Here is a 71,430-nt window from a genome sequence, read left to right on the forward strand (position 1 = left end):
TCCTTCACAGACTCAGGGGTGGACACTTGCTGCCTGATTAATTTGAGTGGGTAATACAAACTGCCACAAACTGTAGAGTAGAATACTACAAATATATCCAAAACCCTAAACCGCTCCTTGTTTTTTTCTTTATCAGAAAGGTCACACTGAACCTCATCTAAAAGCAAAAGTGAAGCGTCACACTTGGCTGGCTGTCTTAGCACTCGGGGACGGCCGGGCCACACCCCAAACAACAATCACACTGACGTGCATGGGAGAATCGCAATTTCATACTCCTCGCCTCCTTCTCAAAACCCATTGGAGGAGATCGTCAGAGGGGGGACCTCTGGCTTTCTCGTCCAATGGGTTTTAAGATGGAGACGAGGAGAGCCGACAGGAGGAATATGCAATTGAGATCTTCCCTCTGTCTTCTTCTAGCATTTTCTGATTTCAGTCGCTGATGTCACACCAATAATTCACCCTGCCTCTCCATCTGTCAGAAGATTAACTTGCCCATAGACACTGATCTAAGATCAGTTTTGCAGTCCCCCACTCTAATGGTTAAGGAGCAGTAAACTCAAATCAAATCAAACTTTATTTGCCACATGAGCCGAATACAACAAGTGTAGACTTCACCGTGAAATGCTTACTTACAAGCCCTTAATGAACTGTGCAGTTCAAAAAGAAAATATTTACCAAGTAGGCTAAAATAAAAAGTAATAATAAAAAGTAACACAATAAGAATAACAATAACTGATACTAGATCAGGGCGAGTTGCCAGCCAGGCTGGTTGGGGCCTTTTGTGCGGCTGACACCCTATTCCCTATACAGGTCACACAAGCATGAAGGATGACATCACCCTCCAGCCCAGTCGCCAAGCAAGTTCTCATTGGTGTGAACTGAAATGCATTACAGTACACTTGCCAACAGATTTGCCAATACAGTAACTTACTTTGAGCAACTATGAGAATGATCAAATGTGACTGACTTTTTCCCCCCTTGCCTTATGTATTATTTAAATCTGTGGATCCATATAGTTATACAGGTCAACATACATACTCAAACACACTGAGTTGTTTGTTTTTGAGGACAAAGCTTTGTTTGATTGACCCACATCAATCAGATTATCTATTCGCTATGTACACAAGTGTCAGTGAGTTTCATAGTCGATGTCTCTCAACTGTGGCCATTTGAGGGTAATCCCCTAAGTGGTGGGGTTCAATATATCAATCTGCCAGCAGTCTCCTATGTTCTCAAACCAACACCAACTTTAGGACTCACTTTGCTTAAAACTTCAAGTTTGACAAAGGATGAAGAAACAGAGTTCCAAAACAGAACCCCTTACAAATTCACAAAAGAACAACGGCTTGGACATGATTTGCTTACACGTCCCTAAATGTCAAAAAAAGCACTTTGGGTTGAATACACGAGACTCCTACTACAGTATTCTAATGATGGACTAAGAAATACATAGAGGTCTTGAGGTAGGCCTGGAAAGTTTGACCTAAGCTACCTGCCAATCACTACCCTGAAACCAGAGATCTTACCATCACTTATTCACAGCCGGTGACTCACGAGCACAACGGAAACACACCAAACTGACTTCACAGTTCACACATCAACTTTTTTCCCCCCTTCTAACTCTTATAAACGCCCAATTTCATTTCCTCTTTCGTGACATTTCAAATCCTTTAGGCAAGTACATGCTCATTGATAATGTGAAATGTTGCAGGGTTCATATTGAAAAATCTCCACTTCCATGTTGATCTGGATACATATTTTTATTATTTCATCAGCATAGCAAATGGAACAAAAATAATAAAACAAAGCATTTTCATATCTATAACTTATGAACAGAACATGTAGTCTTGTCTGACTGCATGAAGAGCTGTACAACTGATGTGAATGGATTAAACGAACTGAGCAGGAGGCCCCATTTACCGGAGAGCAGAGCACCATGAAAGTGGTGTTGGGTTGAAAAGTAAACACTTGCTTACTTGGGCCCAAGAGTCAGTCAGAGAGTCAAGTGCGCACTTTTAGTCAAGGGGCCCTATAGTATTGTGTTTCCCCCACCCCCTTGTGGATAGGGTAGTCATTCCTTACACCCTTGTGGATAGGGTAGTCCCCCCACCCCCTTGTGGATAGGGTAGTCATTCCCACCCCTAGTGAAGACTTAGCTATGAGGGTGCTTTCCACCACGCCATCGGTCTTTCTGTTGGTGCACCTGTAACTCAGGGCTTCCCAAAAGGCAGCCGGAACTACAAATACTCAACTGGAAATGGAAGCGCTTGGAAGATTAGAGGCAAAAAGAGATCAGTGGTAACAGACTCTGACCCGAAACAGAACAAAAATACAATGACATCCATCCATGTCGCAGTGTCCATAGTGTCTTCTCAGAAAACCTCCCTAGCAGACATGGGATGGAATCACTGTTTAAGGAATTAAGTACTAACACATTTTCCTCAATCATCTCAACAATTTTGTACAATCAATCAAAAGTGAAAACAGTACTTCTTCATGAGGTCCTTACATGTCCGTAATACACATTCTTAACTCTTTAAAAACCATGGTGGCAGTTTGGAACCATGAGAACTGATATTCTGAATCTGCCCCTTGGTTTCCGGTGCAGATATGAGCGGGTAACGTCCACACAGGGGCATTGGCCTTTCCCATCCTTTGGGTGGAAATTGGGTCATGAGAATACTGTATGAAAACTGAATAGAAGGCTGTCTGTAATGTATCTATAACTGAGGGACAAAAAAATAGCACACCCTAACCCTGCCACCGCAGAAATAAATCATACAAGAGAAAAAAAATGTTATCTGCATCTTTCAGAGCTTCTGAAAATAATATTTTGTGAATTATTAAGTGATTAGACTGTGAGTGAAGTATACTAGAGTCAAAGCGAACAAAAAAAATGAAAGAAAAGCCAGCCAAAAAGAATTGTATTTTGTTTATAAAAAACATGGGTTATAGGGGCGTCATTCACCATAATCAAAATAAAAAAAATGGAGGATTATAATCAAACTTCTCTTTTATATAGGCCTACTCATCTGAGAAGTCATGTTATTCATTCATTGCCTCAGGTTGTCATTTTTTTCCCATCTGTTGTTCATTTCACTTCTTCTCTTTTGCTTGTTATTGTAACTAAACAGTCCAGGCTGAGCGTAGAAGTGATGAACATTAAGATTTGTAATTTGAGGTGAGCCAGGTGAGACCCTCGTATAGTCCATCACCGGTGGAAGCACACGAGGGCTGAACGTACCAATTCCTATCTCTGATCCGGGTCAGGCCCAGCTTCTCCTGGATCTCGTGGGGCTTCATGGCGTCGGGCAGGTCCTGCTTATTGGCAAAGATCAGGATGATGGCATCCCGCATCTCCCGGTCGTTGATAATCCGGTGGAGCTCCTGGCGGGCCTCGTCTATCCGGTCCCTGTCGGCGCAGTCCACCACAAAGATGAGGCCCTGGGTGCCAGTGTAGTAGTGCCTCCACAGCGGCCGGATCTTGTCCTGGCCCCCCACATCCCACACGTTGAACTTAACGTTCTTGTAGGTGACTGTCTCGACGTTGAAGCCGACTGTTGGGATGGTGGTGACAGACTGGCCCAGCTTCAGTTTGTAGAGGATGGTGGTCTTGCCAGCAGCATCAAGTCCAAGCATCAATATCCTCATCTCCTTGTTGCCAAAGATCTTCGAGAGCATTTTCCCCATCTTGTAGGCTGTGCATAAATATTACTTCCTTGGGGGGGAAAAAGTAAATTACTTCCCTATGATTTCAAGAGAGCAGAAATGGTTCTTAAAAATCAGACATAACAGATTTTTGTTTCTAATGCTGTAGCAGGTTGCCTGACAGCATAAATCCACGTGACAGTCTATCAGTGGTGGATTGACAAGTATAAATTAAGGTAGCAGTAACAAAAGTTAGTTCCAGATAACGTTTCACGGTCAGTCAATGGAAAATGATCCACTGAAAGATACAAATATCCCGTTACACTAACAGCTGTCAAAAATAGCTGGGTGCTAGCCTATTCGAGAGGATTCAAAGGGAAATTTAAGTGCTCGAAAATTGGGCGTCTCAGTGCACGGGAGAGGGTGGGGAAATATTTTCGTAATCCACAACACTCCGATTCAAACACTGTCTCTTTGATTAAAACGATTAGTGCACCGTCATCTTTAAATCCCAATGTCAGTTCCCGGTGCGTAGGCCTACCTTTGTGTTTTTAATAATGTAGACAGAGGAATACAAAAAAATATATAGCCTAATAGTTGCGTTTAAGAAATTAGGCCCTCTCAAAAGCCCGTGGTAAATCCGACTTCCTCCTTGTCTGCCGGCTGTCCACTTGCCCTTATTCCAATCGGCGGATTCAAAAGAACGATTCTATTCGGTAGTTCATTGTAACAGAGACAGATAAGATTACCCCCGGTCGTATCTTCGCCGAGACATCCAGGTCTAGAATGCTCAAAAGGTCATTGATTCCTCCGACTTTCAGCTCTTCCTCTCTCTCTGTAACACAGGAGCGGAGCGCTTCAGAAAAGGGAGGGGTGTCAGACAGACAGAGCACAACTTTAATCGGCTACCCTTCTGTCTAAAGCGCATTATTCTAGGCTGAAAATAGCGCGTAATATAAATAAAAAGCTTACACAAAAAGAGCCACGTTGGAAAATGCGATAGGTACCTGCAACTTCGGCAACCCCCCGGTCCCCAGGTTGGTTATCCCCGCTCTTGCCTCTCTACCTCTCTACAATCGCTCAGTCACAGTGGTGGCAGTGCTGTGTTACCGGAAAAGGTGCGGACCCAGATCACCCGCCACTTCCTCTCGATTGCTCATGCACAGATGCACTACGCCATTTGGCATGCGCAAACGGAGAGACTCAGCAGCAAACCGATCATATGATAGTTGAAATGGACGCCATTTGAGCCCTGTGTCGCTCCGCGTTTTGTCTGTCTCGAAACTAAATAAAAAATGATGTAGTTGCTTTGGTATAATTTAGGGATATCTCGTGTGTAATGATAGAAAACAACACGTTTTAAAATAGTCTTGTGATTCTATGTTTCTGTGTTTTACACATCGAGAAACTGATCTCCCTATTGATTACGTCATTTTCATTGTCTGCTCATTATATGACGTCGTGATTGTTCATTGGATGTAATGTGAGAATTTGCAATGCCCAGATTGAGCGAATGCAGGTAATTTTTCCATCTGTAAACTTGTTTTTAAATACTGTATTTGAGCCCTTCCTTTTGCAACAGCAACTGCATCAATAATAAGGCAACAATAAACAAAATAGTATGCCATATATATCACGGGCGGCTGGTGGCACCTTAATTGGGGAGGACGGGCTCCTAGTAATGGCAGGAATGGAATCAATGGAATGGTATCAAGCGCATTAAACGCATGGTTCCATGTATTTAAAACCATTCCGTTCTCTCCATTCCAGCCATTATTAGCCATCATCCCCTCACCAGCCTCCTGTGAATTAGAATTTTCTTAACATTACAGTACAAACAGACAACTTGTGGATATGAGATACATTTAGTATTTGGTTCATAAAGCCTTTAGAATTATTTTTAATCATGATCAGAATCAGAATCCATTTTATTCACCAAGTACATTTACACATACCGTACTCAGAATTGTACTTAGTGATATGGTGCTGCTAGTGATAGACTAAGAGACAGAATACAGACAGCAGAGTTTAAACAAAGTTTACATACATTATATACAACTAGCTAGAGTGAGCATAGAGCTATAAGAATTAGCAGATATACAAATATACAGTGGGTATACAGTTGATATACAGTAGATGTACAAATTTACAGTATCAGTATGAATCAGTGGAGGCTGCTGAGGGGAGGATGGCCATTACCATGAGCCCATCCTCCCCAATTAAGGTGCCACCAACCTCCTGTGGTATGAATATATCTAAATGCAGAGAGATTAACCGAGTGCAATTGCAGTATTGCCCGGGGGAAGAAACTTTTAAGGTGGCGGGAGGTTTTGGTCATGAGTGACCTGAACCGCCTGCCAGAGGGGAATTTTTGGAGGAAGGGGTGACTGGTGTGGATGGGTGATCTTTCCTGTGATCTTTCCTGCACGCTTCCTTGTCCTGGAGTTGTGCAGGACCTCGATGGAGAGAAGATGGCAGCCGATGACCCTCTCTACAGCTAAAGTCCACAAACAATATCCTTGCATATATACATGCATATATACACCAAAAATATATACTAAGAATGCTATGTACAGCAGCAGATATATTACAGTGAGCTATGTCAAGAATCCAGTATTTAAATATGCAGTGTGTATAAACAGTGTAACAAAATGCAATATATTGAAATGAGCTATGTGCAAAATACAGTATAGACAGTAAAACTTTTCACTGTAAATGTACTGCATTATAGTGGCACCAGAGTTGCCAGCTTAATGCTGTCATTTTGCTTTAGTACTATTTTTCTTACTGTAAAAACATATTACAGCATCACTGCTGTAAATGTACAGTGGTTTACAGTGTGAAGAACAATATAAAGAAACGGTCCAGTGTTTAATGTCTCTATAATGTCTGTGTGTGTGTGTGTGTGTGTATCTGTTTGTGTGTGTGTGTGTGTGTATCTGTTTGTGTGAGGGAGTCTATCTTTGTCTCTTACTACAGGAGATTGTGTTCAACAGGCTGGTGGCCTGGAGATAGAAGGTGTTCAACAGGCTGATGGCCTGGAGATAGAAGCTGTTTTTCAGTCTTTCGGTCCTGGCTTTGATGCACCTGTACCTTCTCTGTCTGCTAGATGGTAGAAGAGCGAACAGACCGTGACTCGGGTGGCTGAGGTCCTTGATGCTTTTCTTGGCCTTCCTTTGACACTGAGTGCTGTAAATGTCCTGGAAGGCAGGCAGCATGCCCCTGGTGATGCGTTGGGCTGACCGCACCACCCTCTGGAGAGCCATTCGTTTGAGGGCGGTGATGCAGCCAGACAGAATGCTTTCAATCACACATAGGCTATTGTTGGATTTATATGTTGCCTACATTTACATTATTCAACACTTCAATGTTAAATTCAATGTTAAATGATGATGTAAAATAGTGTCAACTATTTACAGGAAGGTTATTCTCCTATCCTCTTATTCTGAATGGCAATGGTAACTCTCACCTTTTGCATAAATCAGTGACTGCAGCCTCTACTGGCTACAGTTGTTGTATTCATTACAGACAGACACAAGTAGCTGGATATATTTAAGAAATAAGGCCAGAGGGGGTGTGGTATATGGCCAATATACCACGGCTAAGGGCTGTTCTTATGCACGACACAATGCAATGCGGAGTGCCTGGACACAGCCCTTAGCCAAGGTATATTGGACATATACCACAAACCCCCAAGGTGCCTTATTACTATTATAAACTGGTTACCAACATAAATAGAGCAGTAAAAATACATGTTTTGTCATACCTATGGTATAAAGTCTGTTATAAACTGGTGGTTCGAGCCCTGAATGCTGATTGGCTGACAGCTGTGGCATATCAGACTGTATACCATGGGTATAACAAAACATGTATTTTTACTGCTCGAATTACGTCGGTAACCAATGTATTATGTTGGTAAGCCATGGTATATTTAAGCAATAAGGCACCTAGGGGGTTTGTGCTATGTGGCCAATATACCAAGGCTAAGGGCTGTGTCCAGGCACTCCGCGTTGCGTTGTGGTTAAGCACAGCCCTTAGCCGTGGTATATTGTACATATACCACACTTCCTCGGGCCTTATTGCTTAAATATACCACGGCTTTCAGCCAATCGGCATTCAGGTCTCGAACCCAATTTATACCATTCTTGGTTACGTTATAGTGGACCCGCCCCCATGGCACTACAGTACGCATGTGCGTCTTCTGTGCCCTTCCTCGAAGTTGTCGCTGGAGAATGAGAGTAGAAACGCGGTTACATAAGTTTGAAGTATCTGAAATACACATTTGTCTCATCTAATTTCCATGGAAGATATTGGTAAGTTGTCGCAAACCTCCTCTTTGCGCAAATGTTGTATTTAATTTCGCGAATTTACCAGTTTGGTTGCTGTAACAACGTGAAGATGGTGGACGTGTGCGGTCTGGCTAGTTAGCTAACTAGGCCTAAACCGAGGCAAGGTTGAAGCCCTAACTTTTAGACAATTATTTGGGATTAGAATTAAACGGTCACCTTTCCCTAGTTACAATATTTATCACAACACGCAGTAACGTTACTAACGTTTTATTTTCGAGGATGCCTACAGAGTGGGTAGCTAGTTTGGTAATTCAAACATCTCTAACTACGCTAGCTAGCTAACATCATTGAGTGTGTACTGACCAATGATGTAACTAGCTAGTTAAATACTGACTGCAGTAGGTTGCTAAGCCAATTTTACAATTATGTGCCGTTCTTGAATGATGACCAAAAGTTCTAGCTAACTATAAAAAAAATAGTCTATAGCTAGTTATTTCAGTAGCTAACTAGTTGATTGACCGGATTAAATGTTGTTTAACTAGATACATAACGTGCTACTATCACCAGCATGCGCACCTGTAGTCAGCTAGCTAGCATGCTATACAACTCACTGCTCTTAACAAGTCAACAGATGCGGTCAGAGTGAGGATTCTTTGGCTCACAGTTATTTGAATAATCGCAGTTGAGTTTGACTTGAATGGTTTAGGTTAATATCTGGAGCACGTATGATAAATACATGTATCTTAACGTTACCTATCTAGCCATATCTGGATATGTGGGCACATTTGGATCAGCCATACAGATTTTATTGAATGTCAAACCTTGGTTGATAAGGATTTTTTTTCGTGCACTTGTAGAAATGCCCAAAGAACCCACAATAACCCAGTTATGTCAATATTGTCTGGATCCACTCCAGATTCTAAAACACTTTCCTGTAAGCCAAAGCTAATAGTTACCCTCAACCCTTTTTGATGTTGTGTTGTCGATTGATGTGCAACTTGTGTCCCTTTCCAAACCTGCATCTCTCAGATGAGCCCATGACGGGGATGTTGGACACAGACAGCTCTGAGAGTGGGGACTCCCCAGCCATGGAGGGCAACGGAGATGGTTTCCTCCCAGACCTGCCTGTCCTCACGCACCCTGCTGAATGGACCATGGACCAGGTCAGTGGTGAAAATAGACAGGTTTGCTCTGGGAAATCGAGAAATGCCTCTGAGCGTAACCACAAAGACAATGCCCTGTCATCATTACTCTAAACACCACATAGCCAATGTCATGTTTTTTTGCTTGCAGTCCGAGTAAACCACAATGCTTTCAACTTTAAATAATGTTGTCGTTTCAAACAGTGCCCTTTGCCTACTTTTCTTCCCACCAGGTTCCTCCTGACAACCTCACCACAGTTATCCACGACACTGACTCAGAGTCAGATCAGTCGTCACCGGAGGTAATCAAGCAGCACCAGGACCAGCAGTCTGATCTGGGATCAGTTGAACAAGCAGTGCAGCACTTCCAGCTAGCGAGTGCCAAGCTCTTCCAAGAGGAGGATTCAGATGATCAGTTTTGTTCTCCCCCGGTAGAACAACAGAACCAAATGGAAGCGTCGTCAGAGGAAGAAAGCAAGGATGGACAGAACAACCAAGCGAATGCCACAGAGTCTTTGATGCAGGGTGAGTCTTTGATGCGGGGTGAGAAGATGTCAGAGGCTGTAGAACAGCAACGAGATCCAGCCCAAGCCCAGCCACCAATGGTTGCAGAAGATGGAAGCCCAGCTAACATGGAGCTGGAAGAATCCAAAGAGATGACCGAGCAGGGGGAACCTGTTGAGGTACCAGCTGAGGAACCAGCTGTCCCCACAGAGCCCCTCATCCCTGCTGAGTATGAGAAGCTGGTTAAAGGGTGTGAGGAGAACCCTGAAGACTTCAATGGTTGGGTCTACCTGCTGCAGTATGTGGAGCAAGAGGTGAGCGTGGAGAAGTCCCGGAATCTTTATGTGGACCCTTGTATTGTGAATAGGTGTAATCTGCTCTCATAGTCTTCTGTATTGAAAACTACATTTTAAAATCTCAATGCGACTAAACCTGATTGATTAAAGGGTTAGATCAGGGCTCCAATCCTGTTCCTGGAGAGCCACCATTTTTTCCCCCTCCAACTTTAATCCATCACACCTGATTCTAAAAGAATTAGCTGGTTTAGTCAGTGCTATCAAGGACTCCTTGATGTCCCTACCCTAACTTTAACCCTTACCTAACCCTTTTACCTTTCAACTTCAATGTGGTAGGGACGTCCTACGGATCGCAGATAGCACGGATGCAACAGGAGAGTAGCTCTCCCGGAACAGCATTGGAGAGCCTGTGGTTCGATGAATATGTGGCTTGGTTTGGTTAAAGTCACATTGATGAAAATTGTCTGGCAGGAAGCAAGTTATAATTGATATTTTTTCCTCAGAATCATCTCGGTGTTGTGAGGAAGGCGTTTGATGCGTTTTTCCTGCACTACCCCTACTGCTACGGCTACTGGAAGAAGTTTGCTGACATGGAGAAGAAGCATGGCAATGTGCAGGTGGCAGAGGAGGTAAGTGTGAAATGAGCTTGTCTTTCGCCGCTGATGTAGTCAATAGTGTAAATGGACTTCTCCACCTATTCTCTGTGTTGATCTGAAAGGATTTGCCAGGGTTAGTTTGTTCTGTCTGCTTTGTTCTCTCTACTTTTTGGGTCCTTGCTGTGGCAGTCATTGGCTTTTCAGTCCGTCTCATTCATCAATGTCCTTTTGTCTCCTGTCCCCAGGTGTACCGACGAGGTGTGCAGGCCATCCCCCTCAGTGTTGATCTGTGGCTTCACTACATGTCCTTCATCAAGGACAACGCTGACCATGAAGACCCAGAGACACCAGTACGCATTAGAGCGTGAGTAAAGATCCTTGTCTTCACTGAAAAGTGAAAGACCGAATCTCACTCACCTCAACACACACTCCTGTAAAAGCTTTGTGCATGGTGACACTTCAACAATCAAAACGACATGTCTTACTGATCTTTTCAGGTCAGACTACATGATTAACAGTGCCCTATGTTCTTTCCCACAGTGCGTATGAGCATGCTGTGTTGGCAGCAGGGACAGACTTCCGCTCTGACCGTCTGTGGGAGGCCTACATCAACTGGGAGACGGAGCAGGAGAAACTGGCTAACGTCACGGCCATCTACGACCGCATCCTGGGCATCCCCACCCAGCTCTACTCACAGCACCTCCAGAGGTACGAGGGGTCAGCTCATTCACAATGGGTTCTGATAAATCATCCATGAGGGTTATGGTTATAGAATTAATACAAAGTGCTTGGAGACACTAACCCTGGCAATTCAATTTGTAAACTCATGGCCCGCCTGGTATTATGATGCAATAATTTCCATGGTCATTTGGGATGCTCGCTACTGATGCTGGATTGTCATGGAAATGTATAACGATGTTAACTGACCTAGCTCATGGAATCTATTTGTTTTAACGTCATTTGAGTTGACTCAACCAGTCACAGATTGAAGGGTCTATGCAAAATCTGCTTCCTTGGGACCCCCCCACCCCCATTGAAGTTGACATTTTAAAATGTTACGGTAGGGAGGTCCCAAGGATCCCAGAAAGTACTGACTTAGATTGAAGGGTATACCCGCTTTTACTTTCTGGCATGGGTACACTCAAAATGGCTGCCAGTCCGCCCATTATGCCATCATTGACTTGAATGGGGACGTCCATTCTATTCATTCTATTTCTGTTATGGTCAACATCTTGGGTAGTGGGTAGCTAAGAGAAATCAAATACTGAACACTGGCAATAGTTGTACCCTTGTCAGCCACACTCACTTTCGGGCATGCTATGGCAACTGCTTAGCTTTCGATGGCAAGGTGCGACAGAGGGTAGTTCGTACGGCCCAGTACATGGCTGGGGCCGAGTTCCCTGCCATCCAGGACCTCTATACCAGGTGATGTCAGAGGAAGGCCATAAAAAAAATTCATCCCCCAGAAACCCAGGTCGTAGACTGTTCTCTCCATTACCGCATGGCAGGATTCTGAACCGCTTCTACCCCCAAGCTGTAAGAATGCTGAATAGTTATCCAAATACCTACCCGGACTATCTGCATTGACCCTTTATGCACTAACTCTTTCGACTCATCACATACGCTGCTTTTACTGTTTATTATGTATCCTGTTGCCTAGTCACTTACCTACCAATATGTATACATCTACTTCAATTACCTCCTACCCCTGCACATTGACTTTACTGGTACCCTGTGTGTATATAGCCAAGTTATCATTACTCATTGTATTTATTCCTTGTTGTTATTTTAAATATTTGTCTATCTACATTGTTAGTAAGGGCCCATAAGTTAACCTTTCACTGTTTGTCTACTCCTGTTTACGAAGCATGTGACAAATACAATTTGATTCTCTGGTAGTAGTTTTGGTTGTCCTAGTGATGTATTGAATGTCTCTTCGCAGGTTCAAAGAGCATGTGCAGAACAACAACCCCAAACACTTCCTGTCAGAGGAGGAGTTTGTCCAACTGAGGGTGGAGCTAGCCAAAGCCAACGTAGCAGCTGCAGCCAATGGGGAAGGAGAGGAAGAAACACCTGCTGAGGAGCTCCCGCCAGGCACCGAAGACCTCCCAGATCCTGCAAAGGTACGACTCCACCTCCTCACCCTCGAGGAGGGGTTGATATGCCACAACATGCCAGAGAGTTAGGAAAGAGGCCCTCGCCTCATCATCATCCTTGGAGAGAAACACAAATCTGTGCAGGTTTGAAGAGGTGTCTTTCCGTCAGCAGCCAGGCCAATGAGTACGTGGGGGATTCAAGTTGGCATCATCCAGTCAGGGACTCGACTTAAAGTGGGTCAGGAATGGATGGATCGTGGGCCGGCTGGCCAAGTCGAGTGACCCCTCGTCCTTTCCGGTCCCCAGCACCAGGGCTGGCCTACAGGCAGGGTGCATACGGTACATACCCTGCCCCGGGTCGGGTCTCGTTCCCTGGGTCGGCCCCCTCGCCTTCGACAGGCAGGGCCCCTGCTAGTCTCTGGCTCTCTCGGCCTCATGGTGATGTAAATAATCTTGGCAGCTGGACATGCAGTTTGCACATCAGTGGAGAATGAGATTGTAAAGGAGATTTGTTTTAAAGTGAAGTGAGGAGGTTAACATTGAGTGTCTTGTGTTCTGTGTAGAGGGTGACGGAGATTGAGAACATGCGACACAAGGTGATCGAGTCGCGCCAGGAGGTGTTCAACCAAAACGAGCAGGAGGTCAGCAAACGCTGGGCCTTCGAGGAAGGGGTGAGTACTGACACCTATCTTTTTAATGATCAGAATATCATCCAATTTATATTTCATATTGCTAAAAGGAATAGTTCACATACCTCGAAAGTGGGCTTTGTCAAGCTGGGTTGAGATTGGATGGGATGGTGCCACTCTTTCCCATTCATTTGGGATTGAGGCCTGCAGATGTCTACAAAATAGATGGAATAGGATGTATAAAAATATCGGACAATTGTTGATTTTTGGGGTAACTATCCCTAATTCTCCAAAGTGGTTATTTTTGTCCTTGCACCATTTTGAATGCTCTGTTTCTCCTCTCCCCCTGTAGATAAAACGCCCCTACTTCCATGTCAAAGCCCTGGAGAAGACCCAGCTCAGCAATTGGAAGGAGTACCTGGACTATGAGATCGAAAACGGCACTCCCGAACGTGTGGTCGTTCTGTTCGAACGCTGCCTCATCGCCTGTGCTCTTTACGAGGACTTCTGGACAAAGGTAACCCAACCCTTAACCTTTGACACCACAAAAATAATGAACCCCCCCGCACTTCCCCTATCCACGATTTCATCACTTCCTGACAACAGTAAATCGTCCTGCACATCTCTTCTTTGCGTGTATCGTTGATCTGTGACTCACTGTATCTGTTGTATTAGGGGATGGCCAGCTTTGCCACACAAGATTTGACTCCAGCATTTGCCAACTACTACGTTGCATCTTCTCCGTCTCCCACTACCTTACAGAAACTTATCTTATTGGTTCCATGAAGGTGCTGATGGGTTTACAAAGAACATTTCTAAAAACACGATCTTGTCAATGAAGAAATTCACTGGTTGAGTAAACTGGAAATGGGTGTTTAAAATGTTGTCGTCCCCATCCTCTCCTCGTCTTCTCTCTCCACCTTCTTTCCATCCACCCCGTCCCTCTATTCCTCCAACCCTCCTCTCTTGCTTCTCTGAAGTATGCAAAATATATAGAAGGCTACAGCATTGATGGAGTGAGACATGTGTACAAGAAGGCGTGTACCATCCACCTGACCAAGAAGCCCAATATTCACCTGCTGTGGGCCGCATTCGAGGAGCAACAGGGTGAGTGGTGTTTCTAGATCCCTCTTGACATCACATTCACGTCATTAGACCTTTAGCAGATGCTATTGTCCGAAGTGATTTACAAACGGGTACATTCAAATGAGGCTGAGCCAATCACGTAATACATGTTCAAATGGATTGGTAGCCTCTCTACAAAAACTAGTTAGAAACATTCAACCCAGAAGTGGAACTGAGTTTCTGTCATTTGTTTCCTTGCAGGGAACATAGCGGAGGCGCGCCGCATCCTGAAGGCTCTGGAGGCTGCGGTACCAGCCCTAGCTATGGTGCGTCTGCGGCGGGTCAGCCTGGAGCGGCGCCACGGCAACCTGGAGGAGGCGGAGGCCCTGCTGAGGGAGGCGATTGCGTCGGGGAAGAACACCAGCGAGATGTCGTTCTACGCCGTGAAGCTGGCCCGGCAGCTGCTGAAGGTGCAGAGAAGCCTCGCCAAGGCCCGCAAGGTGCTGCTGGAAGCCATAGACAAGGACCAGGTAAGAGCACAAAACTAGAGGAGGAATGGAGTCACTTGGTACAGGTTCTTGATATTGAGATGTGTTATTGAGACGCATGGTGCCGAAGGGAGTTTGATTTGGAGAAACCATTTGAGTTCGTCATTAATCTGCGTTGTGTGTGTGCCTCTCCCAGGCGAGTGCTAAACTGTATCTGAACCTGCTGGAACTGGAGTACAGTGGGGACGTGCAGCAGAACGAAGTGGACATCTTGGCCTGCTTCGACCGTGCCCTGAGCAGCCCACTGCCCCTCGACTCCCGTCTCACCTTCTCTCAGCGCAAGGTCGAGTTCCTCCAGGACTTTGGCAGCGACATCAACAAGTCAGTTCACCTGCAGAACCTACTTTCAAATACAATGAATGAATGTTTCAGGACCAGTGTTCAAATTAGTCTGTGAATGACTGTGCCCTTTCCACTTGGAGCTACAATATGTACTTTTCTGGGCGACCCGACCAAATTCACATTGATCTGTGATTTATAGATCTGTCATTCTCATTGGAAGCAAGTCTAAGAAGCGGTAGCTCTGTTGCACTTGCTATGCTTCCTGTTTAGTTTTTGTGTCGTGTTACTTTCGGTTTAGTACACCAGCTGAAAACTTTATTTTTGGTTATGGAAAAGATATTTCACCGCGGTTTTGGATAGTGCAATGATTCTTTACACCACGCGTCAAACTCATTCCACGGAGGGCAGAGTGTCTGCGGGTTTTTGCTCCTCCCTTGTACTTAATTGATGAATTAAGGTCACTAATTAGTAAGGAACTCCCTTCACTTGGTTGTCTAGGTCTTAATTGAAAGGGAAAAAACAAAAACCAGCAGATACTAGGCCCTCCATGGAATGATTTTGACACCCCTAGTCTACACTAGACTTGTTTTGTCACAAACTGAAATTAGGCGAACTAGAATTTTTGCAACCAGGAAATGGCGGAGCGATTTCTGCATAGTGAGTCTTTTTAATCTCAACCATGTATTATTTTTAACCCTCACAGGTTAGTGACTGCGTACGATGAACACCAGAAGCTTCTGAAAGAAAACGAGTCGGCAAAGAGGAAAGCAGAGAATGGGTAAGATTTTAGTTCACTTCCCTCAGCTTAACATTGATGTCATTGAGTACAAAACAATAGGATTGGTAGAACACTTCAAAGCTCGTTGTGAATCACCATGCTTGAATTGGTTATTTGGGTGCTCTTGATTGACCTGAACCTGTTCCTTTGTGTCCCTGCAGCTCACAGGAAACTGAGTCGAAGAGACAGCGTACAGACGAGCACTCAGGCTCAGGGCACATGATGCAGGGAGATATGCAGGGTAACAACTCTGCCTACAACTACAACTGGTACCAGGTGAGTCCTATGATAAAGAGCAGAGTCAAACACAGTTTTACACCCAATTTGTGGGGGGGGGGGCTGACCTGGTACTAGATGGGTGTATCTAATTCACTGGCCTCTGAGTATTTTCACTATACTATGCCTTGGTGACAAATGTCATACCATCCCTGACACAAGACTCGAGGCAAAATTTGCTTCTCAATGAGTAGAAAATGGGAGTATGATACTGTTGCACTCTATTCTCTTCATCTGGTGACCCTAACGCTGGAATGAGATTCTAAGTATTTGAAGGAATGCCAACTAACCTTCTCTTTCTTTGCTTTCCTTCTCCAGCAACAGTACAACAACTGGGGACAGAACTCCTGGGGACAGTACAACCAGTATTCCCAGCAGTATAACCAGTACTACCCCCCTCCACCCACATAAGGTCTTGCAGACAAAGAGAGATGAGAGGAAGCATCCTTTCTACCCAGCCCAATTGCTCATTTCAGCTAGCCCCGCCTTCTGTGTGATGTCATTTGTTTCAGTTGGCCATTAGATTGCCACATTTACTGTCATCACCATTGTCATTCATTCACTGGCCGGCTGCTTTTTGTGTTGCTTGCGCATATGTGTTGATGCGGACTTCATATGAATTTTATTTTCTCAGTTGAAAAGACTCAATGATGTTTTCAATTTTTTGATTGACTGCATAATTTGGTTCCTCGTCGAAATCTCAGTGGGTGGAATCTAGTTATGTTTGATACAGATTATATATTTGTATGGAGGTAGTGGTACCAGCTATGCTCCTCCCTGAGCCTCTTCTCTGCTTTCCTAAAATGTGAGCTTTTTAAGATGGTTTTTGTTTCCTGGGACAAAAACAGAAATGAATGAAAATGTTTTTATTTCATAATAAAGAATGAATATCATGTCATGTTTGTGTTTTGTAATTCCCTGCATTAACCCATATTTGTACGATATTAACGTCACCGCCATTGCGGCGAAATTAAACCAAACGAACATATTGAAGCGTATTCACATGTAACCAATCATGTAGATACTCATGGAGGGAAGGTGTGATCCAGAGATAAAAAGCTGATTCTGTTTACTCTCTAGATCCAGCGGTTGAAACAGCATGATGTATCATATCATTACATGTTTCTGTATGACAGGCAAACATTTACAATTATATTTGTATACAAACTTATAGAAAACTTTTATTCATGAATACAATTCCCATAGGATTTTTATGGTAGTGCCCTCAGCCTTATCTGCGTCACACGTCGACACATGCGCACCGCCTACGCTCCGAAAGTCCTTTTTTTGCATAGTGTTGAACGACTAGCATCAACCGAGGTAAGGCCTGTGCAAATGTATTTAAAATATTGCCTATCATACACATTACAGACTATAAGCTCGGAATAAGTACTTCATCCACGACGAATAATTGTGTATTATATTGTCTTATATTGAGCTTTTTTTTTTTATATAGTTTTTCCGGAACCGCGTGCACCATGTGGCTAGCAAGTTTAGTTATATGGCTGACTAGTTAATCAAACGACCATGGATGCGTAGCTGTTAGTTATGGTCGTAACTATAATACATCCTCGTGTTGCTGATTTGCAAACATATTGCCTGCCTAGGTATGTCTAAATGCAACTTTAGCTAGCCAGTCAACTTCCAAACCTTACAGCTATGTTAGCTAGCATTGCTCTGTCTTTGCTGCGTAGTGGTAGTTATTGGTTCCTAAATTGCTTATTTCTATTGGTATCTAACAGATGTGCCACCTAGGCAGGCAATATGTCGATGCGTCGTCATCCCTAGCTCAGTCGTCGTTGCTTTTTAGAGCGGATTCAAGATTCAAGTCACATGTGGACCAATGACACCCCGTTTGCTGCCAACTGTTCTCATACTAAAAGCTAACGAACCATCTCTTCCTATCCACAGCATCAAGATGCAGCTCTTCTTGCGTGCCCAGAACACTCACACCCTTGAGGTGACCGGACAGGAGACCGTCAGAGAAATAAAGGTGAGAGGCCACGCTTGGATAAATCAATGATCATTGTGGTGTAATTGGTTTACTGTCTTGAGTCTACAGTTCCACCTGGTCTTGTTACATTGTCTTGATTTGTCACATGCATGTAAATTGTTTGGATGTATCCATGTCTGGAGCAAACCAGTAAGTATGTCTTTTGGGTTATTTCAGCTCCATGTCCAGACTCTGGAGGGTCTCCTAATGGAGGACCAGGTGCTATTGCTGGACAGTTCCCCCTTGGAGGACTCTTCCTCTCTGGTGGACTGTGGCATCTCTGAGTACTGCACCTTGGAAGTGGCTGGCCGACTTCTGGGAGGTCAGTACTCGGGCAGCAGGTATCCTAGCGGTTAAGAGCACTGGGCCAGTAACCAAAAGGTTGCTGGTTCGAATCCTTAACCTCTCTGGGGTATGTGGGACACACTATTCAACAGGCAGTGAAATAGCAGGGCAGTAAATTCAAAACCACAAAAATCTCATAATTCAAATTTCTCAAACATACAGCTATTATATCCCATTTTAAAGATACACTTCTCGTTAATCCAAACACATTGTCCAATTTCAAAAAGGCTTTACGGCGAAAGCATAACAGATTATGTTAGGACAGCACCTAAACAAGAAAAACCACACAGCCATTTTCCAAGCAAAGAGAGGTGTCACAATAACCAGAAATACAGCTAAAATGAATCACTAACCTTTGATCTTCGTCAGATGGCACTCATAGGACTTCATGTTACACAATACATGTATGTTTTGCTCGATAAAGTTAATATTTATATCCAAAAAACCCATTTTACATTGCCGTGTAATGTTCAGAAATGTTTTGCCTCCCAAAACGTCCGGTGAATGAGCACATCAATTTACAGAAATACTCATCATAAACGTTGATAAAATATTCAACTTATTTAACCTCTATGGGCTAGGTGGGAAGCTTGCGTCCCACCTACGTAACAGCCACTTGCAGCCTGTGGCGCGATTTTCAAAACCTTAAAAATCCTATTACTTCAATTTCTCAAACATATGACTATTTTACAGCTATTTAAAGACAAGACTCTCGTTAATCTAACCACACTGTCCGATTTCAAAAAGGCTTTACAACGAAAGCAAAACACTAGATTATGTCAGCAGAGTACCAAGGCAGAAATAATCAGACACCCATTTTTCAAGCCAGCATATAATGTCACCAAAACCCAGAAGACAGCTAAATGCAGCACTCACCTTTGATGATCTTCATCAGATGACAACCCTAGGACATTATGTTATACAATACATGCATGTTTTGTTCAATCAAGTTCATATTTATATCAAAAACCAGCTTTTTACATTAGCATGTGACGTTCAGAACTAGCATACCCCCCGCAAACTTCCGGGGAATTCGCTAACATTTTACTAAATTACTCACGATAAACGTTCACAAAAAGCATAACAATTATTTTAAGAATTATAGATAGAGACCTCCTCTATGCACTCGATATGTCCGATTTTAAAATAGCTTCTTGGTGAAAGCACATTTTGCAATATTCTAAGTACATAGCCCAGGCATCACGGGCTCGCTATTTAGACACCCGGCAAGTTTAGCACTCACCATAATCATATTTACTATTATAAAAGTTTGATTACCTTTTGTTGTCTTCGTCAGAATGCACTCCTAGCCCTAATTGCTCTTATAAGTGGCTTTGGATAAGACTAAAATGATGGAGAACCAAATACAGCATGCTACAATGGTTTATGAAGTCCTGTACATGATCTCAATGTGTCCTGATTTGAATACTTTGAAAATGTATCCTTCCTCCATTGAATATAATCACAGCTATGAGAGGATTGGATTTTTGAAAGAAATAGGGTTGGAACCCTTGACCTTTTCCACATTTTGCTATGTCACAGCATAATTCTAAAATGTTTCCTCTTTTTTTTCTACACACAATACCCTATAATGACAGAGCAAAAACAGGTTTTAGACATTTTTCAATAATAAAAACATGCCTTATTTACATAAGTATACAGAACCTTTGCTATGAGACTCGAAATTGAGCTCAAGTGCATCCTGTTTCCATTGATCATCCTTGAGATGTTTCTACAACTTGGAGTCCACCTGTGGTAAATTCAATTGATTTTGAAAGGCACACACCTGTCTATATAAAGTCCCACAGTTGACAGTGCATGTCAGAGCAAAAACCAAGCCGTGAGGTCAAAGGAATTGTCCGTAGAGCTCTGAGACAGGATTGTGTCAAGGCCCAGGTCTGGGGAAGGGTACTGAAACATTTCTGCAGTGTTGAAGGTCTCCAAGAACACAGTGGTCTCCATCATTCTTAAATGATAGAAGTTTGGAACCATCAATACTCTTCCTAGAGTTGGCTGCCCGGCCAAACTGAGCAATCGGGGGAGAAGGGTGTTGGTCAGGGAGGTGACCAAGAACCTGATGGTCACACTGACAAAGCTCCAGAGTTCCTCTGTGGAGATGGGAGAACCTTCTAGAAAGACAACCATCTCTGCAGCACTCCACCAATCAGTCCTTTATGGTAGATTGGCCAGACTGAAGCCACTCCTTAGCAAAAAGACCGCCTGCTTGGAGTTTGCCAAAAGGCATCCAAGAACTCTGACCTTGAGAAACAATATTCGCTGGTCTGATGAAACCAAGATTGAACTCTTTGGTCTGAATGCCAAGCGTCACGTCTGGAGGAAACCTGGCACCATACCTACGGTGAAGCATGGTGGTGGCAGCATATATGCTGAGGGGATGTTTTTCAGCGGCAGGGACTGGAAGACTTGTCAGGATTGAGGGGTAAGATGAACGAGTAAAGTAAAGTACAGAGAGATCCTTGGTGAAAACCTGCTCCAGAGCGCTCAGGACCTCAGACGGGGACAAAGGTTCACCTTCCAACAGGACAATGACCCTAAGCACACAGCCAAGACAACGCAGGAGTGGCTTCAGGACAAGTCTCTGAATGTCCTTGAGTGGCCTAGCCAGAGCCCGGACTTGAACCTGATCGAACATCTCAGGAGAGACCTGAAAATAGCTGTGCAGCGACGCTCCCCATCCAACCTGACAGTTCTTGAGATGATCTGCAGAGAAGAATAGGAGAAACTCCCCGAATACAGGTGTGCCAAGCTTGTATCGTCATACCCAAGAAGAATCGGGGCTGTAATCGCTGCCAAAGGTGCTTCAACAAAGTACTGAGTAAAGGGTCTGAATACTTAAGTAAATGTAATATTAAATTGGCTTTGTTTAATACATTGGCAAACATTTTTGAAAACCTGTTGTTGCTTTGTCATGGGTATTGTGTGTAGATTTGATGGGGGGGAAACAATGAATACATTTTAGAATAAGGCTGTAATGTAACAAAATGTGGAAAGTCAAGGGGTTTAAATCATTTCTGAATGCACAACTCCATTCAAGATCAGCAGTTAACTATTTTTTTTATTTTTTGACCTTTTATTTAACTAGGCAAGTCAGTTAAGAACAAATTATTTTCAATGACAGCCTAGGAACAGTGGGTTAACTGCCTTGTTCAGGGGCAGAACGACAGATTTGTTCCTTGTCAGCTCGGGGATTCAAACTTGCAACCTTTCGGTTACTAGTCCAACGCTCTAACCACTCCGCTACCTGCTGCCCCAATGCTCTGTGAAGGTCTTTTATTGTCATTTCCATTGCTGTATGTTCACTTGGGATAATCTCTTTGCTTTCTCTCCCCACCAGGAAAGGTCCATGGCTCCCTGGCCCGTGCCGGTAAAGTGCGGGGACAGACACCCAAGGTCAGCAGATACTTTCTGCATATTTTTAAACATATACTCTTTATGACATTATGGTAGTTGGTTTTGTGGCCGTTGTTTCAAACTCGTTATAGTTCCTGGATTAGTGTCTGCTAAATAATGTATTTCTGCATAGTAAGGACCATAGCACTGTCCCTCTATCGCTCCAGGTTGACAAGCAGGAGAAGAAGAAGAAGAAGACTGGTCGTGCCAAGCGTCGCATCCAGTACAACAGGCGCTTCGTCAATGTTGTGCCCACCTTCGGCAAGAAGAAGGGCCCCAACGCCAACTCCTAAGAACCCTGTCCCCCCCTCAAGAGAATGCTGAAAGGTTTTCCTCCTGTACAGAATAAAGATTTGGCTTGGACTAAATAAAGATCTCATGTCTTGGGTGTTTATGAATTTGAGATATTAAAAAATCCTATCATTTACTTATTAGAAACTTGTTTGGACAACACATTGACAAATTATTTGATACTTTCTTGTTCAGGGGTTTTGAATCTGAGCCTGCAGTTCTGCTGGTTTTCTGTTCTACCTGATAATGGCTATAAATAGTCGCACACTCCATATAAACTCCCAGTGATTTATTGGGTAAATCACCAATGTTTCAGCATCACTGTGCCTTCTTCAGGGTAATATCATGAATACTTGAACCAGGTTATGTAGACAATTAGTGCAAGCAATGACAATAGTGAGGGGTGTGTCATTAAGTTAATTAGAATTGAGTGAAGCCGTTAAACAATAGTTTATGGCATATTGAATATATTAGGTTATCATATGGAAAACATTGAATATTGTACATAATATTAGTGTCAACATTGTTTAATTCAATTTCACATTCGTTTCTTATTTCATTTTTCTCAGGTTCAACTATAATGTGTAATAAGCATCACCAGGGTGAACATATTGGGTGTACACTGATAAGCTGTAGAAAGAATATAACAATTTATAAGACTTGTTCATAAGGGACTGGGATCAAAGTCAATATTCAGACCACATGCTCAATGCCTGTGTATTTGAGGGAGGAGATTGGATGGTTAGCTTTAACAAAGTGAGCTGCTACTGGATAGTCACACTGATTGAGCTGCGGTGTTCAGCTATGCTTTGTTTTAATTGTCTTTTTGTTTGTCCTACATAGGCTTTCCCACATGAACAGGTGATGAGAAAAATGTCCCCCTTGGCCTTGCATGAGATGATACCACTAACGGATTTTTCGACCTGTATGTGGATGTCTGAAGAAGGATGTTTTTATAGTGTTATTGCACTGCGCATGAGCCACATTTGTAGTTCCCATTTGGAATGGGTGTCAAGAGTGTCTGAGTAGGCTCAGGGGTCAGGTCAGATCTCACCAAGCTATCTCCAATATTGTGACCACACTTATAAACCAGCAGTGGAGGTACCTTGAAGAGGTGTGTGATATTTTTTGTCTGATTGCAGAATATGCCAGTGCTTTTTCAGGATCGCTTTCATTTTCTCTGTGTTCGGAGAACAGTTTCACTCAATTCATTCTAATTAACTTTGACACACCCCTCACTATTGTCATTGGTTGCACTGTTTGTCTACATAACCTGGTTCAAGTATTCATGATATTACCCTGAAGAAGGCAGTGATGCTGAAACATTGGTGATTTACCCAATAAATCACTGGGAGTTTATGGAGTGCGCAACTATTTTTATAGCTTGTTAGTCAGCACCTCTACATAAAATAATTCTCTGGGTGTGTGCCAGCTCATGTTTTTTTATTCAACTACCTGATAATGGCACCCACCTCGGCTGCGTTGACAGGCAGCCCAATTCATATATGTCTTAACTAACTGGTATTTTGACCAATGTAGATCAGCTCTGAAAAAGATCTGTGATTGGTAAAGACCAATTGGTGGAACAAAATATCAGAATTGGTCTGCCGGTCTAAACGCAGCCATTGTGTACTAAATTGGTCCTTGATTTGAGGGGAAAAAATGTAAGTGGAACTGACTTAAAGGTCATCTAATGGCGTTTGGAAATTAGTAAGGGATGTGATCAAAAGTGGTAATACCAACATCATATGTTAAGAGTTCTGACAGCTGTCTAAAGTTAAGTATACATGAACTGGGCTGGTTCAACAGAACCGGTGCGGTTCTGACCGACCATTTGTGTTGTACTACACACCTTCAGGTGGGTGTTTGGAACCCCTTTTAGATGGCTGGGAGGACTGGTTCTGATTAGAACAAACATGTCTGATTTCAAGTGGAGGAACTTACTTCCAAACCATTCACTACTGCCCACAGCTTTCTGGACCATTCAAACACACTGAAAGCACCCAATAAACAAGACCTGATGTACGTGTCAATTTAGTCTCCAAAATTGGTTTATTCATCTTTAAAAAAGGACATGCATGCAAAAGAACAAGAATAAACAGGAAGGCTTTCCTCTGCGGTGTGTAACTGTCAGGCAGGATGCCCCGTCTGTACAGTGTTGTCCGGTCATCACTATCTTGCCATGCTGGAAAGGACAGAAGCATGGCACCTTCTCAACTCACCACAAATAACCCTAGTCTGTTCCTGCTTCAGACAATATGCAAAAACAATGACAAAAGGACTTGACTTAAGCAGAAAAAGACAAACAACCAGACTAACCTTAAAAAGGGTTACTTCGGGATTCTGGCAATGAGTCAGATGAACTGGTGGATACCATTTTTATGTCTCCGTGTTCAGTCATCCTACCATTCCAGTGTTTAATTGCTATATTGTAATTACTTAGCCACCATGGCCTATTTATTGCCTTACCTCTTATCCTACCTCATTTGCACATGCTGTATATAGATTTTTCTACCGTATTATTGATTGTATGTTTATTTATTCCATGTGTAACTGTTGTTGTATGTGTCGAACTGCTTTGCTTTATCTTGGCCAGGTGGCAGTTGCAAATGAGAACTTGTTCTCAACTAGCCTACCTGGTTAAATAAAGGTGAAATAAAAAGAAAAAACCCCCCAAAAAACAAAGTTAGATGTAGTTTCACGAGCCAATGCTAACTAGTGTTAAACGCATTCTAGTAGATACCCATAGAATTCCAGTCACTGTGCCAACACTAGTTAGCAGTGGCTCGAGAAACTACCTTTAACTTCCTTCATACTGGACACAGACAAAAAAATGGTATCCAAAAGTTCATCTGACTCTGGGGAAGTAGATAAAGGGCCTCATTGCCAAAATCCCAAAGCATCCCATTAAATGTAAATTAAGACAATATATCACAGACTCCTTCAATGGTTCTGGCAATGTTACAACCACTTCTGTCCTTTCGAGCATAGCCATCTAGTGACTACCGTGTTTTCCCCGTCCACGGAGAGAAGGGCATGCTGGGTAGGTTTCTTCCATTAATCGACGGCCACCAGCTCGACCTCGAAGATCAGCTTTGCGTTTGGTGGGATTCTGGTGGTGGGAGAGTTAAAGGGAAGCACACAGGAAACATTTGCATATCGATTTAATGAGAGACATTCATTTAAGTGTTACAACTAAGAGTAAGTAGTTATAAATCTGGCTCCAATTCAATGAGTATCAACAAGGCTATGCTAGAGCCATTGTACAGGAGACGACTACGCTGAGGCTTGGCAATCTTCCTGACCACCACTGGTGGTGTAAAACATACCATTAAAGCCAAGAGGGGTCACTTTCTGCCATCTCCTAATTAAAAATTAGCCCATGGTTCCCATGATGTTCCAATGTAAAGGATACTTTGAATCAGGAAGTCCCTTCTTCCCGTAGGCCCATTCTGGTTCAATCTCCAGTTTGGCTGTCTCGCCTTTGCTCATCGTTAAGATACCTTCATCCCACTGTGGAAACAACCATTTCTCATAAGACAATGAAAACTGGTGCTTTCCATTTAACTTGGATTCTTCAAAACCCACAAGGAAATCAGAATTATTGCTAAATTGATGAAATAAAGCACCTTTAGCCATATAAATCAATATGTTATTAATATAATACATTATCTCTATGTCTTACCCCTTTGATGACCCGGCCCAGGCCAACTTTGAAGCTCAGTGGCTTGCTCTGTTTCTTCTTTCTGGCAGCTGCAGAGGGGAGGACAGAGGAACCAGTAGAATCACTATTGGTATTACTGAGAGAAAGGTCATTAAAGTGACAATACATGTGTGTGAGAGAGACCAAGAGGATGAAATTGTGTGTCAGAGATAGTAAGAGAGTCTGAGTCTGCATGCGTCTGAGTAAGTGTGACAGAAGTATGAGAAGAAAACATACTTGCAGGGATGTTGGTGTCGAACACTGTGCCGTCCTCCAGGGAGCCAGTGTACCAACAGCTCACATTGTCTCCCTTCTTAGGGAAGTTAGTCTTGTCACCTTTCTTCAGCACAGACTTGAAGAACTTAGGAGGACCCTGGGAATTGCAATACATAAGTGACCATTTTAACAGTACAATTCTGACAAACTGAATATAGTGGAGCAGTAAATTGTAGACTTGTTAAACTTAAATGCAAAACACAGGACTTTTATCCTGATGCTTATTTCCGTGGAAAGTGCTTAAACATGGGTTGTGTACATACCTCATCAACGACTTCCACAAATTCTTTGGGCTTGTCTTCGATCTTCACATTTTTCACATGCTCCGTCACATCTTCAATGGGTTCTGAACCTAAAAATCGCTGTTGGTTGCACAAACAAAATAATACATTACAGGTATTCATTATTTAAATGTGAAACCTCATGTGTCATTTGCTTTTGAAAATAGGTATCACATTCAATCCATTCATGTGGTCCACCCTACCTTGCTCTCAAACAAATCGTTGTATGCAATAATCAGTTGCTCCTTCTTTGCCGTTTTTGCAACATTCTTGATATTTCCCATCAGCTTGTGTTCTGCAAGAAACTGGAAGAGATAAGTCACTACGTCAGAAGAGAGTAGTAGTTGCCATGAACGGAATGAATGACAACTTCGTCATTTTGTGCACTTGCATTATTTCCAAAATCTGTCAACACTTTCATGCGTAGCTGCCCCCCCCGCCACAATAATATATACTTCACATAGGCCCAAAGGCTGGAAAATGTTTTACTTAAAATATGTAGCCTTTTCCACGTGAACTTGACACGGCATGATGATAAGCACAATGAATGATACTAGCTAGTATAGACCTGCATACAACGCCGAACTACTACATGCTAGGCTAACAAGCTAGCGTCAAGCTAAATTGGCAGCGGTTCGCCAATGCGGAGGTAAACTGATATCACCATGCGTGCGCTCTAAAAGTAAGCAATGGAATTTCAGTGAGCGCTGTCACACCAATGGATGGATGGATCAAACATAAAACATACCGAATGGGCAGCATTGTCCTGAATGAACTTAATAATGTCTTTTTTGGGTAGATCATCACTTTTTAGCTGTTCATCGCTCCACTCTCTGGTCAATTCAGCCGCCATTTTACAAGGCGCACTGCTGAACTTTCACCTCCGCTATGTAAGGATTGGGGAGGCGCGATGCCTTTACCGTTTTTCCTTGCCTTGGTCAGAGAGGAAAGGGAGAGCGAGAGTGATAACTGGGCCCAAAATCTATCTTCTCCAACAGGTGGCGTTTTTTTTCTCTCATCAAGCGAGAAGTTTTTGTATGGAGGTCAATGACAGTGTCGAATTTGGTTAACAAAAAAATGTAATGACTTATTTGCTAGGTGTGGCTTATTTGATCGAATATAAGTTTCGTAATGTTTAGGTTGTTACGAGTGTACTGGTATAAGTAGGACACGTGGCATCCCGGTAACTTTGAGAAATATACACTTTATATCGGAGTTGTGCCTGTCGTTCACATGTCTATCTGCCCTCTCATCTGCTAGAATGGTCTCACCAAATCTTGCCTCCTCCTGACGTACGTTCCATTTTTTATGACATTTCTTCTAATTTCTTCCATCCTAGCCAAATTTCCTCATCTGCTTGCATGCGCCTCCCTTATGTGTTTTGGTACTTCTCTTACTATGCTTTTCCACTCGACATAAATTGAGTATGTAGTATGCTTATTGGTAATAGTATGGATAGAAAAGTTCCCGAATGTCGTACTAAATTCGCCAAAATCCGAAGTATAAAAGCAGTGGACACGATATCTGTGCTTTTAGGGCCCATAAATGAAATCCTTCAGAAAATGGGCGTAGCTTCACAACGTTTTCAGATTTGAAGAAAATGGCGGAAAATATTGCTTTAACTAATTATGACAAATGTTGAGCAATGTAATAAAGTTATGACATTTCAAATACGTTACGTTATGTTGGCTGACAATTTGTTAGCTACACTATCCTTACGAACTGCATAGAATTACAGTAGTATGTTAGTTACTAATACATCGAACTTGCCAGGCAGTAACGTATATTAACTATAATCTAACTAATTACCCAACATTTATTTTCTTGATTATTCACGTCATTCTTAGCTAAGTGGTATAGTCGTTGTGCATTCTCAATGGACTCCGATTTCAGAGCACTCTCGTCTGTTTGCCAGAGCGCAGAATAACTGATGAATTTACGAACGCTCAACACCCATTGAATATTTGAACGTCGGTAAAAAAAAAAAGAATAATGAAACTGTTGCCAGCAACACAGATACAGTCACTAACGCACTGGATAACATGAAAACAGCATAACCAGCTCTGCTAGGGTGAGTAAAATGGTCAGAGTAAGGTGTTCATTGCGCATATACTGGACTCGCTAAATGTACAGTAGCCCTTATCCAGCTATCCAGTTAGCGAAACACTCATTCAAATAACTCTGTGGGAAGCAGGGTGCCGTTTTGGAAGTTTACTTGAATCACAGTGTGAAACTGCAACAAACACAAAAGTACATGTTTTCAGTTACAGTAGTATAGAGCACAGAATGTCTTCCACAATAACTGCACTAAATGTATGAAATAAGAAATAAGACTACTCAATCTAGAGCCAAATATAAAATAAAGTTACTAGAATGCAACTGTATGCTTGATATTACTCAGCTAGGTATCCCTAGGGAGAAATAGTATTGAAGCTAATGCAAAGTAGCTAACAGCTAACTCAATTATTCATCTTTTACATTTATCTTGTGTTAATAAACAAATGTACACAGACATTGCATCATACAAAGCTTATAAAGAAGGATGTTGAAGGATTGTAACTACTCTGTCACACTTGCACATCTTACACATTGCTTCACTCTGAAACTGCTTCCTGTCACATGACACAAACAGGTAAAAATCTAGACTGCCGAACTTAAACTTCCACTAGGGGGTGGTAAACAACTAACAGGTCCAGAACACTCCCCGCCTGGGGTCTTTAACGATCCCACATAAACCTAACTCTGACCACTGGGGTCTTCCGAAGAAAGAAGGAGAACCACTTCGGAAATAGGCAGAGAGAAGACCTTTATCGTTTCCTCCTTGACAATTCTCACGTTGACTTTCCTCACCATCCTATCCCGGCTGGGAAGGGTCTTTACAACGATGGCCATAGGCCATTCATTTATTTTAGCCTGACTGTCCTTCATGAAGACAACATCCCCTTCTTTAAGATCTGGCCTTTTGTCCTGCCACTTGTGTCAGCTCTGCAGCATGCAGAGATACTCCTTCCACCACCTGTTCCAAAAGGTGTCCACTAGACTTTGTACCTGCTTCCACTCTTGCTTGTAGAGTTCTACTTTCCTAAACTTGCCTGGTAGAGGAGGGGGGACGCCAGTCTTCTGGGTCAAGAGCATAACTGGAGTGAGGATGAGGGGTGATTCTGGGTCTGAAGATACTGGGATGAGAGGCCTGGCATTCATCACAGCAGTGACCTCGGCCATCAGTGTTGTCAGGACTTCATGTGTAAGGCGTGACGATCTACCTTGGAGGAGCATGCAGTCGAGGATACGCCGTGCAATGCCAATCATCCGCTCCCATGCACCACCCATATGGGATGAGTGAGGTGGGTTGAACACTCAGGTACATTTCTGTTCTTGGAGATACCTCTCCACGCTCTCTGAACTGGAGCTTGATCCATCCATCCTCAGGTCTTGGCAGGCACCAATAAAGTTTGTACCACAATCTGCTTTGCTATGCCTCTGAGAAGAACCTTCTCAGGGAGTTTATGAAGCTGGAATCACTTGATTCAATTACTTCTATGTGTACAGCTCTTGTGCACATGCATGAGAACATCACCTGCTCCTTTTACTTTCTATTCTGGGTGTCATAGACGACCAATTCTCATAGCTTTTAGCCGTACCCTTATCCTATTCCTCCTCTGTTCCTCTGGAGATGTAGAGGTAAATCCAGGCCCTGCAGTGCCTAGCTCCACTCCAATACCCCAGGCACTCTCTTTTGATGACTTCTGTAACCGTAATAGCCTTGGTTTCATGCATGTTAACATTAGAAGCCTTCTCCCTAAGTTTGTTTTATTCACTGCTTTAGCACACTCTGCCAACCCGGATGTCCTAGCCGTGTCTGAATCCTGGCTTGGGAAGTCCACCAAAAATTCTGAAATCTTTATCCCTAACTACAACCTATTCAGACAAGATAGAACGGCATAAGGCGGCGGTGTTGCAATCTACTGCAGAGATAGCCTGCAGAGTTCTGTCCTACTATCCAGGTCTGTACCCAAACAATTTGAACTTCTGCTTTTAAAAATCCATCTCTCTAAAAACAAGTCTCTCACCGTTGTCGCCTGCTATAGACCACCCTCTGCCCCCAGCTGTGCTCTGGACACCATATGTGAACTGATTGCCCCCCATCTATCTTCAGAGCTCGTGCTGCTAGGTGACCTAAACTGGGACATGCTTAACACCCCAGCCATCCTACAATCTAAATTTGATGCCCTCAATCTCACACAAATTATCAATGAACCTACCAGGTACCACCCCAAAGCCTTAAACACGGGCACCCTCATAGATATCATCCTAACCAACTTGCCCTCTAAATACACCTCTGCTGTTTTCAACCAAGATCTCAGCGATCACTGCCTCATTGCCTGCATCCGTAATGGGTCAGCGGTCAAACGACCTCTATTCATCACTGTCAAACGCTCACTGAAACATTTCAGCGAGCAAGCCTTTCTAATCGACCTGGCCCGGGTATCCTGGAAGGATATTGACCTCATCCCGTCCTGGTTATTTAAAAAAAAATGCCTTCCTCACCATCTTAAATAAGCATGCCCCATTCAAGAAATTTAGAACCAGGAACAGATATAGTCCTTGGTTCTCTCCAGACCTGACTGCCCTTAACCAACAAAAAAACATCCTGTGGCGTACTGCATGAGCATCGAACAGCCCCCGTGATATGCAACTTTTCAGGGAAGTTAGAAACCAATATACAACACAAACTCAAAAAATACAACACAAACTGCAACACAAACTCAAAAAAGTTCTGGGACACTGTAAAGTCCATGGAGAATAAGAACACCTCCTCCCAGCTACCCACTGCACTGAGGATAGGAAACTCTGTCACCTCCGATAAATCCACTATAATTGAGAATTTCAATAAGCATTTTTCTACGGCTGACCATGCTTTCCACCTGGCTACCCCTACCGCGGTCAACAGCACTGCACCCCCCACAGCTACTCGCCCAAGCCTTTCCCATTTCTCCTTCTCCCAAATCCAGTCAGCTGATGTTCTGAAAGAGCTGCAAAATCTGGGCCCTACAAATCAGCCGGGCTAGACAATCTGGACCCTTTCTTTCTAAAATTGTCTGCCGAAATTGTTGCAACCCCATATTACTAGCCTGTTCAACCTCTCTTTCGTGTTGTCTGAGATTCCAAAAGATTGGGAAGCAGCTGCTGTCATCCCCCTCTTCAAAGGAGGGGACACTCTTGACCTAAACTGCTACAGACCTTTATCTATCCTACCCTGCCTTTCTAAGGTCTTCAAAAGCCAAGTCAACAAATAGATTACCGACCATTTCGAATCCCACCGCACCTTCTCCGCTATGCAATCTGGTTTCAGAGCTGGTCATGGGTGCACCTCAGCCACGCTCAAGGTCCTAAACGATATCATAACCGCCATCGATAAGAAACAATACTGTGCTGCCGTATTCATTGACCTGGCCAAGGCTTTCGACTCTGTCAATCACCACATCCTCATCGGCAGACTCAATAGCCTTGGTTTCTCAAATGATTGCCTCGCCTGGTTCACCAACTACTTCTCTGATAGAGTTCGATGTGTCAAATCGGATGGCCTGTTGTCCGGGCCTCTGGTAGTCTCTAGGGGGGTGCCACAGGATTCAATTCTTGGGCCAACTCTTTTCTCTGTATACATCAATGATGTCGCTCTTGCTGCTGGTGAGTCTCTGATCCACCTCTACGCAGACGACACCATTCTGTATACTTCTGGCCCTTCTTTGGACACTGTGTTAACAACCCTCCAGACGAGCTTCAATGCCATACAACTTTCCTTCCGTGGCCTCCAACTGCTCTTAAATACTAGTAAAACTAAATGCATGCTCTTCAACCGATCGCTGCCCACACCTGCCCGCCCGTCCAGCAGCACTACTCTGGATGGTTCTGACTTAGAATATGTGGAAAACTCCAAATACCTAGGTGTCTGGTTAGACTGTAAACTCTCCTTCTAGACTCACATCAAACAACTCCAATCCAAAATTAAATCTAGAATTGGCTTCCTATTTCGCAACAAAGCATCCTTCACTCATGCTGCCAAACATACCCTCGTAAAACTGACCATCCTACCGATCCTCGACTTCGGCAATGTCATTTACAAAATAGCCTCCAATACCCTACTCAATAAACTGGATGCAGTCGATCACAGTGCCACCCGTTTTGTCACCAAAGCCCCATATACTACCCACCACTGCAACCTGTACGCTCTTGTTGGCTGGCCCTCGCTTCATACTCGTCGCCAAACCCACTGGCTCCAGGTCATCTACAAGACCCTGCTAGGTAAAGTCCCCCCATATCTCAGCTCACTGGTCACCATAGCAGCACCCACCTGTAGCACGCGCTCCAGCAGGTATATCTCTCTGGTCACCCCCAAAGCCAATTCCTCCTTTGGCCGTCTCTCCTTCCAGTTCTCTGCTGCCAATGACTGGAACGAACTACAAAAATCTCTGAAACTGGAAACACTTATCTCCCTCACTAGCTTTAAGCACCAGCTGTCAGAGCAGCTCACAGATCACTGCACCTGTACACAGCCCATCTATAATTTAGCCTAAACAACTACCCCTTCCCCTACTGTATTTATTTATTTATTTTGCTCCATTGCACCCCATTATTTCTATTTCTACTTTGCACTTTCTTCCACTACAAATCTACCATTCCAGTGTTTTACTTGCAATATTGTATTTACTTTGCCACCATGGCCTTTTTTGCCTTTATCTCCCTTATCTCACCTCATTTGCTCACATTGTATATAGACTTATTTTTCTACTGTATTATTGACTATGTTTGTTTTACTCCATGTGTAACTCTGTGTTGTTGTATGTATCGAACTGCTTTGCTTTATCTTGGCCAGGTCGCAATTGTAAATGAGAACTTGTTCTCAACTTGCCTACCTGGTTAAATAAAGGTAAAATAAATAAATAAAATAAAAATATATAATTAAATGGTGTTTTCTTTGAAAAGATGGCCCTGGCTGAGAATAGAACATTCCGTTTTCTGCCTGAGTGTGGCGCAGTTTACCATAATTTGCCGGATTATTTTGTGACCAGAACAAAACAATTTATTTTACTCAACTAGAGATTTAAATAAATTGTGTTTCTTTAAAAATATGGGCCTGGCTGACATGGACAGTTTCCTCACCTTATTCTCCCTGTGGTTATCCATGGTTGATAGTTATTTACGAGGTAAAAAGATGTGAAAACGAAACAAGGTTTGAAGCAATAGACTCCTTATTTTACTCAACTGTAGATTTAAATAAATTGTGTTTTTTTGAAAACTTGGACCTGTCTGGCATGAAAAATACATTAAGGAGAAAGGATCTACAGACACTGAGGCTGATCATCTTTCTGCACATCTCTCTATTTCCAATGCTGGCTGCCACACAAACGCAGGACATTGAATGCAACCTGAATTGACTCAGAGAAGTAACATAAGTAGGCTTACAGTATCACAATGAGGTGTGTGTGTTAGTCAGATTATCCAGTGTCCACAGCAACACTATTGCTTATTCTCTACCCCCAGTGCATGTGGTGTACTATGGTCTTAGCCATGTTCTCACTAACCCTCCTCATCTTTTCTCTTTCTCTGTCTCCCTTTCCGGAGGGACTGAGGACACCCTGGCCTGACACCTGGAAGTGCCTGGCCCAATCTTACCTGGCTCCCCTCTACCTGCTACCTGCCTGTTACTTGAAAGTCCATAATGAACCTGTACAGCTCTGGATCCATTGTCTTACCTACTACTGCAACAACTTGTGTCAATTATAATGTATCTTTCATCTCTCAGTGTTTCATCATTTTCCTTCAATTCGCAAGAGGCTGAATGTATCTCACCAGAGAAAGCATCCGAGCAAGCAAAACAGCACCCCTCTCTCTGTTTATGTGTAGGCCATTTATCTGATGCTGTCTGGTCCAAAAGAGTATGACATTATTGCTGCCCATAGCGTTGAATGCAAGCGAAGCCAGCAGCATTTGGCCTCCCTTGATAATAAAAATAATAGCCAATCAGCGTTGAGCTAAACTGAGTGAGCTAAACTGAGTGGCGCATCAAAAAAAGTGTCAAGGTAAACCAATTTAGATTTGGCATCACTCTAATCACATCGCATCAAGAGCATACTTATTGGCAGAAACTCGCTGTGCATCTCGTTGTTGTTGTCCTCCGGTGACTAGCTAGCTAAAATTGACCCTTTCCTAAATTAGCCATGGATGGAAATAGGGATTTGGACTTGTGGTTTTACTTAATTATCCGTACTGGCCAATGATTATAACGGCTATTCTGATTCAACCATAAATTCATATATTGTGCCCCTGGCCTGAGAGGATAAAGTTCAATATGTAGCCACACGCGCCTGCGCACGCACACACACACACACACACACACACACACACACACACACACACACACACACACACACACACACACACACACACACACACACACACACAGAAATCAGAACCATGGACAGCCACATCATATTTAGCTTATGTTGATTGTTCTAAATAGTTTTTGGTATATTTTAGCTGTCACTGTATTAGACTAAGCATAGGTGATTTGATTTGTGTTGAAATGTTTAAGTTGAAATGATGCTGAAATAGTGGAGGCAGCTCCTGTTTTCTTTGCGACTTGCGGTAACTCTCTGTGGTTCTAAATCAATAGTTGTTTAGTGGTCTGAAATGTAAAAAAACATGAATTTTGCTTGACATGTCATGTACAGTAACTGTTTGTTACATGCAATATGCTTTGTGGACTTCACCGGACAGAGGTTGCTCTCTGGTTTTATACTGCAACTGTGTCTTCTTATTGTCTCGGCTTTAGGCCTATATATATCACGGTGGCAAGGGATATGAACTAACAGATTATAGAGCAAACAACACAATTATCACAACACATACAGTAGGTTGTAATATGGCAATTTTTTTCTGGTTTGGCTTCCCCAGTGATTTTACCCTCGAGCCGCTACTGATTTGCTATTTAATGCAACAGTTTTTGTGACAAAACTATCGGTAGAGTTGAAAATGCGATGGAAACACAATGAACTTTAGATTTTTATTTTGTACATGAAAACTTAAGCGAAAAATTACATTTTGTGTGCAATATGTCATCATGCACTGATTTTCATCTGCAACAAGATTTTAGAATATTTGCATGAAAATCTGTCACCAATTGGATGGAAACCTAGCTACTGGTGGTAACCAGATAAACCCAATAATTTAGGTAGTAAATGATACCCACCTCTGGTATTCCCCTCTCTGGTATGCAACGTTGTTATTTCATTGTTTACTACTCAAAGATAATTTAATGATTAAGTCAAAGACGAAATTATCTCAAATACAGTATATTAGCATAACTGGGCTACACAGAACCATGGGGGACCTATACTAAAATGTGATGCTTTTCCTTCTATTAAAACACGTCCCAGTGCAACATGCCTAGCTCTGCCCACTGGGACGTGGTTTACGGAGCGCTCTCTGAAATAAGCGCTAGTATCGCCGTATTCCAACGGATCGAGTTATCTCTCCACGCTGGTCTAGCAATGGTTCTGCACTGCTGCTGCTCATATCATGGCAAAGTTTGCAAATAACAAATAGTAGATACAAATAATATACTTACTCATGATATACTACTACCAGGTAATCCAACTTTGCAGTTTACATTTAATTGAGAAGGTTTTCAAACCACAAGATGTTTATCACATCAACTGGCTACACACGGAGTCATAGACAAATGTGCGCACCACACAGACAGGTGCAATATTACAGGAAATTAATTAGAAAACATTGAGTTAGGTTTGGCTTTTGAAGCCAATAGTGACTTACCAGGGGTGGGATAATGTCAATGTTGCGTTGATTATGTGGACACCTCTTCAAATTAGTGGATTTGGCTATTTCAGCAACACCTGTTGCTGACAGGTATATAAAATCGAGCACACAGCCATGCAATATCCATAGACAAACATTAGGCATTACTGAAGAGCTCAGTGACTTTCAACGTGGCACCGTCATAGGATGCCACCTTTCCAACAAGTCAGTTCATCAAACTTCTGCCCTGCTAGAGCTGCCCGGTCAACTGTAAGTGCTGTTATTGTGAACTGGAGAAGTCCAGGAGCAACAACCACTCAGCTGCGAAGTGGTAGGCCACACAAGTTCACAGAACAGGACAGCCGAGTGCTGAAGCGTGTAAAAACTGCCTGTCCTCGGTTGCAACACTCACGACCGAGTTCCAAACTGACTCTGGAAGCAACGTCAGTACAATAACTGTTTTTTTGGGAGCATCATGAAATGGGTTTCCATGGCCGAGCAGCCGCACACAAGTCTAAGATCACCACGAGCAATGCCAAGTGTCGGCTGGAGTGGTGTAAAGCTCGCCGCCATTGGACTCTGGGGCATTGGAAACGCGTTTTCTGGAGTGATGACACACTTCACTATGGCAGTCCGAATGATGAATGTGGGTTTGGCGGATGCCAGTAGAATGCTACCTGCCCCAATGCATAGTGCCAACTGTAAGATTTGATGGAGGAGGAATAATGGTCTGGGGCTGTTTTTCATGGTTGGGGCTAGGGCCCTTAGTTCCAGTGAAGGGAAATCTTAACGCTACAGCATACAAACACATTGTAGACGATTCTGTTTGTCCAACTGTGTGGCAACAGTTTGGGGAAGGCCCTTTCCTGTTTCAGCATGACAATGCCCCTGTGTACAAAGCAAGATAGGTGTGGAAGAACTTGACTGGCCTGCACAGAGCCCTGACCTCAACCCTATCGAACACCTTTGGGATGAATTGGAACGCCGACTGCGAGCCAGCCCTAATCGTGCAACATCAGGGCCCGACCTCACTAATGCTCTTTTGGCTGAAAAGGAAACAAGTCCCCGCATCTAGTGGAAACCCTTCCCAGAAGAGTGGAGGCTGTTATAGCAGCAAAGGGGGGACCAACTCCATATTAATGCCTATGATTTTGGAATGAGATGTTCGACTACCAGGTGTCCACATAATTTCGGTCATGTAGTGTATCTGCTGGGATGGTGTAAATAAAACTATGCTGCATTACACACTGCAATGGATATTCTAACCCTGAGCCCCGGCTTGCTCTGCTGTTGCTGATCAAAAACGTTTTTGTGTGCTGCTTAACCAATGGCTGTGCTGTGTAGGCCTACTGTGGCAGTTCAGGAGGAGAGTCAAAGGCTTCATTCTGATTTTTTGTTGTTGTTGATTAGGCCTAGTCTTGCTTGCGGACTAGCCTAACCTATGTTTGTTCAGTTTGAGGAGAGGTCAACTTTGAAAGCTTGCTACTACTATAATAGATTTGATTAAAAACAATATGTTTCTTGCCCATGATGTAGGGCCTATTTATCATGTTGATCTCAAAATAAGCCAGATTCAAGTAACTTACATTGTGGTGCTGACACTTGAACCAGCAGCCGCCGCACAATCAATCGGAAATGGACAACTCATGGTGCTGAACGTAGGCAAATTCGAGGAAGGCCTACCTGTTTGACAGACAGAAATAGGCTATAGGATCCTATATCCATAGATTTGTCAGCCATTTCCCTCACCCACCATGCACTCTCAGAGGTGGAAAAAGTACTAAATTGTCATACTTGAGTAAAAGTAAAGATACTTTAATATAAAATAACTCAAGTAAAAGTGAAAGTAACCCAGTAAAATACTACTTGAGTAAAAGTCTAAAAGTATCATATTTTAAAAGTACTTAAGTACAGTGGTGGAAAAAGTATTCAAATGTCATACTTGAGTAAAAGTACAAAGTAAAAGCAAATGCTATACATCAATTTCCTTATGTTTAGCAAACCAGACGGCACAAATTCCTTTTTGATTCCTTTTTTTTTAACATTCAGGGGCACACTCTAACATAATTTACAAAGGAAGCATTTGTGTTTAGTGAGTCCACCAGATCAGAGGCAGTAGGGATGACCAGGGTCGTTCTCTTGATAAGTGTGTGAATTTGACCTTTTTCCTGTACTGCTAAGCATTCAAATTGTAACTAGTGTACATGGGGTGTCAGGGAAAATGTATGGAGTAAAAGTACATAATTTTCTTTAGGAATGTAGTGAAGTAAAAGTAGTCAAAAATATAAATAGTAAAGTAAAGTACAGATACCCCCAAAAACTACTTTAGTACTTAAAAGTATTTTTACTTAAGTACTTTACACCACTCTACCTCCGTGTCAGTGAAGGTGTTAAGTTAAAACCAAGACTCGTATTAAGCGGGTATGAGATGGTATGCCATAGGCCTAGTTTTTTTATTTTTAAGAAATTGGCTAAAATCACAGGCCTACCCCTTGTTAGCTTAAGATTTAGAAGAAAATAAAACTGATCCGATTATATAAAGCAGTGGTCACCAACCTTTTCTGAGTCAAGATCACTTTCTTTGTCAAAAAGCAAGTCTAGATCTAGCATTCAGATTTAGAAAAAAAACATGACTTAAAAACGTAAGCCTTTGCAACATTAACCAATTAGAAACAGTTCTGTAGCAATGAGGTTTGTGCAGTAAGCTATAGGCCCAATACATTATCACTGCATATTGGCTATGCTTGAATTGCCCTGAAGATGTTGTTCTTCTCAGACCATTTTGAAATTATATTTGAAAAGAAAATGGTATATGATCACAATGGTAATAGATATTGGGGGGGGGGGCAGTGCCCCTGTGACTTCAATTTTGGACCCCCTTGTGGCCCCCCTAAATGTGGAGTATGAAATCATTTTTACATAACACATTTTTGCTATCGTTCTGTTTTACATCCGTTATTAGACAGTGGCAACGATGATGATTATGAACATGGTCTTTTGCCTGCTAATGCCTGCAATGCGGTGAAGAAAACTATATGACAACAATAACGTCTAATGTAACTGGCCCCTCTAACAGTACAACTGGCCCCAGCTTGGCCCCCCCCAGTTTAAATGGTCTAGAACCGCCACTGGCTACAGCCTTCTATAGCCGAGCAGACACAAAATGTACTTTGCTTAGGAAGTAAGTAATCTAATTCTGTCACTATCAATTGATTAAGCTATTCACTTTCTGTAAAATAGAATATGTTTAAACCCAGACAGCTTTCAGGAAAACTCTTGTAATCTTCTCAGTGGCAATTTTAGAATGTAAATCTTGGCGGGGCAAACGCACTACACAACACAAAATAAAACATTAATTGCACTATAACGTGACAAACAGTGCCCACAAACTGTTACTGCCTACTTAAAGCTGTCCCAATAACAGAGCTTTCTTTTCAGCACCATGGAGTGAATCCTTACCACTGTTACACCTGGCTATCAGCGGAGCCTTGTCTGGCAGCAAAAAAGTTCATTCAGCCTCATTTACTGCCTTTTTAAAAACATAGCTTATATGTCTGACTTGCTTAAACAAATGTGATTTTTTACTGACAATTGAGATGTACAAACTATGGCATAAGGGGACAATGAGCGGATTAGGGGCAATTCGTAATTTTTATTAAGACATTAATGAGCGAGCTAGGATGGAATTAGTCAATATAACTATTTATTCAGCACTTTTGAAATGTACAGTGACAATTCAGAACATGGGCGTTCTTAAAGTATTCTCCCTGTACACCAAGTCAGAACCGTAGGATAAATAAAGAGGGCATATAAGCAGACAATAAAAGCTCTTTCAATATTAAATCACTACATTTGATCTAAAACAGGCCATAGGCTACATGTGCACACCAAGTCAGAACAGTAGGCTAAGTTATGAGGGGGAAAGGGACCTAATTATTAGGGTGAGGCACATGGGCTACTAACAGCTTACTACACAACATACACTTAGTATTACATTCTTAGCTACAGTATACATATCTCCCTGGCATATAAAATCATTTATGCAGTACCTTGTGCCATGTTTACTTGAATAGGAAGGTGGCACGGCGGTCCTTGTGGGCAAATTTAGTCATCAAACTTTGTCATCAAAGTCTGGCATTCTCTGGATTTATGGTGCTTACAAGACAACTAGGAACTCTGAAAAAAACAAGGTCAAATCATGACGTCAGTTATCTTTAGGCCAGAGCTATAGAAAGAGGCCAGAGTTCCCAACATGGAATTCGGAGTTAGTTTCCCCATGAGTGACAGAACACTGAGCCAATCACGGGGTAACTAGAGAACATTACCAACCCCTACACTCTGTATTTTCCGCAAACTGCCCCACCTCCAAAGAAATCACTGAGCTAGGCGGAAACACCTGCATTTTGGAGATGCCTTACTCAAGAAAGCAAAAAGAGACCATATTTGGATGCGGCTTTATTAACTCAATGATATATATTTTTTTACATTGTTTGCAAACTGATATGTGACACGTATTTAATGCCAAAATAACATGCAAAACAGGAAATTGTTATTATTGTTTGCTAAACACGTGGGGCTCTAAACAGCTGGGGCTCTGCCCCACCTGCCCTGAATGACGGGTCACCACTGGACATTCTCTCATTAGGTTAAGCCATGGAAGAAGAGGACTCACCAGTTAAAGGTGCACAATGCAGATATCGCTATGTCATTTCCTGGTTGCAAAAATTCTAATAGTTTTCCTAATTTCAGTTTATGTGACATAACAAGCAGTCATTCTGGAGAGAATCACTGTGAAATATATTTTCCATAACCAGAAATATTGTATTTTCAGCTGTTTGAAGCTGGTGTGCAAAACCGAAAGTAAAAGACGCAAAAACGAAACGTAAGCACAGGAAGCATAGAAATAGCGCACATATAATAGATATACCGCTTTTAGACTTGCTTTCAATGAGAAGGACATATCTATAACCCACATTTCTATGTGAATTTGGTCGGGTCGCCCAAAAAGTTACATATTGTAGCTATAAAGCTTACATTTCTCTGAGTAGGTAGGTCTAACTTTTGAAAGTACCATGCTCAGATTCCTAATCACGTCTCAGATTTAATTATTTGCAAACATCGACATTTTCGTTGCAAACAAGACACACTGATTTGGCATTGGATAAATATGATAAGATGAACCCATAGGCCTATCTCCCTGTCCATTCTGAGCCTGTAATTTCGGTAATTTGTGTGGTATTAAAAAAATATTCTGCTAATATGTAAAATGACGTATAATTGCATGAAATGTTTATAAAAGGCCATTTTTTCTCGGACCTGCAAATACAATGATAGATTCATGCATGCAATTATTTTATTATAAAAGGGATCTCTCCACCCCTACTCTTGTCTACGGTGGTCTGCGAACCCACAACCTTCTGACCCACAGCCCTGTGTGCTATCAAAATTCCTGCATTGCCATATAATACTTACAGATCCAAGAGCAGTTTCTAAAACTGCATATCTAAGGCTCTGGTCTGACCAAGAAGTAAGGGTAAACGTTAGACATGTTCACTGCTACCCACTTTATGTTTGAATTATTATTTGGGGTATAAGGGCAGGAGGGTCACTTGTTTCCTTTCAAGCGTTCTGGGAGGGTTTAGGTAAAATATATTTTGCTGAAGGAAGGGACATTTTAATTTAAGAGGTCTGATTTTCTCCATGTAACCCTTATTATAAATAACGTTCACTCCCTAACTTTCCTGTCAGTGGGCTAATTTAGTTAGCTCCCTCACGAGCCTAACCGCACTATTCATAGTCGGTTGGTCTATTTTTCCATTCAGTACCTCCTTGGTTTTATATGTACCGTGTGACTCCATGCTCTCTGAGGGGTCTAAGGGCCACTCTTGGCCTGGATGCTCTGTCTCAAGAGTGGCCTAAAGTGTTCTTGTACGCTTTTCCCCCGTTGCCTCTGATTTCAGGTTCTTCATCGGATAAAGCATCAACACCACAGGGTCCTACCAGTAGCGCTGAGATGGCCAGGCAGACCTTGGTTCTTGGAGCTCTTCAACTGGTGTGGGGGTCACTCTGGCCTCTTCCAACCAGGCCATACCTCCCGTCCTTGGTGGACGGCCTGATTTGGCACCCCAACCCCACTTCCCTTCAGCTGTGGGTATGGCCAATGACGAGCCTATCTCTCAGGAGCTAGTTGTGGCTGTTCATGAGACTCTTAGAAAAGCGAGAGCCCCATCCACTCAGTCGCTTTATGCTCTCAGATGGAGACTATTCTCCTCTTGGTGTGACGCTAGATAGCTATACCCAGTTACCTGTCCTGTCTCTCGTCCTTTGTTTTCTCCAGTCCCATCTGGACATTAGCAAGATAGGCCTCCATTTCAACTTCTCATGACATGGTGGATGGCCACAAGCTGGGCAGTCATCCTCTTGTGTTGCAGTTTCTGAAGGGTGTCCGGCGGCTACAACCGGGCCGCGTTCTGCATGCCCCTGGTCCCAAGGGCCCTGGCAAGGCCTCCATCTGAGTCAATAGCTCAGTCTGACTTGAAATCTCTCTCCCTAAAAACTGCTTTTCTCCTGGCTCTCTTTGCGTGTAAGCGAGCTACATGCCCTCTCTGTATGTGTGGACTGTTTGAGATGGAAGGCTGAGGACATGGGCGTGTCCCTGCTGCGGAACCTGTCCTTTCTACCTAAAGTGCTTTCCTCTCAGCACATTAACCAGTTGGTGGAGATAGTGCAAGCAGAGGACAGAATGCCCCAATCTGGCTAGGACGAAAACTTGCTTTCCCTGTGCCTGGTTAGAGTGCTACGGGCATACATGTCCAAGATGCAATCTCTGAAACGCACCCAACAACTGTTTGTGTTTTATGATGGCAAGAAGCTTGGCCTGCCGGTCTCTAAAAAGTGGCTCTCCCATTGGATGTTGGATACCATCTCCCAGGCCTACATGGGTCAGGGTCAACTAGCCCCAGGAGGCATGGCCACATCTTGGGCGGCCCTGAAAGGTGCTACTTTATCTGCCTAACGGTCCTCGCCATGCACATTTACTATGTATTACCCTCGCTCTTCTGAGCTCCGCCATCTTGCTCGCTGCTGAGGTGTTGGAGATGGGGAATCCTCTGTTCCTCGCGACATTGTTGACACAATCATCCACGGTAAGGACTATAACACTTATCAGTGACGGTCTGAGGGAAGTCGAAATAGATTTATGTACATACCTATAGATTTATGAGACCGGAGGATGACTGTGACTGTCATTTTTTCCAGCTCGGGAACCTGTTTCCAGCATTCCAGGCAAAGAGGATGAGGTAAATCCCGCTTCTAGGTCATAGGGCATTACTTTTTTGATATGGTCTCGATGATTGGCTGATGCAAGGCATCATTTACTGTGAGGACTGTAACACTTACTTGTCACTGTCATCCTTCGGTTTCATAGATCCATAGTTATGTACATAACTTACGTTCTCTGCTAAGTCTGTCTCAATTAGCAACTAAACTGATTGATGGGAAATCTGTCAAGCAAGACCACTGGTCCGCTAGATGACTTTTGGCACCAAAAACAAAGGCAGGATAGAGACTTATGCAGCGGCCCCTGCGGAGGCACGCAGAGGCCAAATTGAGCTCCGTACTGCATCGTTGTGCATCTCTCAAATTCTGTAACAATGCAGATGGCTCCGTATAGCACTGCAGTGACATGATTGGTTGACAGTAGGTGAGGGAGGGAGGTCCTGTATAAACACAAACTCACTTCCTTGAAAACTTCTTGCTCCGCAAAGCGCAAAAGGTATGAATGCCCTGACTTCTCCAGAGGTCGTATCACTGTAAATGCTGCACTGCCAATGCAGACGTTGGATTGACCATGCAGCGCCTTTTCAGTGACAAGAGGGACCATCGATGTGTGGGCTAAACTGAAGCCTTTTATCGTCTGATTCTCATCCCCCTCTTCTCACCAGATCCCCTCTTAGACATCCCCGTTTTTCCTCAGCCCCATTGTGTATTTGATGGAAGCACATTTTAGTTTGTATAATCAGTGAATCCCTTTCAAAAATATTTGCAACATTTGGGTGCTGATCCTCCGTATTGCGGTGCATAAATCATTGTATTCAGTGAAAAAGAGGCACAGATAAATAAATAAAAAGTTGTCTATCTTTTGCAATAATTAAAATAGACGTGTTACAGTGTCCACTTTTGCACTGGTTCATTGTAGCTGAAATCTATACAGCTTGTAGCTGAAATAGTCAAGAAATACATATAACAGAACACATTACTTGAGGTTATAAACACCTGGTTTAGGCCCAAATGATATAGCGTGTCTCAACTGATGAAAATATAAAACACTATGAAAACAGGAATGAGAACTAAACTTTGAGCATCAGAGTAAAACCATAACTGACTACTAGCTGTGTGTCTGTCTGGGGGGCGGGGGGGAATGATAAATCATATTGTCAGATCATATAATGATTTCATTTAAACACACATTGGAACACAATGTAATGAGGAAACTTTTACAGGTACACAATGTGACGTTTTGACAGGACACTCAGGAAACCTCATGTTCCTCCTGTCAGAAGACTCACATATTAAAATGACCAAGACTTGGCCAAATGAACACTTACAGTAGGTTGAGAACTACAGACTGTTTAAGGCAGTGCTTTACTTGGACTGGAATAAGTGCCGGTACTCATTTTGGGTGCCTGTACTGTTTATATTTAGGTGCAGGAGCTCCACAATACTTTTGAGCTAATATTCTATAAGAGGAACAGGAGCTCAAGAAGCAGAACATTTGAGGTGCCGGTACCTAGCTCCGGTGAGCTCCTGCCCAAGTCAAGCACTGGTTTAAGGCAAGAAAACTATAATAATGACAACCAGGGATATAATGAATGAAATGTGAAGACTTCTTTAAAACAGAGATCAATCAAATCTACTGCCAACAACCAAGTGACAAATACAAGGTTATATAATTCTGTTAGTCTTCATATGGCCACCCAGTTCCCATTTATTATAGAAAATATACATTTATCTTTCACCAACATCCATATCACAACTGCATTGAGAACGACACCCCAAACCACCGAGGGTTATTTTTCTATCAGATAAAACCATTACATACAACCTGATGAGGTTCTAATATCCTGCCCATTCAACCGGAGTAAACATTTCATCTCATATCCATAAAACATACATATTTAAAATTAATCAAATCAGATTTATCAGTCTTTACGCATCACTTCACTGTCAGTTCGTATGGTAGAGTGAAAATAATTAATTGTTGAATAATAAACCAGATATGTATACAAACTGTAGATACTGTATGTGTGTGTGTGTGGACGAAAATGATGGGACCCTTAACCTAATATTTTGTTGCACAACCTTTAGAGGCAATCACTGCAATCAAACATTTTCTGTATCTCTCAATGAGACTTCTGCATCTGTTAACAGGTCGTTTGGCCTACTCTTCCTGAGCAAACTGCTCTAGCTGTCTCAGGGTACCTTCTGCACCTGTTAACAGGTCGTTTGGCCCACACTTCCTGAGCAAACTGCTCCAGCTGTCTGAGGTTTGATGGGTGCCTTCTCCAGACTGCAAGTTTCAGCTCTTTCCATAGATGTTGATAGGATTCAGATCAGGACTCACAGAAGGCCACTTCAGAATAGTCCAATGTTTTGTTCTTATTCATTCTTGGGTGCTTTTAGCTGTGTGTTTTGGGTCATTATCCTGTTAGAGGACCCATAACCTGCGACTAAGACAGAGCTTTCTGATACTGGGCAGTACGTTTTGCTCCAGAATACCTCCAGATTTCATTGTGCCCTGCACAGATTTAAGGCACCCTGTGCCAGGCGCAGCAATGCAGCCCCAAAACATAACTGAGCCTCCTCCATGTTTCACTGTAGGTATGGTGTTCTTTTATTTGAAAGCTTCAGTTTTTCATCTGTGAACATAAAGCTGATTGATGTGACTTGCCAAAAAAGCTTGTTTTGACTCATCTGTCCAAAGGACATTCTCCCAGAAGGATTGTGGCTTGTCAATATGCATTTTAGCAAATTCTAGTCTGGCTTTATGCTTTTCTTTCAAAAGTGGAGTCCTCTTGGGTCTTCTTCCATGGAGCCCACTTTCGTTCAAAAAGTGACGGATGGTGCGATCAGAAACTGACGTACCTTTACCTTGGAGTTCAGCTTGCATCTTTTTGGCAGTTATCCTTGGTTCTTTTTCTACCATTTGCACTATTCTTCTGTTCAATCTGGGGTCGATTTTCCTCTTGCGGCCGCGCCCAGGGAGGTTGGTTACAGTTCCATGGACCTTAAACTTCTTAATAATATTTGCAACTGTTGTCACAGGAACATCAAGCTGCTTGGAGATGGTCTTGTAGCCTTTACCTTTACCATGCTTGTCTATTATTTTCTTTCTGATCTCCTCAGACAAATCTCTCCTTTGCTTTCTCTGGTCCATGTTCAGTGTGGTGTACACTATGATACCAAACAGCACAGTGACTACTTTTCTCCATTTAAATAGGCTGAATGACTGATTACAAGATTGGAGACGTGTGATACTAATTAAAGAAACAAATTAGTTTGAAATATCAATATAATCCAATTATTTATTATATTTTCTAAGGGGTACCAACAAATGTGTCAAGGCCATTTTAGAATATCTTTTTAGAATAAGCAATAATTCATCTCTTTTCACAGCTTCTTTGCTTTATTCTATGACATACCAAAGGCATGCAAGTATACATGATAAAAATAGCTTTTAATTTCATCACTTTTCAGGAGGAATGAAGCATTATGAGCTGTAAGGGTACCAACAAATTTGAGCACGTCTGTCTGTATACACACACACAAAAGTGTGGACATACCTACTCATTCCAGGGTTCTCTTTATTTTTACTATTTTCTATAATATAATAATATTGATGACATCAAAACTATAAAATAACACATATGGAGTCATGTAGTAACCAAAAAAGTGTTAAACAAATCAAAATATATTTTATATTTGAGATTATTCAAAGTAGCCACCCTTTGCCTTGACAGCTTTGCACACTATTGCCATTCTCTCAACCAGCTTCATGAGGTAGTCACCTGGAATGCATTTCAATTAATAAGTGTGCCTTGTTAAAAGTGAATGTGGATTTTCTTTCCTTAATGCGTTTGAGCCAATCATTTGTGTTATGCCAAGGTAGGGTTGGTTTAAAAAAGATGGTCTTTTACCAAATAGGGCTAAGTCCATATTATGGCAAGAAAAGCTCTAACAAGCAGAGAGAAACAACAGTCCATCATTACTTTAAAACATGAAGGTCAGTCAAATACAAGCTTCAGAGTTCAGGTAACAGACACATCAACTGTTCAGAGGAGACTGCGTGAATCAGGCCTTCATAGTTAAATTGCTGCAAAGAAACCACTACTAAAGAACACCATTAAGAAGAAGAGACTTGCTTGGGCCAAGAAACACGGGCCATGGATATTAGACCAGTGAAAATCTGTAATTTGGTCCAAATTTGAGATTTTTGGTTCCAACCGCCGTGTCTTTGTGAGATGCAGAGTAGGTGAACCGATGATCTCTGCATGTGTGGTTCCCACCGTGAAGCATGGAGGATGTGTGACGTTGTGGGGGTGCTTTGCTGGTGATGCTGTCTGTGATTTATTTAGAATTCAAGGCACACTTAACCAGCATGGCTACTACAGCATTTTGCAGCGATACACCATCCCATCTGGTTTGCGCTTAGTGGGACTGTCATTTGTTTTTCAACAGGACAATGACCCAACACACATCCAGGCTGTGTAAGGGCTATTTGACCAAGGAGGAGAAGGATGGCGTGCTGCATCAGATGACCTGGCTTCCACAATCACACGACCTCAACCCAACTGAGATGGTTTGGGATGAGTCGGACTGCAGAGTGAAGGAAAAGCAGCCAACAAGTGCTCAGCATGTGGGAACTCCTTCAAGACTGTTGGAAAAGCATTCTTCATGAAGCTGGTTGAGGGAATGCCAAGTGTGCAAAGCTGTCATCAAGGCAAAGGGTGGGTAATTTGAAGAATCTAAAATCTATTTTGTTTTGTTTAATACTTGGTTACTACATGATTCCAAATGTGTTATTTTATAGTTTTGACATCTTCACTATTATTCTACAATGTATAAAATAGTAAAAATAAAGAAAAACCCTTGAATGAGTAGGTGTCCAAACTTTTGACTGGTACTGTGTGTGTCTTACACACACACACACACACACACACACACACACACACACACACACACACACACACACACAGAAAGAAAGGTCCTTGTTTTTGAAAGAAAAACACTTTTTGTCCTTTAAAATAACATCAAATTGATCAGAAATACAGTATAGACAGCCTTTTAAAATGCTAAACTTGGATTAGCTAACACAATGTACCATTGGAACACAGGAGTGCTGGTTGCTGATAATGGGCCTCTGTAGGCCCATTTTTTAACTAGGCAAGTCAGTTAAGAACAAATTCTTATTTTCAATGACGGTCTAGGAACAGTGGGTGTCGGTCTGCCTTGTTCAGGGGCAGACCAACAGATTTGTACCTTGTCAGCTCGGGGATTTGAACTTGCAACCTTTCGGTTACTAGCCAAACGCTCTAACCACTAGGCTACCCTGCCGCCTATGTAGATATTCCATTCAAAAAACAGTTTCCAGCTACAATAGTCATTTACAACATTAAAAATGTCCACACTGTATTTCTGATCAATCTGATGTTATTTTAAATGGACATTTCTCAGTGACCCCAAACTTCGACCAGTAGTGATATAGATATATCCTATGATTTCATCATATATAGATTGATAAAAAAATGGCACAGTGAATATGACATCATTCCAAAGTATTTACTGTGCTCTCCTCCACATGCAAAACCCTGTATCTCATGGGAATATCTTCTACGTCACACACTGAACTGTCTAGAACACAGCCACTCTGATTTCCATTTGAATTTGCCTTCATTTAGTCATTAACAATGATGAAAGCACCATATTCCATCCACACAGCGTAGTAAGTACGCTATGTACAACCACTCCTGTATCTAACAACTGAAAACTGTTGCCTTGCCCAACAACATGGCCGACACAGTAACAGACTGGCACCAAGCTGATGAACACCCACTGATAATAGAGCTTGACATGCAACATCCTTAGAAACCATGAGCTCCTGAGCTGAACTCGTGTGAAATACCTTGGAGGCAGGTCTTGTCTTAACGATACTACACGCTCTGTCTGTCTGCTTGTCATACGTTTCCTTGTCCTGTTGTGCGCTGCGCTGCATGTGCTCATTGTGTGCTTGTTATCTTAAATTGTTTTTAATATCCTTCCCAGGGACTGCAGTTAAATTAGCCGGACGGCTAAAAACAGGCACTTAATGTGAACTGTCCCTGTAAAACTACATTTAATACAGTAAAGTAAATTGACATAGTGATGTGAAAGCTGTAGATATTTGGAGCGACACATATTGCGGTCTTGTGTAGCTCAGTCAGTAGAGCACGGTGCTTACAACGCCAAGGGTCATGGATAAAAGCATTTGCTAAATGGCATATAGTATTATATAGTTTGTTACAATCACTTTGGCACTAATTTCAGAACCTTGATGTCATTTTTCAAAACTCTAGACACAAAACTCACAACCAATGATCAAAATGCATATTTTAAATCTAACACTTTTTCCAATTTCTTGGATACAATACACATAAAGGTAAGATCATCTGTTCATTGAACTAAAATCACCTGTTCAAAATGACACAACTTAACATCAAAGTATTACCATTTCAAAATGCAATTCACACATTACATCTGAGATGACTGTCTATTCATTTCATTACAATGATCTAACTATCAATTGATACAACTGCTCAAAATGATAAGTAACTGTTGCATTACTCTTAACCTGTTTGGGATAGGGGGCAGTATTTTCACGGCCGGATAAAAAACGTACCCGATTTAATCTGGTTACTACTCCTGCCCAGAAACTAGAATATGCATATAATTAGTAGATTTGGATAGAAAACACTAAAGTTTCTAAAACTGTTTGAATGGTGTCTGTGAGTATAACAGAACTCATATGGCAGGCCAAAACCTGAGAAGATTCCATACAGGAAGTGCCCTGTCTGACAATTTGTTCTCCTTCTGTGGCATCTCTATCAAAAATACAGCATCTCTGCTGTAACGTGACATTTTCTAAGGCTTCCATTGGCTCTCAGAAGGCGCCAGAAAGTGGAATGACGTCTCTGGGCGAAAAACAGCAGGAGTTTTTGTGAGTGGTCAGGCAGGGAACAATGACACTGGAGATGCGTGTCCACGAGACGACTCCATGTTTTTCTTTCAGTCTTTGAATGAATACAATGTCGCCCGGTTGGAATATTATTGCTATTTTACGAGAAAAATAGCATAAAAATATATTTTAAACAGCGTTTGACATGCTTCGAAGTACGGTAATGGAATATTTTGATTTTTTTGTCACGAAATGCGCTCGCGCGTCACCCTTCGGATAGTGACCTCAACGCATCGAACAAAACGGAGCTATTTCAATATAACTATGGATTATTTCGAAACAAAACAACATTTGTTGTTGAAGTAGAAGTCCTGGGAGTGTATTCTGACAAAGAACAGCAAAGGTAATCCAATTATTCTTATAGTAATTCTGAGTTTAGTGAGCACCAAACTTGGTGGGTGTCAAATTAGCTAGCCTGTGATGGTCTAGCTATCTACTCAGAATATTGCAAAATGTGCTTTCGCCGAAAAGCTATTTTAAAATCTGACACCACGATTGCATAAAGGAGTTCTGTATCTATAATTCTTAAAATAATTGTTATGTTTTCTGTGAACGTTTATCGTGAGTAATTTAGTAAATTCACCGGAAGTTTGCGGTGGGTATGCTAGTTCTGAACATCACATGCTATTGTAAAAAGCTGTTTTTTGATATAAATATGAACTTGATTGAACAAAACATGCATGTATTGTATAACATATTGTCCTAGGAGTGTCATCTGATGAAGATCAAAGGTTAGTGCTGCATTTAGCTGTGGTTTTGGTTTTTGTGACATATATGCTTGCTTTGAAAATGGCTGTGATTATTTTTGGCAGGGTACTCTCCTGACATAATCTAATGTTTTGCTTTCGCTGTAAAGCCTTTTTGAAATCGGACAATGTGGTTAGATTAACGAGAGTCTTGTCTTTAAAATGGTGTAAAATAGTCATATGTTTGAGAAATTGAAGTTATAGCATTTTTGAGGAATTTGTAATTCGCGCCACGCCTATCATTGGATATTGGAGCAGGTGTTCCGCTAGCGGAACGTCTAGATGTAAGAGGATATCGGAAGATGGTGTGGTGGGACGCAGACCTCGTATTGGATCATATAATGCAGCTCTCCTTGTTACCTTCCTTGATGAGCTAAATCAGGTCTGTAGAGCTGATGGCGTGACCTATGTCATTGTATTGGATATTGGCGAGGCGTTCCGCTAGCGGAACATCTAGATGTAAGAGGTTTTATTCAGGTCTGTAGAGCTGATGGAGTGGACCTGTCAATGTGTTGGATAATGTCAGGTTCAGCATGGTTTCAGGCCCATCCACAATTTACCACCCTGTACGTATCCCCATACTCTCCTTAACCCGATTGAGGATTCTTTTCTCCACATGGCGGTGGAAGGTATATGATAGGTGCCCTCACGAATAAGCCACCCTTCTCCAGGCCATGGATGACGCATGCAATGACATCACGGCTAACCAGTGTCAGGCCTGGATTCGCCATGCCCGGAGATTCTTCCCAAGGTGTTTGGCTAATGAAAACATCCATTGTGATGTGGATGAGAACCTGTGGCCAAACCCACAAGACAGGGTTGATGGAAATATAGAAGTACAGTAAACAATCCTTTGTTTTGCGTTTTACAGTAAGCCAGGTGAGGAACACTGCAGTTTGTTTTACTGTAGTTTCTTACATTTTTTGTAGCTAATTATTTTTGCTTTGATTCAAAGAAACCTATTTCAGCAATACATTTCAGATTTTGTTCAATGATTCCACTGTGTCTGTAGTATTCGCTCTACTAGTTATTTTAGTGATGTACTTACATGTAGTACCATAATGAAACATGGATCACATATTTTGTACTACAATATATGTTTGTACAAACAACTACACAGTGAAACTATCTGTATCTTGTGTGTGGGTGATTTAAATTAATGTTCCTATGGTATTTCATGACAAATTAGTTATTTGAACCAATGATTTTGCAAGTCCAAGGTTTCTTTAAAGATATGAATGCACAATGCAATGTTTTGAACATGAGACAGCCTGTGTTACAAGTGATGACTGTTTTGAGTTTTGGTTCTGAAATTAGTGCCAAAGTGATCGTAAAAAACGGTATTTTTTATTTATATATATATATATATATATATAAAAATACAGTTTTATATATATATATTTATTATCTGCCTGAGACCACAGCCCTATTAAAATATATTTAAAAATGAAGCATACTTGTGTACTCGTTTCCTTGACGTAAACTGTACCCAATTTTTGGTTTGTGTGAGGTTTTCGATTTGGTTCGCTGTAATGAGTGTATCATTTGTTTACTTTGTGTTAAAAATGTAGTGCTACATAGCCACTTCAGCAGCGCTCCAGGAACCAGACTTCGTTGTGTCGGTGTGCGGCTGCGGGGCTGGTATAGCCGGCCACGATGAAGGACTCGCTCACACACAGCTGTGGAGAGTCCAGCACCTCGCCCAGAGCATGGATCTCCCCTAGGATAGAGGTCTCAGTGGTGGGTCCACTGAACGACCTGACAGGGGAGAGAGAAAGAGATGGATGAAAGGTTACACAGTTATTTAAGTGCCTTTGAATGGGGTATGGTAGTAGGTGCCAGGTGCACCGGTTTGTGTCAAGAACTGCAACCCTGCTGGGTTATCATGCTCAACAGTTTCCCGTGTGTATCAAGAATGGTCCACTAACCCAAAGGACATCCAGCCAACTGTGGGAAGTATTGGAGTCAACATGGGCCAGCATCCCTGTGGAACACTTGACACCTTGTAGAGTCCATGTCCTGATGAATTGAGGCTGTTGAGGGAAAAAGGGGGTTCAACTCAATATTAGGAAGGTGTTCTTAATGTGTTGTACATTACGTGTACACTACATGATCAAAAGCATATGGACGTGCTAGTCGAACATCTCATTCCAAAATTACGGGCATTAATATGGAGTTGGTCCCCCCTTTGCTGCTATAACAGCCTCCACTCATCTGGGAAGACTTTCCACTAGATGTTGGAACATTGCTGCGGGGACTTGCTTTCATTCAGCCACAACAGCATTAGTGAGGTCGGCACTGATGTTGGCCGATTAGGCCTGGCTTGCAGTCTGCGTTCCAATTCATCCCAATGGGTTTGATGGAGTTGAGGTCAGGGCTCTGTGCAGGCCAGTCAAGTTCTTCCACATTGATCTCGACAATCCGTTTCTGTATGGACCTCGCTTTGTGCACTGTCATGCTGAAACAGGAAAGGGTCTTCCCCAAACTGTTGCCACAAAGTTGGAAGCACAGAATTGTCTAGAATGTCATTGTATGCTGTAGCATTAAGATTTCCCTTCACTGGAACTAAAGGGCCTAGCCTGAACCAAGAAAAACAGCCACAGACCATTATCACTGCCTGCCAGATGGTGAAGCGTGATTCATCACTACAGAGAATGCGTTTCCACTGCACCAGAGTCCAATGGCAGTAAGCTTAACACCACTCCAGCCGACGCTTGGCATTGCGTATGGTGATGTTAGGCTTGTGTGCGGCTGCTCGGCCATGGAAACCCATTTCATGAAGCTCCTGATAAACAGTTATTGTGCTGAAGTTGCTTCCAGAGGCAGTTTGGAACTTGGTAGTGCGTGTTGCTAACAAGGACAGACAACTTTTACGCGCTACGCACTTCTGTGAGCTTGTGTGGCCTACCGCTTTGCGGCTGAGTCGTTGTTGCTCCTACACGTTTCAACTTCACAATAACTGTACTTACAGTTGATCGGGGCAGCTCTAGCAGGGCAGAAATGTAATGAACTGACTTGTTAGAAAGGTGGCATCCAATGACGGTACCACGTTGAAAGTCACTGAGCTCTTCAGTAAGGCCATCCTACTGCCAATGTTTGTCTATGGATATTGCATGGCTGTGTGCTTGATTTTATACACCAGTCAGCAACCCCCTCACCTGCTGTAGACCACGGTGGCAGGCCATGTCTCCATGGTGATGTCAGGGTCAAAGGGCGTGGGGGGTTGGTCCTGGTGTTTGGACGGTAAGTAGTAGGCCACCGTCACATCTCTGGACAGGCTGGAGCGAGAGTCATCAGTCCTCACCACCGTCACAATGGGAAGGGTCATACCCAGGTAGTTACCTGGCACACACAGAGGGATGAGAAGGACACAAACAGAGGTTAAAGGGATACTTTGGGATTTTGGCAATAAGGCCCTTTATCTACTTCTCCAGAGTCCAAGAGACTTGTGGATACCATTTGTCTCTGCATGCAGTTTGAAGGAAGTTAGTAACTAGCTTTACCCATAGACTTCTAGTCATTGTGCTAACGCAAGTTGGCTTCCAAAACTACTTCCAATTTCCTTCTTACTGAACACAAAGACATACAAATAGGGCTGTCCCGACAAAAATGAATATTGGTTGACCAAGAGTAGTCTGTTCTTTCGACCAATCGATTGGTCAAAATGTTAAAACGTGTATTTTTGAACATACATACAGCGGAAGTCGAAAGTTCGTACACACTTAGGTTGGAGTCATTAAAACTTATTTTACAACCACTCCACAAGTTTCTTGTAAACAAACTATAGTTTTGGCAAGTCGGTTAGGACATCTACTTTGTGCACGACAGAGGTAATTTTTCCAACAACTGTTTACAGAGATTATTTCACTTAATCACAATTCCAGTGGGCCAGAAGTTAAAATACACTCCTCCTGCAGCAAAGCACCCCCACAACATGATGCTGCCACCCCCGTGCTTCACAGTTGGGATGGGGTTCTTTGGCTTGCAAGCCTCCCCCTTTTTCTTCCAAACACAATGATGGTCATTATGGCCAAACAGTTCTGTTTTTGTTTCCTCAGACCAGAGGACATTTCTCCAAAAAGTACAATATTTGTCCCCATGTGCAGTTGCAAACCGTAGTCTGGCTTTTTTTATGGCGGTTTTGGAGCAGTGGCTTCTTCCTTGCTGAGCGGCCTTCCAGGTTATGTTGACATAGGACTCGTTTTACTGTGGATATAGATACTTTTGTACCTGTTTCCTCCAGCATCTTAACAAGGTCCTTTGCTGTTGTTCTGGGATTGATTTGCACTTTTCGCACCAAAGTACGTTCATCTCTAGGAGACAGAACGCGTCTCCTTCCTGAGCGGTATGACGGCTACGTGGTCCCATGATGTTTATACTTGCATACTATTGTTTGTACAGATGAACGTGGTACCTTCAGGCATTTGGGAATTGCTCCCAAGGATGAACCAAGGATGAACCAGACTATTTTTCTGAGCTCTTGACTGATTTGTTTTGATTTTCCCATGATGATGTCAACCAAAGAGGCACCGAGTTTGAAGGTAGGCCTTGAAATACATCCACAGTTACACCTCCAGTTGACTAAACTAATGTCAATTAGCCTATCAGAAGCTTCTAAAGCCATGACATCCTTTTCTGGATTTTTCCAAGCTGTTTAAATGCACAGTCAACTTAGTGTATGTAAACTTCTGACCCACTGGAATTGTGATACAGTGAATTATAAGTGAAATAATCTGTTTGTAAACAAATATGTTGGAACAATTACTTGCTAAAACTATAGTTAACAAGAAATTTGTGGAGTGGTTGAAAAAAAACGAGTTTTAATGACTCCAACATAAGTGTATGTAAACTTTCAATTTCAACTGTACATGGATTCTTCTCTGCTACTCTCACTCACCTGAGGTATTCTGCTGGCAGATATATCTCATGAGCTTCATGAAGCCGGCACAGATGCTCTGCTCGTACGTGTCCTCTCGCACAGTGATACACGCCCAGCTGGCCTGGTTGTAGACTCTCTTCTCATACTGCACAGGACAATGCATAGGGCAGAACGATGGACAAATGGTACGAGGGGCAGAGAGAGGGAAAGAATGAGAGAGAGCAGAAGAGAAAGAGAAATGACAGACAGGGCTAGAAGTGCAGGGATACATTAAGGGTTGCCCTATTGCCTGGCTCAAGTGAACTGAGCAGTTGTGCTAGTTGAGCTGTTCCGGAAGTTGCCCCATTGGGCAGATGATTTAAAGGTCCAATGCAGCCATTTTTACCTCTACATCAAATCATTTCTGGGTAATAAGTAAGTACCTTACTGTAATTGCATTTTATTAAAATGGTCGAAAAGAAACAAAAACAACTTCTTAGCAAAGAGCAATTTCTCAAGCAAGAATTTTGCTAGGACTGTCTGGGAGTTGTCTTAGTGGGGAGGGAGAAACTGAAAACAGCTGTTGTTGGCAGAGAGGTTTGGAACTCTCTTATTGGTTTAACAAATGTAATGCCTGTTGATGTCACCAGGCAGGCCGAAACTCCATCCCACCAAAACAGGCTGAAATGTCAGGTGGTCTTCTCAAACAGCTCTTACAAAAAGGGCATGGTCATAATCTTTACAGTATTATTCCAACCTTAGTGTGGAAATAAATAAATAAATATATATATATATATATATATATATATATATATATATATATATATATATATATATATATATATAAAAACACAGAAAAAGCACATTTTTGACTGCACTGGGGCTTTAATATTTTTTTTGTTTTAAAACAACCAAACTGCAAAGAATTCCAATAGCCTAAAGCTGATCTTTCATTTTTTAAATGAAAGACAGCAAATGTATGGTATTTATGCCAGTCGGGCAAGTTGAGCCCCCCTATGTGTAGATGAATGGCAGGCAATACTTTACATGACATTTCTGCATGTAAATACAGTGCATTTGGAAAGTATTCAGATCCCTTCCCTTTTTCCACATTTTCTTACATTACAGCCTTATCCTAAAATGGAGTAAATAAATGTTTTTCCTCAATCTACACACAAAACCCCATAATGACAAAGCGAAAACAGGTTATTCAAATTTTTTGCAAATGTATTCAAAATAAAACAGAACTGTGTAATTTAAGTACATTAAGTACATTTGCAAACATTTAAAAAAAAAAACTTTTTGTTTTGTGATTATGGGGTATTGTGTGTAGATTGATGAGGGGGGAAAAAATAACTTAAATACATTTTAGAATAAGGCTGTAATGTAACAAGATTTGGAAAAAGTCGAAGGGGTGTGAATCATTTCTGAATGCACTGTAACTAATTTCGAGCAACCCCCCCCAAAAAAATACTTCTGACTTTCCTGACGGGCAATTACCTTTCACACCTTAATGTCAATCCCTGGAATTGATTGATAAAGAAAGCAATAGAGAGCTATATAAAATAGTGGTAGATATTGATTTATTCATATCCATCTTCTTTAACTCAAATTAAAGAAAATGCTCAAAGGCTTGCATCAATACTGTTAATTACAATGCTCCCTGTTTACTCAAACTCAATGAAATCAAGCTGAGAATATAAGATAGGCTAGATAAAGCAACTGCCTGTCCGCCATTCCATCTTTCCCTACTGGGTGATGGGGACAGAGGGAGCAATGAATGAGTACAAAGGGGGCTAGACTAGCTTACATTCTCTTTGCATGTGATCAGTGTGAAGGGGACTTTCTCCCTGTCCGTCGTGCTCTCTGTGTCTGAGGTGAGCTGTTGGATGGGCTGGGCCATGTCTGGAAGGAAAGGGACAGAGGGGTTAGAGCCTGGCGTCACACAATGCCACCTATAAGATAAACGACCACACAAGACAGTGATCGGTTTCTCTTCCTCAGATGGCATACAGCACAATAATAATTATACTGCTGTGCTGTAGTACACTGGGCTTCTGTGTAAAGGAAACCGTTTTGATGAGAATAATCTTATAACATAATTGAAAAATCAGTTTGAAAACAAGTAGACAATCTCAAAATAGATTTGGACAAGGCTAATAGAAGTGTATTGAATGTTACATTTCTGACAAAGTATCTTCTCACTGAGTGATCTTAGACGAGTGACTGAAGTTTAGGAAGCAATGAGAGCCCTAAGGAAGCACATCATAGGAACATTTAGGTCATGTGGGGATGTTTCAGATGGACAGGTTTGCCACCATTGTGGGTGGTCTGTGCACTGCAGAATCCAATGTACACTCAAGTTGGACGCAAATTAACTTTGGGGTCATCGTACACTGTAGAACCTTTGCCTGCGTCCGAATGACACAAATTAACTTTGAGGTCGTCTTTAATGAAGCACCATTCTCTCCCTGATCAACTAGCCTAAAATATTAAAGCTTTTGTTTGTTTTCCTTATGTGACCTATGACCTATTTTCTGTACTGGAGGAAAACAGCTACGCTAACATCTTGACCACAACGTGCGCGAGCATTGCAAAATAAATGTACATATACATGTTATTCAATCATTGCACGTAGCCAGGTGCTAAAATAGAACTTGGTTCCATTTGTGACGCTTGATGCGCAGCAAGTTCCGCCTCTCCCATCTCCTCATTGGTTTTTAAGCGTATATACCCACGTGTCATTGAAAGATGAACTGAGGTCCACACTCCAGTCGGTGGTGGTAATGCACGTTGCTAACCGCCATATAAAGTCCAAAGAAGAAGAAGCCTGAATGAGGAGAGATTACTCGAAACAAATTCAATTTACCCTTTTATCTGTGGATTAATTGTCAGAGTAGAGGACCTTGTGCATTTCAGGTAAATTAACAACCCAATGTTTATATCCCAGGACAAATAAGCTAGCAACAGCAAGCTAACTTGCTAAATTGCCATGAATGTTTAATGCTTTTCGACCTGTCCCCAAATTAATATAGTTGGTTTAGAGTTCATTTTGATATTTAAACCTGCGTGTCCTGATCGTGTCTGAACAAAATCAACACGCACACGCGTGGTCTGGTCAGCATGTAAAATACTCATGTTGTACCCATCTGCACTAGAACCAAAATAATCTAGGCCCATTCAGCTGTTTAGCTCTGAGCTGTGGCTACAAAACAAACTCACTCTAATCTGATTATAACCCACCATTTTGTGACTATGAAAGGGCAAACAGGCTTGCATATCTAAAACGTTTATCTAAACTACCTAGCCTGTAGGCCTTGGTCTATTCCACAAAATAACATCTAAAGGTGTTAGCCTTATCAAGGTGTAGGTGTTATTCTCCATCTTACAACAGGTTGAATAGTGCAGGCCAGTTTCAGTCATGGTTTCTCTCACAGCTAACCATTTACTTTGATGGTCTATTTTTTTTTTCCCTTCAAAAGCTGATTCTGAAAGGGTGAGTTGTCCCCTTACCCTAGTGTTGTGAAGAAAGTTCAGACCTGTACAATTAACCTACATTTTCCATAACGACATTGAGTTCACAGTCCATTATACTACATAATAACATGTGCCAGTAGAAATGTGTACTTTAGTATGCTTGATGAGAAATTGTTTATCATGTGTTGCTGGTCCAAGTCATCTTCTGCCATAATGGGTCAGAAATGATTTAAAATCAAAATGGTTTACATGTAAATACAGACCTCACGACGTTTTCCCCACCTACACACCACGCTGTAAAGGATAGTGGTTCAAGTAGCGTTCGAATAAAACAGGCGTTTGTCAGTATGCGAGGGGAGCAAGGAGTGATTCAAACGTTTCAGGTGCAGGACAATGTGTGCATGCTTGCATGTCGACCCTATAGCAATCTAAATCTACAATCCTCCCCCTCTTACCCTGGGGAACTTGAACATGATGTACTCTGCCAATGTCCTGCCAGTAGTTTAACAGGCGATCCTGACCCTCTTCCTCCATAGCATCGTTTTCTCCATCCGCCCCCCCGCTGCTGCAGAGGTCTGAATCGAAGTCATCCTCGTCGAAGGCATCCAAGTCCTCTAGCGTGATAGTGGGTCTTGATCCAGATTCACCCCCGCGACTGTCACCTCCTTCGCCACTCATGTGACAGCCTCCTCCATTCATGGTTATTTTGACAGAAGTGCCCAAAAACTACTTGCAACAGTCGCAGATCTCCAGCGGGAGGGAAGATTGTTGAAGTGATAACAGCAGGCTACAATGTTGCCGACCTAGTTAGCTTGATAGCTGGCCAGCAAGCCCAGAAAACTTTACAAACGGAACGAATCATGACAACCACGGCATTAGGTCGACAGTGCCTGTCAAATACGTACGACTGATGTACAAAGTATAATATAGTTAGTAAAACCACCCGGTTCTTGTGCACATAAAGCAACTTCGAACGTCTCTCTCCCCGTGCGGTGATGACTTGTATTTTAAATTCAAGGCTCTCTCTGGTCACATGGCATACAGTGGGTCGTCACTAGTTACCACAGCTACAAATGGATAAACACTGCCCATTTCTGAATGTTATCATCTTAACATCTGATTTTAAACTCAACCTTAACTACACTGCTAACCTTATGCCTAACCTTAAATGTATTTTTCAGGATTTTGACTTTGTGGTTGTGTAACTACTGAGAACAGTATGTGGGTGTGATCAAAGGCGTACTTCTCTGATAGGTGAAGAAAACATTTATTTAAATGTATAAAACATATACATGACTAACTTTGACATTACCTTGGTGTAAATATATTTGCAAACATTTAAAAAAAAATGTGTGCAAATTCAAGGGGAAATAGTGTTCCTTCTGTTCAAAAAGTGTGTAAAGAGACTTCTCATTTATGAAGGATTCAGGTAGGGAAATAATCCTGATGGTTTTAGTTTATGACAGTTGAAAATGCAAGTTAATTGCTTAGTGTGTATTTTATAAATCCACTCTGTCAATCAATGTCCGGGCACATATTGACTTCCCTGAGCGCCAGATAAACCCCCAGTATGATCTATTTTAATTGGGTCAGGGGTCTACAGTACATGGCCATGAGGAGGGTTACGTCAGAGATTATGGAAACTCATTCCTGCCACATTTATTTTAATGTAGATACTATCTCCAAATCTTGAGATACAAAAATTATAATTTAGAGATGCCATTTTAAAAAAATGGTGGTGGAATGGGCTTCCATAGAGATACCATTTTGTGGGTTACACAAACAAATGGATGTGGAAGTGACCCACGGGTTGTTATGGCAACTAATATATACAGTGAATACCTATTCACCCCGTTTGGATTTCTTCAGACTTTGTGTTTCAAAGTGGGATTAAAATGCATTTGATTGTCATGTTTTGTCAATGATCTACACAAAATACTCAGCAACGTCAGTGAAAGCAACGTCTTCTGATCCCTCCTGTGTCAGCCTCCAGTATTTATGCTGCAGTAGTTTATGTGTCGGGGGGCTAGGGTCAGTCTGTTACATCTGGAGTATTTCTCTTGTCTTTTCCGGTGTCCTGTGTGAATTTAAATATACTCTCTCTAATTCTCTCTTTCTCTCTTTCTGTCTTTCTCTCGGAGGACCTGAGCCCTAGGACCATGCCTCAGGACTACCTGGTATGATGACTCCTTGCTGTCCCCAGTCCACCTGGCCGTGCTGCTGCTCCAGTTTCAACTGTTCTGCCTACGGCTATGGAACCCTGACCTGTTCACCGGACGTGCTTGTTGCACCCTCGACAACTACTATGATTATTATTATTATTATTTGACCATGCTGGCCATTTATGAACATTTTAACATCTTGACCATGTTCTGTTATAATATCCACCCTGCACAGCCAGAAGAGGACTGGCAACCCCTCATAGCCTGGTTCCTCTCTAGGTTTCTTCCTAGGTTTTTGGCCTTTCTAGGGAGTTTTTCCTAGGGAGTTTTTCCTAGCCACCGTGCTTCTTTCACATGCATTGCTTGCTGTTTGGGGTTTTAGGCTGGGTTTCTGTACAGCACTTTGAGATATCAGCTCATGTACGAAGGGCTATATAAATTGATTTGATTTGAAAGGAAAAAAAAACGTTTTTTTCAAGATGAAGGAAAAATGAAATATGAATATGCCTTGATTAGATACAGTAAGTATTCACCCCCTGAAACAATACATGTTAAAAACACCTTTGGCAGAAATTACAGCTGGGAGTCTTCTTGGGTAAGTCTCTTAGAGCTTTGCAACACCTGGATTGTGCAATATTTGCCCATTATTATTAAAACAATCCTTCAAGATCTTGGTGAAAATGGCCAGACAGCAATTTTCAAGTCTTGCCATAGATTTTCAAGCAGATTTAAGTCAGAAATGTAACTTGGCCACTCAGGAACATTCACTGTCTTCTTGGTAAACAACTCCAGTGTTGTTTTGGCCTTGTGTTGTAGGTTATTGTCCTGCTGAAAGGTGAATTACTTTCCCACTGTCTGGTGTAAAGCAGACTAAAGTAGGTTTTCCTCTAGGATTTTGCCTGTGCTTAGCTTCATCCCGTTTCTTTTCATCCTGAAAAACTCCCCAGTCTTTGTCAATGTCAAGCATACGCATAACATGATGCAGCCACCACCGTGCTTGAAAAAAAGGAGGCACTTACTCAGTAATGTCTTCTGTTGGATTTGCCCTAAACATAAGGCTTTGCATTCAGGCCAAGGTCATTATTATGGAGGCACAGCCATTGAACTCTGTAGCTGTTTTTAAATCACCAATGGCCTCATGGTGACATCCCTGAGCAGTTTCCATCCTGTCCTGCGGCTCAGTTCAAAAGGATGACTGTATCTTTGATGTGACTGGGAGCTTTATTACAATAATTATTCACTTGACCATGCTTAAACAGATATTCAATGTCTGATTTGTTATTGTTACCCATCTACCAATCACTGCCCTTCTTTATGAGGCCTTTGAAAAGCTCCCTGGTCTTTGTAGTTGAATCTGTGCTTGAAATTCAATATTTGACTGAGGGACCTTACAAACGTTGTATGTATGGGGAACAGAGGAATGGGTAATCATTCAGAAATCAAGTTTCCCTCTATTATTTCACACAGAATGAGTCCATGAAACTTACTATGCGATTTGTTAAGCAAAATGTTCCTCCTGAACTAATTTAGAATGGCCTAAATGAATACTTATGCAACCAGGGCCGACTAGCCTTTTGAGGGCCCTAAGCAAGTTTTATAACAAACGTTATAAAACGTTTCATGCAATTCTACTCATTCAATTTTAGCAGTTTTAAAGCAAATCCTACAGTTCTACACATTTTGCCATTGGGTGGAGAGAACATTTGGCAATTATATAAAAAAATAAACCATGCAATTCTACCCATTTTTTTGCCATAGGGTGGAAAGAAATATTTGCAGTTTTAAATCTAATTTCCAGCAATTTTACTCATTTTGCCATGACTCATGCCATGTGAATGATAGCGGAGTGAGAGTGACTAACACATCAATGTGGGCCCCCTGGAGGTCAGGGCGTCTGGGTACGTGCCCTGCGTGCCCGCTCCGTATTCTGTCATTATTACTACAAGCTTATATAACTGGCTAGACGAACATACCAATCTAATAATTGTTGCACAACCACATTTTTAATTTGCACCTTGTGCATTATACACTGAACAAAAATATTAACACAACATGTAAAGTCTTGGTCTCATGTTTCATGAGCTGAAATAAAAGATCCCAGAAAATGTCCCTATGCACAAAAACATTTTTTTCAGCATCTCCACTTTGGCAAAAAACGTTGTTGTATAATAACAGTATCTTGTAGGATTCAATAGTTGGAATTTTAAGTTGTTGCCCTGTCCCTTTCTCTGATGTCATTCTAATGGAATCCAGAAAGAACAAAACCCTGCCCTCAAACATTTACATCAAAAGGTGAAAAACATCCACATCAAATTTAAATATTTTTCTTTATCAAATAACACAAAAGCAACCACTTTTTGAAGTATACATTTACCATCCTTACAAACCACTTAATGTAAATTTACATTAGTGTATTGTACATAGGCTGGTCATCTAGGGTTGTACCTGTGGAGTTTCCATCATCATGAAGACAATTCATAATACAGTAATTGAGTACATTGAGACATCAAGTGGTTTGTGATGTGGTGATGTGGCTCAATTGGAAGGGCATGGTGCTAGGGTTGTGGGTTCGATTCCCATGGTGGACTAGTATGAAAATGTATGCACTCACAACTGTAAGTTGCTCTGGATAAGAGCGTCTACTGAAAAGCAATGAATGGATCATTTCAGTTTTCACATAGAAATAAGTTGCATTTGCAAAGTATTTCAAGAAACTAGAAACCATATATCACGCAAGTATTTTTATATTCCACAAGTAATATCAGATGAACTGTTTTGTACAGATAATTATCAGACTCAAGATACAAATGCTGTTGCCAGATGATTTAATGTTAATTTCTCTACCATAAGCTTCCTCCAACGTCGTTTTAGAGAATTTGGCAGTACGTCCAACCGGCCTCACAACAGACAACGTGTAACCACACCAGCCAAGGACTTCCACTTCCGGGTTTTTCACTTGAGACAAGCCAGCCGGACAGCTGATGAAACTCTGGGTTTGCACAACCGAAGAATGTCTGCACAGACTGTCAGAAAACATCTCAGGAAAGCTCATCATCCTCACCAGGGTCTTGACCTGACTGCAGTTCGGCGTCCTAACCGACTTCAGTGGGCAAATGCTCACCTTCAATGGCCACTGGCATGCTGGAGAAGTGTGCTCTTCACAGATGAATCCCGGTTTCAACTGTACCGGGCAGAGGGCAGACAGTGTGTATGGCGCCGTGTGGGCGAGCGGGTTTTCTGATGTCAACGTTGTGAACAGAGTTCCCCATGGTGGCAGTGGGGTTATGGTATGGGCAGGCATAAGCTATGGAAAACAAACACCATTGTATTTTATCGTTGGAAATTTGAATGCACATAGATACCATGAGGAGATCCTGAGGCCCATTGTCGTGCCATTCATCTGCCACCATCAAATCAAATGTATTGGTCACATACACATGGTTAGCAGATGTTAATGCTAGTGTAGCGAAATGCTTGTGCTTCTAGTTCCGACAGTGCAGTAATATCTAACGAGTAATCTAACAATTCCACAAGAACTACCAACTGCACACAAATGTAAGTGAAGAGATGGAATAAGAATATATACATATAAATATATGGATGTGCGATGACCGAGCGGCATAGGCAAGATGATATAAAATAAAAATCTAATCAAATTTGTTTAGTCACATGCGCCGAATACATCAGGTGTAGACCTTACAGTGAAATGCTTACTTAAGAGCCCCTAACCAACAATGCAGTTAAAAAATACAGATAAGAATAAGAGATAAAAGTAACAAATAATTAAAGAGCAGCAGTAAAATAACGAGACCATATACAGGGGGGTACCGATACAGAGTCAATGTGTTGGGGCACCGGTTAGTTGACGTAGTATGTACATGTAGGTAGAGTTTATACATATGAGATGAGTAATGCAAGATATGTAAACATTATTAAAGTGACTATTGATCCATTTATTAAAGTGGCCAATGATTTCAAGTCTGTATGTAGGCAGCAGCCTCTCTGTGCTAGTAATGGCTGATTAACTGTCTGATGGCCTTGAGATCGAAGCTGTTTTTCAGTCTCTCGGTCCCAGCTTTGATGCACCTGTACTGACCTTGCCTTCTGGATGGTAATGGTGTGAACAGGCAGTGGCTCAGGTGGTTGTTGTCCTTGATGATCTTTTGGCCTTCCTGTGACATCGGGTGCTGTAGGTGTCCTGGAGGGCAGGTAGTTTGCCCCCGGTGATGCATTGTGCATTCCGCACCACCCTCTGGAGAGCCTTGCGGTTGCGGGCGGTGCAGTTGCCGTACCAGGCGGCGATACAGCCCGACAGGATGCTCTCAGTTGTGCATCTGTAAAAGTTTGAGGGTTTTAGGTGACATTCCACATTTCTTCAGCCTCCTGAGTTTGAAGAGGTCCACCCACTGTCTGTGTGGGTGGACCATTTCAGCTTGTCCGTGATGTGTACGCCGAGGAACTTAAAACTTTCCACCTTCTCCACTGCAGTCCCGTTGATGTGGATAGGGGGTGCTCCCTCTGCTGTTTCCTGAAGTCCATGATCATCTCCTTTGTTTTGTTGACATTGAGTGAGAGGTTGTTTTCCTGACACCACACTCTGAGGGCCTTCACCTCCACCCTATAGGCTATCTCGTTGTTGTTGGTTATCAAGCCTACTACTGTTGTGTCATCTGCAAACTTAATGATTGAGTTGGAGGCGTGCATGGCCACGCAGTCATAAGTGAACAGGGAGTGCAGAAGGGGGCTGAGCACGCACCCTTTTGTGGCCCCAGTGTTGAAGATCACCTCATGTTTCAGCATTATAATGCAAGGCCCCATGTCCGAAGGATCGATACACAATGCCAGGAAGCTGAAATATCCAGTTCTTCCATGGCCTGCATACTCATTGAGCCTGTTTGGGATGCTCTGGATCGCCGCATACGACAGTGTGTTCCAGTTGCTGCCAATATCTAGAAACTTTGCATCGCCATTTAAAGAGGAGTGAAACAATATTCCACAGGCCACAATCAACAGACTGATCAACTCTATGTGAAGGAGATGTGTCATGCTGCATCAGGCAAATAGGGGTCACACCAGATACTGACCGGTTTTCTTTTTTTAAAGGTATCTGTGACCAACAGATGAATATCTTTGTTCCCAGTCATGTGAAATCCATAGATTGGGGTCTAATGAATTGATTTCAATTGACTGATTTCATTAACTCAGTAAAATCTTTGAAATTGTTGCATGTTGTGTTTTTGTTCAGTATACTACTGTAACCCTCAACAGTAAGTTGAGTCCCTGACTGACTTCCTAAAAAAAAAAAGTTCCGGGGGCCCTAAGCGGTCGCTTATGTTGCTAATGCTATGGAGCTGGCCCTGTATGCAACAACTATATTTTAGCTATTTAATAAAAATGTGTAGAATTTTCTTAGCACTTTGACATTATAGAGTATTTTGTGTAGATCAATGACAAAAACAAATCACTATTAAATGGTAATCGGACACGATTAAAAGCATGTGATTGTGACGATCGTTGAAAGGAGGAGTGTGGTAAGTGCTCATGATTAATATTTATTATAACACAGAACACTAAATCAAAACAACAAACAAAGGAAAATGAACGTCACGTTCTGCAGGCTTTACTGAGCTGTACAAAAACAAGATCCCACACTGAAGGAGGGAAAAAAGGGCTGCCTAAGTATGATTCCCAATCAGAGACAACGATAGACAGCTGCCTCTGATTAGGAACCATACTCGGCCAAACACAAAGAAATACAAAAACTAGATTGCCCATCACACCCTGACCTAACCAAACTAGAGGAAATAAAACGTCTCTCTAAGGTCAGGGCGTGACAGTCCCCCCCCCCCCCAAAGGTGCGGACTCCCGGCCGCAAACCTGAACCTATAGGGGAGGGTCCTGGTGGGCAGCTACCCATGGTGGCTGCTCCGGTTCGGGGCGTAGCCCCTGCTCCGCCCACTGATCCCGCCGCTTTTGTACCACCGGACCGTGGATCGTCGTCGGAGGAACCGGACCGAGGATCATCGCCGGAGGCTCCGTACTGCAGACCGCTGCTGGAGGCTCCGGACTGCGGACCGCCGCTGGAGGTTCCGCGCCATGGATCATCCCTAGAGGCTTCTTGCCATGGATTATCACTGGAGGCTTCGTGCCATGGATCATCCCTACAGGCTCCGGGCCATGGATCATCACTGGAGGCTTCGTGCCATGGATCATCACTACAGGCTCCGGGCCATGGATCATCACTGGAGGCTTCGAACCATCACTGGAGGCTTCTTATGTGGAGCTGGAACCGGTCTCACCGGACTGGGGAGACGCACTGGAGACCGGGTGCGCAGAGCAGGCACAGGGTATACTGGGCCGTGGAGGCGCACTGGAGGTCTGGAGCGTATGGCTGGCACAACCCGTCCTGGCTGGATGCTCAGTTTAGCCCGGCATGTGCGGGGCGCTGGCACAGGACGAACTGGGCTGTGAAGGCGTACTGGCGACACAGTGCTTAAAGCTGGCGCAGGATATCCTGGACCGAGGAGGCGCACTGGAGACCAGGAGCGCTGAGCCGGCACAATCCGTCCTGGCTGAATACCCCCTCTTGCACGGCAAATGGGAGGCGCAGGCACAGATGGCACCGGGCTATGAATGCGCACTGGCGATATAGTGCACATCACAGCATAACTCGGTGCCTGACTGGTCACCTGCTCCCTACGGTAAGCACGGGGAGTTGGCTCAGGTCTGAACCCTGATTTAGCCAATCTTTTTTTTCTCCAATTTTTTGGGGGGCTACCTCTCGTGCTTACCTCGTTGCCGTGCTAGTTCCTCATCTCGTCGCCACTCTGCTCTCGCTGCCTCCACCTGTTCCCATGGGAGGCGATCCCATCCAGCCTGGATCTCCTCCCACGTCCAGGATCCCTTGCCGTCCAGGATGTCTTCCCAGGTCCATGTCTCCTGACCATGCTGCTTGGTCCTTTTGTGGTGGGATCTTCTGTGACGATCATCGTAAGGAGGAGACCAAGGTGCAGCGTGGTAAGTGCTCATGATTAATATTTATTATAACTCAGAACACTAAATCAAAACAACAAACAAAGGAAAATGAACGTCACGTTCTGCAGGCTTTACTGAGCTGTACAAAAACAAGATCCCACAACTGAAGGAGGGGAAAAAGGGCTGCCTAAGTATGATTCCCAATCAGAGACAAAGATAGACAGCTGCCTCTGATTAGGAACCATACTCAGCCAAATACAAAGAAATACAAAAACTAGATTGCCCACCCCACATCACACCCTGATCTAACCAAACTAGAGGAAATAAAACGTCTCTCTAAGGTCAGGGCGTGACAGTGATTTACTGAAATAGCTCTCTGATTTTGTTGATTGGTATGTGATACTTTCAGTCTGACCCTTACAGACTGAAGGAACACTTCTTGGCAACTCACCTTCAAGCCTTAATAAATACTCAGCTGGTCATTTTGGCGTTCAACGGAAGGTCTCTCATACCCAGCCAGGTCACCCGTGGTACAGTACAGGTCAGTATTCAATGTCCATCTATGTCTTATATAAGTCAAAAGTTTGGACACAACTACTCATTCAAGGGTTTTTCTTTATTTTTACTATTTTCTACATTGTAGAATAATAGTGAAGACATCAAAACTATGAAATTACACAAATGGGATGATGTAGTAACCAATTAAAAAAAAGAAAAAAAATCTCAAATCTGTTATATTTTAGATTCTTCAAAGTAGCCAACCTTTGCCTCGATGACAGTTTTGCACAGTCTTGGCATTCTCTCAACCAGCTTCATGAGGTAGTCACCTGGAATGCATTTTAATGAACAGGTGTGCCATGTTAAAAGTTAATTTGTGGAATTTCGTTCCTTCTTAATGTGTTTGAGCCAATCAGTTGTGTTGTGACAAGGTAGGGTGGGGTATACAGAGGATAACCCTATTTGGTAAAAGACCAAGTCCATATTATGGCAAGAACAGCGCAAATGAGCAAAGAGAAATGACAGAACATCATTACTTTAAGACATGAATGTCAGTCAATCTGGAAAATGTCTGCAATTCTACACATTTTGCTATCATATGCTGATAATTTTGGTTGGGGGCCACATGAGGTTGGGGCCCCGGGGCACGTGCCCTGCGTGCCCATTCGGTAATCCTACCCTGGTGTGATGTGTACGTGTGTTCTCCCACTTAGTGAGGGGTTGTGTCTGTACACTCCAATGCCCAGCCCCCCATGCGGTTCCCTCTATGCCCACCAACACCTCTACCTCTCTCAATGTTGCTGGACCATGATGGCTGTATACTGTCACGTGTCCTTATATCCTTTTCTAATTCTTAATATTGTTCTGAGAGAGAAAGAGATTTCTGTAGCATTTTGAATTCAAGAATGCAAACCTTCAAGAAAAAAATGCACTACTGACCATATATACAGTTGAAGTCGGAAGTTTACATACAACTTAGCCAACTAAATTTAAACTCAGTTTTTCCACAATTCCTGACATTTAATCCTAGTACATATTCCCTGTTTTAGGTCAGTGTAACTGAGTCAGGTTTGTAGGCCTCCTTGCTCGCACATGCTTTTTCAGTTCTGCCCACAAATGTTCCATAGGCTTGAGGTCAAGGCTTTGTGATGGCCACTCCAATACCTTGACTTTGTTGTCCTTATGCCATTTTGACACAACTTTGGAAGTATGCTTGGTGTCATTGTCCATTTGGAAGACCCATTTGCGACCAAGCTTTAACTTGCTGACTGATGTCTTGAGATGTTGCTTCAATATATCCACATAATTTTCCTTCCTCTTGATGCCATCTATTTTGTGAAGTGCACCAGTCCCTCCTGCAGCAAAGCACCCCCGCAACATGATGCTGCCACCCCCGTGCTTCACGGTTGGGATGGTGTTCTTCGGCTTGCAAGCCTCCCCCTTTTTCCTCCAAACATAACGATGGTCATTATGGCCAAACAGTTCTGTTTTTGTTGTTCTGAGATTGATTTGCACTTTTCGCACCAACGTACGTTCATCTGTAGGCAACAGAACACGTCTCCTTCCTGAGTGGTATGGTGGCTACGTGGTCCCATGGTGTTTATACTTGCGTACTATTGTTTGTACAGATGACGGTGGTACCTTCAGGCATTTGGAAATTGCTCTCATGGATGAACCAGACTTGTGGAGGTCTACAATTTTTTTCTGAGGTCTTGGCTGATTTCTTTTGATTTTCCCATGATGTCAAGCAAAGAGGCACTGCGTTTGATGGTAGGCCTTGAAATACATCCACAGGTACACCTCCAGTAGGCTAATTTACATCATTTCAGTCAATCAGAAGCTTCTAAAGCCATGACATAATTTTCTAGATTTTTCCAAGCTGTTTAAAGGCACAGTCAACTTAGTGTATTTTAACTTCTGACCCACTGGAATTGTGATTAAGTGAAATAATCTGTCTGTAAACAATTGTTGGAAACATTACCTGTGTCATTCACAAAGTGGATGTCCTAACCGACTTGCCAAAACTATAGTTTGTTAACAAGATATTTGTGGAGTGGTTGAAAAACAAGTTTTTTTAATGACTCCAACCTAAGTGTATGTTAACTTCCGACTTCTGTACACCTCATACACACTAATTAATAAACACGTCCACCAAAAAAAGAGGGCAAAATCTCTGCTTG

General features: G+C 42.5%; 5 protein-coding genes across 11 annotated transcripts; 2 read left to right on the forward strand and 3 right to left on the reverse strand.

Moving 5' to 3' along the window:
• Nucleotides 1–1,741: 1,741 nt before the first annotated feature.
• LOC106608083 (ADP-ribosylation factor 6) lies at nucleotides 1,742–4,937 on the reverse strand. 7 transcript variants are annotated; one of them, XM_014205782.2, is made up of 3 exons: nucleotides 4,656–4,937; nucleotides 4,398–4,483; nucleotides 1,742–3,718 (listed from the first exon to the last, which is right to left on the reverse strand). In XM_014205782.2, the coding sequence occupies exon 3, from the start codon at nucleotides 3,688–3,690 to the stop codon at nucleotides 3,163–3,165; it is 528 nt and encodes a 175-aa protein (XP_014061257.1). In that variant the 5' UTR covers nucleotides 3,691–3,718; nucleotides 4,398–4,483; nucleotides 4,656–4,937; the 3' UTR covers nucleotides 1,742–3,162. The 7 variants fall into 7 exon arrangements, with proteins under 7 accessions (XP_014061257.1, XP_045576971.1, XP_045576972.1 ...); XM_045721015.1 differs by having other exon boundaries at nucleotides 4,190–4,483; nucleotides 4,656–4,935; XM_045721016.1 differs by having other exon boundaries at nucleotides 4,398–4,504; nucleotides 4,656–4,843.
• A 2,866-nt stretch (nucleotides 4,938–7,803) lies between these two features.
• Nucleotides 7,804–22,270, forward strand: LOC123743491 (pre-mRNA-processing factor 39). Its single transcript, XM_045721017.1, has 19 exons — nucleotides 7,804–7,961; nucleotides 8,967–9,100; nucleotides 9,313–9,897; nucleotides 10,383–10,508; nucleotides 10,721–10,839; nucleotides 11,016–11,183; nucleotides 12,418–12,598; nucleotides 13,135–13,242; nucleotides 13,553–13,717; nucleotides 14,181–14,307; nucleotides 14,527–14,795; nucleotides 14,950–15,134; nucleotides 15,799–15,873; nucleotides 16,035–16,149; nucleotides 16,468–17,469; nucleotides 18,061–18,142; nucleotides 18,320–18,483; nucleotides 21,843–21,898; nucleotides 22,066–22,270. The coding sequence occupies exons 1-15, from the start codon at nucleotides 7,949–7,951 to the stop codon at nucleotides 16,558–16,560; spliced, it is 2,463 nt and encodes an 820-aa protein (XP_045576973.1). The 5' UTR covers nucleotides 7,804–7,948; the 3' UTR covers nucleotides 16,561–17,469; nucleotides 18,061–18,142; nucleotides 18,320–18,483; nucleotides 21,843–21,898; nucleotides 22,066–22,270.
• rs30 (40S ribosomal protein S30) lies at nucleotides 9,032–22,263 on the forward strand (the record flags this gene model as incomplete). The annotated part of the gene is given in 8 exon segments (NM_001146588.1): nucleotides 9,032–9,057; nucleotides 11,173–11,192; nucleotides 15,683–15,710; nucleotides 17,432–17,469; nucleotides 18,061–18,142; nucleotides 18,320–18,464; nucleotides 21,843–21,898; nucleotides 22,066–22,263. Coding segments are annotated over 4 exon segments (402 nt in total). The 3' UTR covers nucleotides 22,192–22,263.
• A 1,948-nt stretch (nucleotides 22,271–24,218) lies between the features above and the next one.
• LOC106608082 (peptidyl-prolyl cis-trans isomerase FKBP3) lies at nucleotides 24,219–27,454 on the reverse strand. Its single transcript, XM_014205780.2, has 7 exons — nucleotides 27,198–27,454; nucleotides 26,653–26,754; nucleotides 26,432–26,530; nucleotides 26,130–26,265; nucleotides 25,875–25,942; nucleotides 25,605–25,702; nucleotides 24,219–25,301 (listed from the first exon to the last, which is right to left on the reverse strand). Exons 1-7 carry the CDS (start codon nucleotides 27,300–27,302, stop codon nucleotides 25,247–25,249), a joined length of 663 nt encoding a protein of 220 aa, XP_014061255.1. The 5' UTR covers nucleotides 27,303–27,454; the 3' UTR covers nucleotides 24,219–25,246.
• A 25,219-nt stretch (nucleotides 27,455–52,673) lies between these two features.
• Nucleotides 52,674–60,634, reverse strand: LOC106608098 (heme-binding protein 1). The gene is made up of 5 exons (XM_014205811.2): nucleotides 60,071–60,634; nucleotides 57,949–58,043; nucleotides 56,178–56,304; nucleotides 54,439–54,622; nucleotides 52,674–53,038 (listed from the first exon to the last, which is right to left on the reverse strand). The coding sequence occupies exons 1-5, from the start codon at nucleotides 60,312–60,314 to the stop codon at nucleotides 52,867–52,869; spliced, it is 822 nt and encodes a 273-aa protein (XP_014061286.1). The 5' UTR covers nucleotides 60,315–60,634; the 3' UTR covers nucleotides 52,674–52,866.
• Between the last annotated feature and the right edge of the window lie 10,796 nt (nucleotides 60,635–71,430).

Source organism: Salmo salar, chromosome ssa06 (assembly GCF_905237065.1).
Source record: "Salmo salar chromosome ssa06, Ssal_v3.1, whole genome shotgun sequence".
In the NCBI taxonomy this organism is placed as follows: Eukaryota; Metazoa; Chordata; class Actinopteri; order Salmoniformes; family Salmonidae; genus Salmo; species Salmo salar.

Bases quoted from the DNA above. Each gene is read 5' to 3' on its own strand.
- LOC106608083 (XM_014205782.2), bottom strand. From the start codon at position 3,690: ATGGGGAAAATGCTCTCGAAGATCTTTGGCAACAAGGAGATGAGGATA.
- LOC106608098 (XM_014205811.2), bottom strand. From the start codon at position 60,314: ATGAATGGAGGAGGCTGTCACATGAGTGGCGAAGGAGGTGACAGTCGC. The intron at 56,305-57,948 runs GTAAGCTAGTCT...TGTCCTGTGCAG, and splicing joins TGATCACATGCAAAGAGAAT to TATGAGAAGAGAGTCTACAA. The intron at 54,623-56,177 runs GTGAGTGAGAGT...TGTGTGTGCCAG, and splicing joins CTGCCAGCAGAATACCTCAG to GTAACTACCTGGGTATGACC.
- LOC106608082 (XM_014205780.2), bottom strand. From the start codon at position 27,302: ATGGCGGCTGAATTGACCAGAGAGTGGAGCGATGAACAGCTAAAAAGT. The intron at 26,266-26,431 runs GTATGTACACAA...TGCAATTCCCAG, and splicing joins TTGTGGAAGTCGTTGATGAG to GGTCCTCCTAAGTTCTTCAA. The intron at 25,302-25,604 runs GTATCCTTTACA...TCCCACCACCAG, and splicing joins AAGGGACTTCCTGATTCAAA to AATCCCACCAAACGCAAAGC.
- LOC123743491 (XM_045721017.1), top strand. The intron at 9,101-9,312 runs GTCAGTGGTGAA...TCTTCCCACCAG, and splicing joins CTGAATGGACCATGGACCAG to GTTCCTCCTGACAACCTCAC. The intron at 15,135-15,798 runs GTCAGTTCACCT...TAACCCTCACAG, and splicing joins TTTGGCAGCGACATCAACAA to GTTAGTGACTGCGTACGATG.